We start from the raw sequence: 71,401 nt of genomic DNA on the forward strand, positions 1-71,401 counted from the left end.
TTCAGAGTACATACTGCTCTTTCAGAGGACCACAAGAGCCTGTTTCTCCAGCTCCAGAGGGATCCAAATCCCCTAACCTCTGCGCATATCAGACAAAGACATACACGCACAATTAAAAATAATAAAAATAAATATTAAAAAGTTTTGGCCTAAATAAATGAAGCGAGTACTCTCAAAACCGGTATGGATGGAGTTCTTTAACCTCTCTAGGCCTTGGCCTCCTCATCTGAGACATGGGCATATTCAGGCTTACCTGGGAGGGCAGCTATGGCAATTACTCCCAACGCTTCCTGCCCTGGGCATACCCTCTCCCTGGGCAGACACCACTCGAGGCAGCTGAGTAATTAGAGCAATGTTTACTGAGCGATACAGGACTGAGTACTAGGAAGGCTTTACAAGGATGGAAACGCACCCCCACCGCCTGGCCACCACCCCTCAACACCCAGAGCCTACAGTACTTAGGAATTACAACGGCTGTACCCGGAGGGTGGATGTCCTTAACGACAGACCATAGCGTATTTGTACTGTGTCAATCGAGTGATTATAGAAATCCATATATATATTGCTCGTATAAAATCTTTTCTTTTTGTAAAAAATATTAAAAAAAAAAGAAAGTATAAAAAAAAGGTGTGCAGTTGGAAGCCCTGCCAGGACAGCCAGTCTGTAAACATTCATCGACTGTGTGCTTTGGGAGGGCGCCCGCGCCTCAGTGCCACAGCAAACTCCAGCAGGGCCACCTGGCTGTGCCACCTGAGCAGGGCCATCACAGCCCCGCAGTGCACCCCTTTCCACCGGGCTTGGGCAGGGCTGGGGAGGTGGATTGCAGTCCATGCTGAGTTCCATCCTTGGCCACACCGTGTTTGGGACGCATGGCTTTTCTTGGCTGCTCGGTAGTCCTTTGGGTGGGGGGTCTCAGCAGAGAGGCCAGAGGAGTGCCTGAGGAGGCTACCTGGCTGGGCATCTCTCTGGCTGAGGTGCCCTTCAAGCTGGGCCTTGGAGTGGGACAGCCCCTACCTGCGGGTCAACTTTGGTCTCGACGCTTGGTCCCTCTGGTTTCTTCAGTCCGCTCTTGCTCTCGCGTGGCTGGGCTGAGTTTCAGAAAGGAGCCGGCTGGAGGCCAGTTATGCCAAGCCTCATGGTAGAGTTTGTCATGCGCCCAGGGGGAGACCTCCATCACCTCTTCTCCTTCTGCCGTCCCCCCTCCCCATCCTCTGATGCCTCCTCCAAGCCTTCAGTCACTTCTTGTCCAGCTGCTCCAGCAGCGGATTGCCTTCGGACTCGGGTGTCCTGACGCTGTCTGTGCGCACGATGCAGGTGGGGCGGTGGCGGTTGAGCATCAGGATAAGCTGTTGCCGCTCCAGCTTCAGCTCCTCTATCTGGGTCTTCAGCTCGGCGTTCATGAGCTCCAGCCGCTCTGACTCCTGTGCAGACAGAGACACACCGTCAGCCGCCCCTGCCAGCCTGCTCCCTAGGAGTACCCAGACACTCTGGCCTGGCCGGCACCTGTCCTGCTGGCATGGTTTTCCACCTGCCAGTCCCACAGAAGCATCTGGGGGTAAATGACCTTTTACGGGCAGTGCCCTGTCGCGCGGTAATGACCTCTGCCACAGCAGGATGGGTCCAGACATGTGGGGAATAGTCCAACTCAGAGCCCTTCTCGCTCCCTTCCCTCTAGCTGCTCCAGCCTCATGGCCCCCTTGCTGTTGACTAGAAAACATACCCAAATGCTCCCTGCAACAAGATCTTTGCACCAAAAAAAGGTGTGTGCGGGGGAGGGAGGCCAGGTAACGCTAGAGCAGGTCCGTGAAGGGTAGTCCAAGGTAGCCCACGGGTGGCAGCACAAAGCCAAGAAGAGCTTTGCTACGTGGCAGCATATGTCTGATGGGATGGATAAACCCAGTGTGGGCAGTTCCTCCTCCAACATGGGCCTCCTGGCCATTAGCTTGCAATTACTTAAAACTTTCCCCTCTTCCCTCAGGATCCCCCAGAATCTAGGAGTCTCACCCACAGAGAGACAATCGACAAACAACCTGCTGGACCCCAAACGAGGTTTCAAACTGGTCTCAGATGAGACTTCCTACACACTCCCAGCCCTGAGGAGAGGAAGGGGTGCTGAGGGTGTGATGGAGTGTGGGTGTGGGCTTGTGTGTTCAGAGTGGGGAGAGGTGACAAGCATGCCTGGTCTAGGCCTGGGGCTTACACAGAAGGACCATTGCACAGTAGGACCATTGCACAGTAGGACCATACACAGTAGGACCAAAAGCAGCAATGGGCCTTCCTGCTTTTCAGTTACAGCAAGTTCTCCTCACGTGTGAACGAAGGAACCCCAGGTCAGCGAGCTCTCTGTGGAAACGACCTTGTCCCCAGGTGTGGAGAAGGGTTTGGCTCTTAACTGGCAGGCAGGGGATGGAGAATAAAGATCTGTGGTTGTGACACACAACGCAGCCCTCACAAGGACATTCCGGCTCAAAACGCCAATGGTGCAGATGCTGAGTGGCCTGTGATAGTCACAGAGCAAACTGTGTGGCCAGTGCTTCTGCCCAGTGGGGTGCAGTTGGGGCAGCCTCCCTCTGAGACTCTGGGCCTTCCGTGGAGTCCCCACACCTCCAGTGAGGGGGGCATCTTCCTCACACTGCCAGGTCGGGATTGTTCCTCATGCGCATCTCTGAGGTGGCTGCAGGGGCTCCCAGAGAGCTCAGAATAGCTGAGGAAGGCAGGCTTTAGGATCACACCCACAAAGCAACAGTTTCAAAAAGGAGAAAAGAAATGCTAAGGGGGAGCTCCCCCCAAAAATAAAAAGTGTCTATGGTGGCTTTTATTGGGACAGGCTAAGACAAGACTGGAATGTAGGCCTGGTCCACACTTCTCAGAACTCTGAGAGATGGCTAGTGTTTCCGCCATCCCCCCCACCTCCTCCAACCCAAGCTGCTAACACAATCTTCAGATTGTCCTCAGCCGTTGTATTGAGAAGCCTCCGGGCCATCTATCTACCTCTGAGGATGTGCCTAGGCCTGCCCTGGCGATAAACACTTTGGGGAATCCAAAGCCTATGAACTGCTCCTCCTATGGTTCCTGAGGGGTGTTCACTCAGTACATAGCAAGGCCCCCCAAAGTGACCAGCCGTTCTGAGTGCAGGAGACCAAGAGGCATTGCTAACAGCAGGGTGAAGAGCTGCCTTCAGATAGTTGAGGGGGCAGGGAAGGGCATCTGGGTAAGAACCCTGAGGCAAGAGGAGTGACAGGGGCAAGCTGCCACATGGGAAGAGATAACCAGGGACCACTGCACTCAGCTCTCTAGGATACAGTCGGGTGCACAGTGGAGAAGGCAGAGAAGACAGAGCCAGAGGGCAGCTATGCAAACCCTGTAGGCTTAGACTCAGTCTTAAGCAAGTTATCTTGTCTGTCTGAGAGGTGATGATCCCCAGGATTAGAAGAGTTCCCACAGAGAAAGCACTGTGGAAACCAAAGGGCTCGAGGGGCGTCAGGGAGCCTCCCTTGAACCTCTGGGCAGGAAGATTAAGATGCTTCAGGGTCAGCTCAGCAAGTCTTGAGGACCATCTGGGTTTGGATAACAGAGGGGACAGGGCAGAGGGGAACAGTCACATGGACACTAGAACGGAGCCTGAGAGGGGAGCTGGGCTGGAGGGTGCCAAATGGGGCCTGGAAGGAGTTTGGCCTTGGTTACAGTGGAGTTTGGCCTTGATTACAGTGTGCCTGAAGTTCACGCTGGACATGGCTAACTCAATAGAGCGCCATAAGCTTGAATTGCAAGCCCTCAGAAGTTGGAGGCAGGAAGTTAGGAGTTCAGGGCCAGTCTTGGATACTCAGCTTGAAGCCAGCTGGGTCTATATGAGACTCTGTCCTTGTGTTCCAAACCCAAAACAGATAAACAAACAAACAAACAAAAACCTAATGGAAGAATAAGACATAGCACTCAACACCACATAGCTCTACTGTCTCCGAACGAGCAGTGGAGATTCAATCCCTGCTGTGGACATATGTGTCACAAAAACAGGTAAGGTTTAGGGCAACTTGTCCTGGCTGTCACAGCATCACTAACCTCTTCTTTTTTGTTTTGGTTTTGAGACAGGGTTTCTCTGTATAGCCCTGGCTGTCCTGGAGCTCGCTTTATAGACCAGACTGGCCTTGAACTCAAGAGATCCGCTTGCCTCTGCCTTCCGAGTGCTGGGAGTAAAGGCATATGCCATCACATCCAGCCCTGACTTTATATTTTAAAATGTCCTAAGGGACATAAAAGCGAGTTTCACCAACTTTTCTAAGGGCTGGGAAGCAGCTTGTGTCTGGGCTAAATGTTTGCTATCTACTGTGAAGAGCTCTCCCCATGGGAGACCACCCACTCATCCCTCAGAAACCTGCCAGCAGAGGGGGCCCTTCTCATCCTTCAGGGTCAATGTGACCACCAGGAGGAAAGCACCTAGCGAGAGCACAAAGTATCTTGGGAATATAAAATGGTCTCCTTGCCTCCAGGGCCGGAGGACCTTGTGCTGGCTATAGCGGCTCAGCAGCAGCCAGCATCATAGCAGAGAGACACCTTAGGCTGCAGACGGAGGCTTTGGGGTAGGCCCAGGGTCTGTGGGGTGTGAACTGACCTCCAAAGGTGTGTGCCCGCCCAAATTCAGGCCTTGGCTGATCTAAAGAGGCGAACTCTCTCAGAGGTCAGGGTAGGGGTGAGGGTTAAAAGCTACGTTCTGCGAGCCACTCGGGTCTGCAGGCATGGCCAGCATAGTGGTCGCATCGAGACTTCTCCTCCAAGGCCTCAGATGGCGAGGAAGAGGGACTGGGCTGGAGCCCACGTGAGCCCACATGGTGTTGCTCTCCAGATCTAAGCTCACAGTTTCCTCCATCATGGCAGCCACATCTCTTCCTGGGACAACACAATAGTACTTCATCTGCCCAACCCAGCGGACTCCTCTGATGGGCTGGCGCCTTTCTCCTCCTGCATCCTGTCGTGGTTCCCCATAACCACAGATAGTGTTGTGTAATGGGGACACTCATGAGAGGGGAGGAAGGTGTCTTAATAATGGGGGCAGGACAAGAGGGATACACCGGTCTATTTCAGACGAGCCAGTATGTAGGATAGCTTTAAAAGTGAGGCTTTGGGTCTGCCTGTCCCTGTATCCTTCCAGGTGGGAAGCTAACCTCCAGCTGCACTGATAACGTTCTTTTTAATTCTCTGAACACACCCTTAAACAGCAGCACCTGCTTTCGTATGTGCTGCTTCGGATGCCCCCTTCAAACCCACATTCTTCATTCTTATTTCCTTCCCCAATTTTTTTTGTTTTGTTTTGTTTTTGTTTCTCGAGATGGGATTTCTCTGTGTAATAGTCCTAGCTGTCCTGGAACTAGCTCTTGTAGACCAGGCTAGTCTTCAAGTCACAGAGATCCGCCTGCCTCTGCCTCCCGAGTGCTGGGATTAAAGGCGTGCGCCACCACCGCCCGGCCTTGCCTTCCCCTATTTTGTCTCACCAATGGAATAGCTTTCTCAGTCCATTCTCAGCACTGGAAGTCCCCACAGCACTCTGGGCTCCTGAAACAACATTCCTCACTAGCTACCGCCCCTCATTTGCCATCTGCTATCCACTGAGAACCGGACCCATGGACCCATGGTACAGGGGCCCTTGGTTATCACCTGCTAGACAGAAAGATAGATGAGTCTCTGTCCTCCACCTGCTAGTGGTGTGGCCTTGGGCAAACAACTTGATCTCTCTGAACTACAGACCAATTTCTAGAGTGGAAATAATTAATGTTACCTTATGGAAAATGTTGTGACCATGTGAAATGCCTGGCGCACAGTAGGTGCTTGACAAGTTCACCTGGCACCGACTATCTAGGCACACAGTAGGTGCTTAGCAAGTGTTTGTAGGCTGAAAAGACATCCACCTGGCGCTGGCTAGCTAGTGTGCTGCTGTGTCACTGACAGTCTCCGGTGTGACACATCTTGCCCACTATCTGAAAAGCTCCAAGAAGCTGGGGTCGCATGGGCAGCTTCTCCTAAGAAGCCTGGCTGCAACTCCTGGCTCTGTCCATCAGTACTCAATAGATGGGCACAAAACACACAGAACCGCCTCCTCTTTAAGGCCTGTACCTTTAAACCCACTGAACGATACCCTCACTTTAAGACCTCCCAGCACGCCTGGCGGTGGTGGCGCACGCCTTTAATCCCAGCACTCGGGAGGCAGAGACAGGCGGATCTCTGGGAGTTCGAGGCCAGCCTGGTCTACAAGAGCTGGTTCTGGGACAGGCACCAAAGCTACAAAGAAACCCTGTCTCGAAAAACCAAAAAAAAAAAAAAAGACCTCCCAGCAGTAGGCAATTCAGTCATGTTGATTGGCACTGCCCTGCCCAGGGTGCCCACAGCTAGGGAGAGGTCTATACATGGCCCACACTGTTCACACCTGGGACCCCAGAAGAGCTCTCTGCAAGACTGAGACGGGACCACAAACCCCAGTGTTGGAGAACATCAGTCCGATCCAGCCTTATCTCTCCATAGCAAGAAGGACAATGTCCACTCTAGCTCTGCCCCCTAACAGCATGCCTCGCACACCCCTGGAGAACCAGAACCAGAGGTTTGGAGGCTAGTAGCGGGTTTTGGCATCAGTCCAACCCTTCAGTGGCTGAGAGACCTGGGTGGGTCCCCACCTTCATTGTGCCTTCCTCTCCTGCAGAAAGCGAACCACGAAGCTCCCTATCTTCATGGCTACTCTGCCAACAAAATGAGATCACAGTGCCTGGCTTTGTGAACGTTCACGACTACAGCTCATCGTTATGGTGACTCGGAGAAGAAAAATGCCTGCCGGTTAAGTTAGCATATAGCATTGCTATAACTGTTCAGTAGCAAACCAGTAATGGGGGTGGAGCATGGCTGACCGCCGGGGGACTGCCTGGAGACTGCCTATCCAGCTTTCCACTCTCTTCAGGGCCACCATTTTTGGAGACAAAGACAGCAGGGGCTGAGACGCAGGACCCAGGGGAAGAAAGAGCAAGCACCCTGCTCGGTATATCACAAGTAAAAAGGCAGCTGATAGCGGGAGGCAAAGGCAGCCTGACCTCCACATTCAGACCAGACCTCTGGTCCCTGGAGGCAGCAATAGAGTTCAGAGTTCATCTTCAGTGGGACTAAGTGCTGGACAGTGGGGATGCACGGTAGATGAGACGTTACAATAAATGGAGTTTTTCCTAGTAGCCAGCCCAGGAGCTAAGTCCACTGCCCACAGACATGGCATTGCCCCAACATCCTACTTCATTAGCATGTACCCTAACGCCATGGTAGCCACGGGGGCCAAAATGGATACTGCCAGGTTTGGGCAACTGGGTCAATCAGTACCCAGGATCTAAGCTCCGTGGGGGGGGGGGGGGCATGGATCTTTCTACCTTCTCTGTGTTGCCGTGTCTGATGATGCACCCGACTACCGAGTGCATTGGCCCCTGCAAGGTGCCTCCCCTCCACCGCCACCCCGCTCACCCTTTGCAGAAACTCCGTGCGTTCCTTCTTCTTGTTCCGGCATCTGGCCGCGGCCACTTTGTTCTTCTCTCGGCGCCTTTTCCTTCGCTCTTCTTCCTCATCTAGCTGTGAGGGCACAGAGCCACGGATTAGACACCACGGGTGGTCCTGGGCACAGCTTCCCACCTGACACATGGACAGACAGGGGGACAGATCCCCCGTTTGCACCCACATCTCAGCAAACACCTCTGTCTCCTAGTCAGAGGACGATACTTCTCGGAGCAGGTGGGTAGCCTGGGGAGGAGCCAGTGTCCCCCACCCCAAGGGCAGGGCTGCCTGGCTTAGCCAGAGTTTCTGAGGCAGGCAGCTCCCCGCAAGGGAGTGGGGCAACCCGTTCTGCCTGGCACAAGCCCTCTGGGTGTGATTTTTTTCCAGGCCAGCAGCTCCCAGGCACTTCCTTTAAAAACACCTTGGGCAGAGACCAGGTTCCCATTCTGTACCCACCCCTCCCAGACGATCTTCACCCCACCTCTTCGGCTGGGATTTCAAACTCTCACCACCCATTTCTGCCAATGTGGCTCCTTTTCTTGGTCCCCCAAACTTTTGCTCTATTTCCCCAGGCTGTCACTGTGACTCTGTCTCCTCACCTGACTGGAATTCTCTTCCTCTTTTTTATAGTCCTCTCCTAAGACTCCAGCTGGGAGACAGCTGGGAGGTACCAGGACACATCCTAGAGTCCCCTGAGATTACAAGCTAGTCTGTCTCCCTGGAAGGAATTCAGGAGCATAAAGGAAGGCCCCTAACTCAGGAGCAGCAAAAGCTCACCCCTTACCCTCCCTGCCTGGCAGTTGCTAAGGTTTGGCTGTCAGTATGAACAGGAGCTACTTCTTGTCTAATTTGGCAAATGCTCCCAACACAACCACCTTACCCCCAAGATCAAGTGACTGCTACTGTCCCGATTTGCAGACAGTAAGTTTGAGACTTAAAAGGCCACTTTATCAAAGGCCACAGCAGAGCCAGATCTTGAACTTTTGGATGGATTTCACCAGTTTCAACCTTTAAAAAAGAAAGAAGAATAAGAAGAAGGAAGAGGAGGAGGAGGAGAAGGAAGAAGAAGAAGAAGAAGAAGAAGAAGAAGAAGAAGAAGAAGAAGAAGAAGAAGAAGAAGAAGAAGAAGAAGAAGAAGAAGAAGAACTACCACCAGAGGCTTCTGTAGCCAAGGTTGTTCTCCAGCTCACTATGTAGCCAAAAATGACCTTGAATTTATAATCGGCCTGAGTGCTAAGATTATAGCTGTAGGCCATCACAAATCAATTTATTAGATACTAGGGATTGCGTGCTAGGCAAACACTCTGTCAATCAAGCCACATTCCTTCGGGGGTATTCTGTTGGGGTGCCTTGTGCTGTCCTTGCCAATCAGGGAGATCTGGAGGCCTCAGAGGGCCAGCTGGACTGGCGACAGCTCCAAGTCAGAGGCCACAAGCTGTGGTGTTGCTCTGGGCTTGCCAATTCTGTCACTTCTTGAGTGGGATAAGGTTAGGGGGTGACTCTGGCAGTGCACAGCCTGTGACAAGGCCTCAGACCAAAGGGGCATCAGCCAGGAAAATAAGTGCCCTCTCTGCATGTCCTTCTGGCACAGTTAAGAGCATGAGGAGAGGACCCAGGCCAACACTCTGGCCCAGGAAACAGACCCTGGCAGGGTGGCTTACTTCCTCCTTCATCACCACTTTAAGGCTCCTCTCTAAGCCATACTGCCCCCCCCAGGAGGCTGCTGGAGCGGTTCCCTCATGGATGCCACCACACCCGACACCTCCCAGGCCCATGGCCTCCTTTGAAACTGAACCAGAAGTGACAGCTCCTCTGGCTGACCTGTGTCTAAGGTACAGAAACCTGGCTCAAATTGATTCCGTCCAACCTCAGCCTCACCCCAGAGCGGGCGGAGGTAACTGTGACATCAGGCAAAGGGAAGGAACCGGAGGAAGTGGCTGGCAGCGCAATCTCCCCTCTGCCAAGAGGTTTTGCCCACAAACTGCCATGGTGATGGGTGCAGCCTGCTCCTGCCGGACTCCAGGACTTCAAGCCTTCCCCTAAGCAGCCCAAGGAGACGTAGTCCCATCCCCGGAACCTGGATTCCCACCCCCGATCCCTGCACGAGGCCTTGGACCAGAGTTGGGAGCGGCATTTTCAGGGGTTGTGGCTGCAGGTTTAACAGGTCACCTGGGTCAGTTTGACCCCAGAGCAGTGGACCATTCTGTCCACCCTCTGAGCCAATCAATCCCTCCTGTCAATCCTTTTGACTCTGGAGGCCACACCCTCCTCCAGCCGGTCAGACCATCTACCCTAACTAAGGGGACTTTCCTTTCCTACTTGGTAAACTCCTTTTCATCCTTCAAGAGAAAATGTAACCTCCTTTAGGAAGGCCCCTTAGATGCCCCTCATAGAACCCCTGTGCCACTACAGGATTCCATTCCACCCCAGTGAAGATGACCGTTTGCCATCCCTTCTTTTCTGGAGAATGGGTACCTAAGCAGGTACTCAGTCAGTGACGATGGGCTCAGCTGAGTGAACAGAATACAGAGTGTAGAGAATGGACAGATTCTATCTATAGACTTCGATGGTTGAGTTGACATCCATGGGATGCCTCTGCCTGTCTGCACGGGGTTGGGAGTGTTGGTACCTGTCTCCTCCAGAAGCACAGTGGCGGGAAGCAAGATCTAGATGACCGGGACGAATCTGTAGAAGTCCTATGTAGTCCTGGCATGGATCAGGGTGTGAATTTAGGTCTAGAGCCCCCATTCTGCAGCTCCGACTGCATACACCCCAGGCTGCCTCTCCACCCACCCTGAGCCACCTTTCCCACTTACCACATCTTCCCCATTAGAATGCGGATACATTCCTCCACTCCCCAACTGCTGCTTTGGAGCTGCCTAGGGGTGATATGGCTAGCAAGGCCCTTCCAGAAACAGGGCAGGGGCTCACGGGGCCTCTGCCTTCTCCATCCCCACAGTCACTGGGCTCCTCAACTGTCTGTGGCCCTCACTAGACAGAGACTACTCTCCCTCCCCTTCCTCAGTCTCGAAGCTGGACCTCCCTCTCCCTGATGCCTCCTGAGTTCCTCAAAGCATCTGACAGAATGTCCTCACCACACACAGTGCAGCCATCTAAAACCAGAACCCCAAATTGGGAAGGGGGTGTGTGGGGCAGAGCTCTTACAGCTGGAAGAACCTGGGTGTCGGAGGTAGCTTATAGCAAAAGGCATCTAGAGAATGGTGCAATGGAGTTGGGAGCTGGGGAGTCCACCCTTTCCAGCCATCACCCTGAGCTCTGTCTGTGGTCCGCCCCCTAATTCCCAGAAGCCCCAAAGGCAAAGAAGTCTGCAACATCAGTCAGAGTTGTTTCTGCACTGTTCTCTGCATTGAAGGGAAAGATGCTTCCAGGGACCAGCGACCTGAAAGGTCCCTCCTCACCCCATTCCATCTCTATTCTCAAGTCCCTGCCGAGGGACAGGGAAGCCGCAGATGCTGACCACAGCTGATGCATGGGACAAGGTAAGGATGGATGGCTGTCAGGAGCTGAGCTGTGCTGTGATTTGAAGATTCTGAAGGCTGCACACAGAGATGCACAGAGTCACCAACCCTCAGCTTTGCCGGAGGCAGGGAGGTCAGGCAGTTGAAGTATACAGGAATAAAGAGAAATCTGAGGGAAACGCTCAGCTCCAGGAGGGAGTCACGGGGACAAAGGGAAGGTGTGGGCCATGATGGGTGAGCAAAATACCCAAGGCACACACTGGGTCCCCTCACCCTGAAGCCCCTGAAGTACAAGCTATACAAGGGAGAGGTATATCCTTCAATGTCTTATCTAGGCCCCGAGAGACGATTTCAGGAAGAAACAGATACATGCAGAAGGAAGAGACAAACATGGGTGAAGAGAGGTGGGGCTTGTGGAGATAAATGAGAGACACAGATAGACAGACAGACAGACAGACAATGGCAAACAGCAGTACACAGGCAGAAAAAAAGAGCCATCTTGGTCTTCTTGATCCTACCCAGTAGGGGCTGACTATGTGGCTTGTCTTTGGGGTTCATGATGGACCCATGGATCTTGAGACTTTTTCCTTTGACGTGGAGTGAGCCTGAGGTTTCTACCGCTTGCTACCGAAAGACACTTGGGACATTAGGTTCCCCCTCCCATCATCAGGGGCGCCTGGTGATACGGGAAGAGCAGGAGGTAGTCCCAGTGATCTTAGGAAGAACTACCCAGTAGTAAAGTCTAGAACCAGCCACGGCAGAGTGCAGAGCACGGATGCAGAGGGACCTTAGACAGCAACTATGAAAACAAGCAAATGGTGCCAGTACTGGGAAGACTGACGTCTAAAATCCTCCCCCCTAGCTCCTACTATACCATTGTGCTAAATGGACACGGTATTAAACTGACTCCGAAGTGCATCTCTCAGCCCTCATCAGAGAAGCTTCTACGTGTAGTAGACAATGATTACCAGAGACCTACAACTGATCAACACGCCGAGAATGAGCGAGCCTGGAGCCCTTGGTCCTAAATGGGACAGCTACTTTCTCCCTCCCCTCCCAAAGCACAGAGAGCACTTCAGTAGAGGGACTGCAGCGTGTGTGAGCGCCAGAGGCGGCGGATGACTACAGCTGTTTTCAGGACACGTGTGGGCAGCTGTACATAGGAACTCAGAGCAGGCATGACAGCATGCACAAAACCTCAGCAAGCTCAAGACAGACAAGATCCCAGCATGGAGAAGGGAAGTGGAAATGAAGGTCTACCCCAGGGGCTCAGAAAGGAGAGGCAGCCTTCTTCGAGGATGCAGCCCTTGAGAGTCCACCCTTACTTCAGTAGATAACCCTACGCCCGCACACATTCTGGCGGCCCTTGGGTCACTCAGTTGGTAAACAAGAAACACATGAAGCTGGGAGAAGATCGTTGTGGGGAGGTGAGAGGGGAACTGAGCGGAGGGAATGAGGGTTAGCGTGATCAAAACTCCCTGCATGCATGTATGAAATACTACCCTCTCCCCAAACATTTAAAAATGCTCCAATAATTAGCTAAAGAATATTCCCTCTCCCTGCTGGTGCCTCCCGTTGACCAAGCTCAAAGCAAGGGATGCTGGGTAATGGTACTTTGCTACGAGAGGCTACAAGAGGCACACAGCAGGCAAGATACACATGGATCTGCCGGATGAGGGAAAATATCCCAAACACGGCTTTCTGTAGCCCCATAAAAGCCCACTTGCCAGAGCTGTCCCAGTCGAATGGTCAGGCAGGACACAATGACAGGGATTGGGGTCACCCCCACAGTTAGCTTTTCTGGGCAATTGCCATCAGGCACTGTGGGGTTCTAGCACCCTGAGACTCAGTGAAGGTCTAGGGCCAATTGTCTGCTTAGCAGCTTCCTTCCTGAACCCCACCCCAGACCTTCGGGACTGGAATTTGTCTGTAATCTGACTCCCAGGGGACTTGTGTGCCCTGGAGTTTGCTCAGGAGGGCATCATGAGCCCTTAGCTGTTCTCTCTACAAACGTATTTCTCCTGCGGTTGTGTTCTTTCTGTAAATACCACCATCTACCTGATGGTTCCACCAGAAACAAGCCTGAAACCACCTGAATCCAACAACCCCCCCTCACAATAGCCCATTTCACACCCTGCAAGGATCCCACTTGCAAGTCAACCAGATTGCATCATCATCAAATTCATGCTGCTGAGCCCTGTGACAGGCAATGGCCCCCAGGGGCTCTCCTGGCTAAAATGTCAGTCATCTCCTGTTTTCAATCCTCCACAGCCTCCATCGATTCCAGCACAAACCCTCGTAGATTGGGCAGGGCCCAGTGGGAGAAGATCCAGCCCTGACTGCTTCTTCTACAGCCTGGCTTTTCGTTACCCTCAACTCCAGCTACAGGGCCTCCTGTGTCATCATCAGGTCAAGCCCTTCCCCATCCCTGGGCTCTACCCAGGCCGTCCCCTCTCCTGGGACTCCTTGTTCTAGATTCCACGGCCACCTCAATGGAAGGTGCCTTTCTTTTCCTCATCCTCCCCCACCCCACCTATTTCTTTCTAGGGGCTTTTCATGAACTGCATTTACCTTTTCCAGGTAGACATCTGCCTGCTGCCTTTCAGTTCCCCCTGAGGTTATTAACCTATTTATACCTCGTCTGTCTACATCAATACCTTAGCCTGTTTCTACTGCTGTTACCCAGCCACTAGAGCTGAGTATGGCATGGCGGGGGGAGGGCCTTCAACGGCTATCTATTAATTAAATCAAGAATATTTACTTTTCTATCTTGTTAGGCATCTAATACAGACTTCTCTTGGCTCCCCACCCCCTTTTACAGATAAGGCCCAGGACCAGTAACAGCTCAAGTTCTAATCCAGGTCTTTCAGCCCCAGGACCCAAGCACTCCTGCCTTTGTGAAAGGTCACGTGGTCTACATGTATTCCACATGCATCTAACACCCCCCCACCCCTGTGCCCCCCCCCCAAGCCTCTTCATCTAAGCCCTCCATGGGAACACATATCCACCACAGAACTTCTGGTCCAGATAGCAAGGTTCATTTTGCCTTTTTCCTCTTTGGGTCTTTTTAAATTGAAAAAATATTGACTACACAATGAACAGTAACAAGCAGTGGCTACCGAGCTAATGGAGGGACCTCTTCTGTTCTTCTCAGCTTAGTCTTCACCTTGGGTCACGTTCCTCAGGACACGGAACTTTGCCTCTGCAGCTGCAGGAGTTCACGCGAGACTGATATGTGACACCTGACATTTCAAACGTAGTTTCAAAATTATGTCTCCTGAAGGCTGGGGATATGACTCAGTTGACAGTGTTTGTCTACTGTGCGGAAGGCCCTGGACCCCACTGTCAGCCCCGCCTAAACTGGGCGTGGTGGCGTGCACCTGTGAGGTGGAGGCAGGAGGATCAGAAGTTCTAAGTCAACACTGGCTACATTATCTAGGTCAAGGCCAGCTTGGGCTACACAAAACTCTGTCTCCAGAGGAAAAAAGAATTCTTTTGTGAGACCACCAAGTGAGAACAAGAAAGAAAAATGGCATGTTTAACCTAAGGTATAGGAAATACAGAAACTCTGTCATGAGGTCACAGGGACAAAGCAATAAAGGAAGACAGCACAAGCGGGCAGGTAGACGGCGAAAAGCAGAAACCAATGGTATTGTTAGAGAGGAACCAAAGCGTGCACAGAGAGAGCCAGGCGTGGGTGTGGGTGATGGCATAGTCTGTACTGTTCTCCATGGTCTGGGTCCTAAGCCACTCTGTAAGGCTGTGGGCCCTTCTCTGAGTCCCCAGTCCTCAGTTCACACGGATGGCACAGGGTGGGTTCTGCAGGACACAGCCACAGCACAGAGCCTGGCACACAGGAATGGCTCTGCAAATGTCCTTCTCTGCACACAGCAAAGCAACCAGCACTCCAATTGCCCAGAGGCACAGTCAGCCTCCCTCCTTGGCATGGAGAGGGTAGAGAGCCGGAAAAGGTGAAGCAGCCTTACAGCATCCAGTCGCAGCTCTGGGCTTAAAGCCGCTATCCAGGCCCACAAGGGCCCCCGCAATGATGTGAAGAAGCCACATTTCAACTCCAGGGACCCATGAGCACCCTGGGAAGTAAACACCCAAATGCCAAACATACCAGACATTCCCCCACATAAACAGGCTGTGATGAGCCAGGGGTTCCCTTGCCCCCCCCCCATCAACAAAGTAGGGCAATTCAGAGGTGAAATCGTGGCCACCGCCACTCCTGCAGGGATGAGGAAACCCCAGGCTCTGTCCCCCTGCAGCCTTCAGGGGCCACACCTCTGGCCTGCTCTCCAAACCATCTGCCCTTGGCCTCTCTCCTTCCCCAGCCAAGCCTTCTGATGCAAGCGGCCAAGGGCTGAAGTTCTGCTCCTTCTGGGCACGGCTTTGTGAGCAAATTCACACAAATGGCACTCAAAGGCCAGGGCGTCAACCCCAAGCCACGGTCCAGAAAGAGGCCGGTTAATGAATGGTTAACAAAGGAGGAGGGCCTAACTAGACACCCAGTTCCGTGCCCTACACCAGGAATGTCCAAGCTTCTACAGCTGTGACATGGCACCGTCATCTACAAATGGATTGTGCAGCAGTCAGAGCTAACCTGAGATGCACATGGCCCATGTAACATAGCTTGGACATGCCCACCCCGTACGGCTTTCAGATTTGGTCTCCATCTTCCACCTCTACCGCCGTTTTCCTGAACCTTGCTTCACAGCTGGAACACCACAGTGGCCTCCCAGGAGGACTCCTGGTTCTGTTGTAACTATCCTTCATCCTCCCAGCCACCAACTCCTTCCGAAATGCAAGCATAACCAGTGGCAGCCCTTTGATGGCGGTAGTGGCTTTCCTTGCTCTAAATGCCAAGCTGCTTACTAAATCACACAAGGTTCCTGTGCCCTAGTCATACCTGCCTGTGATCTCCCCTGCTGCCTGTGCCAACTCTATCACTCTGTGTTCCTGAAGCGCCCGGTGCTAATCGGCCTCCGACTCCCCTGGCCTGCATATCTCTGCACCATTCTGCCTCTCAGCTCACTTTTCGGGTCTCCTGTATACTTAGTGGGAATACCACCTCCATCAGGAAGTCCTCCTTGACTGTAAGCCCTCAAGCCCGAGAACCATCCCTCTGAGCTCCCATTCAACTCTGAGCTTCTCCTTGTTTGGTACCCTCCGCTGCTGTCCCCATCACGGTGGGAGTTCCATGAAAAGAAAGCCTGTGTCATGTTGGCTTTTTGTGTGCCCAGAAGATGGCTAAACATTTGCTAAGAGGAAAGGAGGCTCCATCTAGACAAGAACCTGGGTCTTCATTTCCCTTTACGGTGCTGGGGACCAGACCTATGGCTCCAGAAAAGGAGGCTCCATCTAGACAAGAACCTGGGTCTTCATTTCCCTTTACGGTGCTGGGGACCAGACCTATGGCTCCAGGAAAGGAGGCTCCATCTAGACAAGAACCTGGGTCTTCATTTCCCTTTACGGTGCTGGGGACCAGACCTATGGCTCCAGTATAAGAACCTAAGATTTCAGATTCTGGTCCAGTGTTTTGCTACTGCACTCTGCTGCCTGCAGAGCCAGCATGTAACCATGGCAACTGCAAGCACCAGGCCCTGCTCCCTGGAGGCCACTTGGTAAACCCTGGAAGAAGGCTTTATGAGAGCACCAATGGAGGCACCAGCTCCCCTGCCACAGTGATTCCTCAGCTCCTAGGCACAGCAGGTGGATGAGCGCTCCCTGTACCTGCCGGCAATGGTAGGGAGAAATGGGGCTGGAAACTAAACCCCAGCCTGAGGTTCCAGAACAGACAAGACCCTAAGATGCTATAGCTCTGTGCATCCGTAAGGCAAAAGCTCACAGAGGTGAGTGAGCATGCCCAGGTCCCTGGATCAGATACTGGCAGGCCTGGCAGAAAGCCACTGTCTTCCAGGAAGAGGCACGGATACCATTTTTACGAACTGGTAGTCTTTTATGAATTGCTACACTAGTGCCTCAGGCTCACCCGTTAAACCAACTTCTGTTTCCTCTCCCCACCACCCCTCACCAAGAAGTGATGCTTGTCTCTGACTTTGGCCTTCCACCCACCTAGTCCACGGGGGGAAAAATCTTCTGGGTCAAGAGAACCTATAAAACAAAAGGCTGCTAGCGTGGGCTGCTTTACAGCACATGTCGGGAAAGGGCCGTTCTCGCAGAAAGCCATGCAGAACAGCCTGTTTCCGAGGCTAAGAAAAGACAGCATTGTGTTTGGAACAAAGCCTCCAAAACCAGGCTGAGCAGGGTGACACCCATTCGCTGACAACCGGGCTAGAGAAAGAGCAAACAGCGCTACTAGGAATGAGAACGGAGGAGACACCGGAACAACCGCCCTGGCCCAGGCAGGGATCAGTTCTAACTGAGAGGAAGAGAGACAACAACAGCCAAGAGAAAGCTGTTCCGAGAGCGAAGACTTTTATTGAAATTTATCTGTTTCAGGCTTGGTCCACACCTATAGTTTAGTGGGCTCTGGTTTCCCATCAATCTTTTTTCTTGTTCAGCTGTCTTGTCAAAAGACGATAAAGGCCTCTCAATATCCCCAAAGGCAGGCACAAAGAAGAAAACAAATGGCAGGGGAAAACCTACTTTCTCCTCAAAAAGCTAATAACCCGTTGAAAGTGATTTTTCGGCGCGTGTCCACGCACAGGGCAGAGTCTGACACTGGCCATCTTCCTCAATAGCTCCCCACCTTAGTTGTGCTATTTTATTTTATTTTTGAGACAGAACCTCTCACCAAACCTGAAATTTGCCGATTTACTAGACTGGCGGACCACTGAGGTTCTTCTGGTCTCTGGCTCCTCAGCAGCAGGATCGCAGGTGTGCATCACCACGTCTGGCTTTCACATCGGTGCCAGGGATCGAACTCAGGTCCTCACACTTATGCAACAAGCACTTTGATTGACTCAACTATCTCCCCAGTGCCGAAATGGCTTCTCTAACAGCGCTGTGTGGTGTGAAATGCCTGGAAGATGTTGGTCAACGAACGAGATTCCTGCTCCTGCGCATGGACTCCACCAACAGTTAGAGAGTGGTTCAGCCGCTGCACAGCGTATTTATGAACGGGGCTGCTCTGGAAGCTCCTGTTGGCCCAAGTGGCCCTTTTCAAGTGCCAAGCCGTTAAAGCCTTTGGAAATCATTTGTCTTTCACTGTGAAGGTGAAAAACAAGGTCCCGAGCTTAATTATTCTCCACCAAGGCAGTTCCATTTCATCTGTATGCAGGCCGTGCAGCCAAAGCACTGGGTTCAGCCAATTTCTCTCGGGCGCAAGCAACAGATAACTGACATCACTCAGCAGAATGGCCACCTCTCCGTCGAGGGAACTGAACGCTGGCCAATAAAAACCCTGCACGCGGGACAAGGTCAAGTAAGGTCACAGCGGGGGATGCCTGGCTTAGAGGATGGAAGGAAGGCTTCACCATTAAGATGAAAGCTCAGATGGGTGGGGAAGAACTTGGCCATGCTAAGGCAGGTGGAGTATGGCAGACAGCTGTCACTGGCCAGGGGGAGGATGGAGTGACACCCTAGACCGGTTAAGAACTCAAGGGCAGTCACAGCAAATGCAGGCTCCCTGGGCATGGGAACAGCTTATCTGATTGTCCCTTCCTATAACAACAAAGGAGCCAGCTTAATGAACTGGGTGAAGTCCCTCAGGGCATGGCACTGCTGATGTCAGGCCAGAGATCTCAAGACATGGAAATAAGGGGTTTGGATGCTGACTCAGACCAAGCGCTGGTTGAACAGATCCAGGTTCCATGCGCTTTAATAAACAGCCAGGGGCAGGCGGATCCTCACAAGAAGCTGGAGAGAAGTTGGAAGGAAAATGTGGTTTTAGATCCTTGTCATTCTCAGACAGGAGTTTGCCAGGCAGGGCTGGAAGGCCCAATGACCTCACAGCCTCCAAATTCCCAGAGGGCTTCACACATAAAGGAGTCCTAGACCCCACCCTCCACAGAGTCAGCTTGGGCAAAACCCAAGATGACACTTCTGGCATACTCCTGGCTGCCACGCCATTGGCATGGGGGACCCAAAGTGAAAAACATCAGTACAAACCGATGGGTTCCGGGCTGGTTTTAGCAACGAAAGCCTTTTGTCCATTTGATACCGCAAAAGTTAAATCTAGAAAATGGCAGAATTCCATTCAAAGACCTATAACTGCATCAATACTTAGAGTCATTTAATAGGAACGATGAGTTGTGCTTTGATTGATGAAAATTAAACTCAGAATTAGCTGGGATGGTTGCATGGTTCAGAGAGTCTCAGCATCCAAATTTACTCACAACCATAGGTCAGGCAACTAGGCAGCTAAGTAGATGAACAGACAGAAAATGATGCCCTGGCTGTCCTTAGTTAAAGTCAAGTCACAGGAAGGCCCCTAATCTGAAATCTATGCAAAATAGGTCATCTCAGCACCGGGAGCCATTATAGCAGGTAACTAAGAGATATGAGATCTGTAGACAGATCAGATCTCACACCAAAAGACAACTTTCTCTTAAATAGAAGAAAGTCGGCCGGGCGATGGTGGTGCACGCCTTTAATCCCAGCACTCGGGAGGCAGAGGCAGGTGGATCTCTGTGAGTTCGAGACCAGCCTGGTCTACAAGAGCTAGTTCCAGGACAGGCTCCAAAGCTACAGAGAAACCCTGTCTCGAAAAACCAAAAAAAAAAAAAAAAAAAAGTCATTTTTACAAGTTAGCTGATGGCCTGGTCTTACAGGGTCTCCATTCCCTAACAGCTAATGGTCCTCTCATATGGAGGCTGGAGCAGACAAGAGCTGACCTCTGCAAAAGCAGCTTACTGACTACCAAGGGCAGTATTCAGGTAGGCCTCCTGCCCTTAACACAGACAGTGGCTGCTTTCTACTGTGCTGAAGGTTTCAACCAATAGACACAGGTTATCGCCGCCTGCCAGCCACACGCAGACTGAATGAATCCGAGCTGGGGATCCAGACGTGTAGCCAGAGTTAGTGTTGCTCTGGTATACCCTATTTCCTAGAGTTCTGCGCGAGATCCTGTCCATGCTGTTCACTCCCAGACGGGCCTAGCGACAGAAAGAAAGTAGAGAAAGACGACCCTCACCAGCTCCGGGATTTTGTACAGCTGTTGGCACCAAAGGGGGATTTATTTGATTGTCTTTTAGATTTATTTATTCTACTTTTATGTGTACGGATGTGGTGCCTGCATGCCAACATATGCACTGTGTGTGTGCCTGTCGGATCTCCTGGGGATACAGGAGGCCATGAGCCACTGTGTAGATGCTGGGAACTAAACTTGGGTCCTCTGCAGGACAGCAAGTGCTCTTAACCATTTAGCTCTCCCCAGCACCAAAGAGGGATTTAATATCCATAGATGCAAATTCTGGAACACTGCTGCATGCTGGGAGAATTCTTATGTTGAACCTCCTCAGACCCCTGTGAGGCAGATACCATGCTCTTCAATTTATAAGTATTATTGAGATAAAATTCACATAGACGACTCACCCACTGAACTACGTGATTCAACAGCTCTTAGTATATTGAGCTGGGTGACTTGCATAACCATAGCCAACTTTAAAACACTTATATTTCCTCTCAATGACCCCCCCCACCACCACGAGCCCTGCCAGACTCTCTGTTCTGTTTCCCTAAGGCAACCAGGGAAGAGTTCTAAGTCTATTGCCTATACCGGGCATCTCATGTATATGGAATTACGGAATGTTTGATCTCATATGACTGGCTGCTTCTCTGAGGACACTGATTTCAGGGTCGTCTCTGTTATAACATGCATCTGTCCTTCACCCTTCTGGGTGTCGAATAACGTTCTGCTCTACAGTTTTGCCATGGCTTGCTCCAGTGTGTGCATGTCTGTGAGGAGGCACAGAGGTGATGTCAGGTCTTCTTGATGGGCCTTCCCATTTCCAATGAGGCAGAGGCTCTCGCTGAACCCACTGCTCACCAATTCTGGCTGGTCTAGCTAGCCCTATGGCCCTGGAGATCCTGGGTCTCTGTCTCCTGAGTGCTGGGATTACAGGCAGCTTCCACCCTGCCTAGGAGTTCCACCTTATCCACCCAGAGGTCTCCCCAGCCCCACATGGCTTCCTTTCTATTGGATACAGGAGTGGGATCTCTGGGGCTTATGGTAACTGTTTTGTCTGTTAGAAAGTGCCAGACTGTTCTCCAAAGAGGCTGTAGCACTTACACTCCCACTAGAAGCTTTGACGGCCACTGCTCTGCATCCTCCTAGGCTTTGTATTATTATTTTCTTAATTACAGCCATTCCATGATGAATGACTGTGACGTGGCAGATCACACATGTAGTTTTGATTGTTGACCTTCACTATTAGCCATTTAATTTTTTCTTTGACAAATAGTCCACATTTTCTTTCCTATGTAAAATCTAGATTTATACGTAAGGACAATATAAAGGTAAAAGGGGGACAGAGGGGAGGGAGGGAACTGCATAGGGTAATAGGAGGTGTGAGTGTGAGTGAAGAAAATTATACAAATGGGGGGGAAATGTCACAATGAAACTGATTGTTCCTGTATTTCAATTAAAAAGATTTTAAAAATTAAGAATAAAAATTTTCTTGGAAGAAATCCTTGTCTATTTTTTAAACTGGGTTATTCATCTTTTTAATATGTAGGTTTACTCATTCTTTTGTGTGTGCACACATGTTCATGTGTGCAGGCACCTGTGTGTAGGGATGCACACACACGTGTGTGTGTGTACATGCAGAGGACAGAGGCTGAGATTACAAGTCTTCCTCAATCGCTCTCTGCTTATTTCTTTGTTGAGACAGGCTCTCTCAGGCCCCAGTGTTGGGACTACAGGTACAAGTCACATGCCTGGGCATCAGGATCCAGCTCCGGGCCCCAGGCTCACACGGCAAGCCCTTAACTAGCTGAGCCGTCTCCCCAGTCCCATGGTCACCCGTGCATTGTCAGAGCCATAATTTGCAAAAACTCTCATCTGTGGATGAGACGTCTAATTTTTCTCTTATTTCACTGCTTGTGTTGTGTGTGTGTGTGTGTGCATGCATTTGGGTAACCATTGCCTAGACCAAGAACACCAAAATTTTACCTTGTTTCTTCTAACAAAATAATTATTTTATTTTTGAAAAAAAGAAATCTTGTTGGTACTGAAGCAGAAAACGAGTCTGGGTTAGTGAATAAGACCTCAAATGTACAAAGGCAGACCCCGGTCCCCGTGACAAATTTGCACTCGATTGCCATTGCCTCCATAAGCCCCCAGGGAGGCACCAACTGAAAGAGTTGCTTTTTCAGCCTTTGCTGACTCTTGGTTTCTCACCGTGCTGTATGTTTCACCCCCACTACCCCATTTCACCCCCACTTGTACAAGGGTGTATCACAACTTTGCTAGAGCCCAGCCCCTTGAGCAGCAGCAGAAGGGCTTCCAGACCATTGCCACAGTACAGGGGTAGTCACTGAGGTTGATGTAGTGGCAAGGACAGAATGCTGGAGAGGCCCTGCTACCCATAGTATGCGCGCGCATGCGCACACGCGCACACCCCTTCCCCCCGCCCCCCCCCCCCACACACGGCTCAGTAAACTGGGACACTGATGCTGCGGAGCATGGCCATCCAGGGCAGCTAAACTCAGAGAGGACTCGCAACTTCATCTCCAATGCTCACAGAGCCTGCCTCAACCCATCTACACATCTTTCCGGAGCGCTCTGCTCAGCCTCGAGCCAAATTGTTCTATGCCTTTTGGAACAGTAGAGGTGAGAGGGCCTTGAATGGCTCACACTGCTCAACCTGATGAGTTTTACCTGGGGAACACATCAATTTCCCAAACTACCATTCATGTTGCCAGGGATCTGGCAACAGCAAAGGAGATGGACAGAAATTCCTGAAGAGGCCACTTTATAAGGCTGCTAAAACAAACAAACAAACAAAAAACAGCGGCCAATAAGCATCCAGCGTTACCTAAACACCGCAGGAGACAAGCGAAGGGCTAGAACAGCTCCCCGCCCACAGACTCCAGCTGCTTCTCCACTGCAGGAATGCTTAGAAATGGGAAGCACCACCACTTCCCTGCAGCCCAAGTCACAAGCTCTGCACATCATGAGATCAACACCCTCAGGACAGTGGAATCGGAGCAAATGCACTCATTCCCAGGAGCAAATGCACTCATTCCCAGGAACAAGAGGTGATTCCCCAGCACGGAGTGCTCTGTTTGATCAAGGCCATCTTTGTACATTGTGTCTCCCTTAACCTTCGCATTAAAATTTCAGAGTCTGAGTTTCCTTGTTCTATGGCCCAGCCTGGCCATTAACTCGCCCAAAGTCACACTGGGCACGAGTATTGTTCCGTTTTAAACCTGGAAGCATACACTCAAGCCCAGTGCTCATCCCAGATCCCAGAAGTGGCTCCTACGGTTAGAACACCAGGGTGACGTCCTGCTCCTGGACATCTCCAAACGCTCAGCCATCCAGCATTTTCAGGGACAAAGGACTTTCTAGGAAACAAGAGTTCATAGAACCAGCTCCTTAATCAATCACAAAAAAATGAACTTGCACAATCAACCCTCTGGATGTGTGTGTTCTATTATAGGGCAGGCATCCTGGGACAAGGTCACTCACATTAACTCACTGTATTCTGTCAGCTCTGAGACGGAGGTACTGGTACCATGCCCTTCTTTTGGTGGGAGCATGAAGAAGCCACAAGACTCCCCCAAATTTTCAAGTGTTCAGTTTCCACTGAGAAGATACAGATATTCCCATGAAGACAAAGATGTCTTCCATCATCTCTGCAAAGGACCCCGTGTTTGATATCGAACCTAGAATCATCTTGATCCCCCAAATATTAATTACAGTAAAAATTCCTGAAGCCCTGTACATGCTCAGGATTCAGTATCAACTTAGACTCAGGACCACAAGGGCCAACATCAAACATCCTCATCACCGCCAGTCACTGTCACTCCTCCTTCAGTTCAATTGTTATAAACAAAACAACAAACAGACAAACAAAAGATCAGGGCTATGGTGATGTCAGTAAAGTGTTTGCCATGCAGACACGAGGACCTGAGTTCGACCCCCAGAGCCTACCTAAAACTTCGGGCACGGTGGCACATGCTTATAATTGCCGTGCCAGGAGGGCAAAGGAGGATCAATGGAGCTCACTGGCCAGCCTGCCTACCCGCAGCTAAGGAGCTACGACCCAATAAGAGACTTTGTCTAGAAAATCAAGGTGGAATGATCATCTCATTAGATGCTGGAAAAGCCTTGGACAAAATACAACATGCTTTCATGATAAAGGTCTTGGAGAGAGCACAGATACAAGGAATATACCTAAATATAATAAAAGCAATATACAGCAAGCCAACAGCCAACATCAAACTAAATGGAGAGAAATGCAAAGCAATCCCATTGAAATCAAGAACAAGTCTGCCCAATCTCTCCATATTTATTCAACATATTTCTTGAGATTCTAGCTAGAGCAATAAGATAACAAAAGGAGGTCAAGGGTGATACAAATCAGAAAAGAAGAAGTCAGACTCTCACTATTTGCTGATGATATGATAGTTTACACAAGCAACCCCAAAAATTCTACAAAGGAACTTCTACGACTTATAAATACCTTCAGTAATGTGGCAGGATACAAGATTAACTAAAAAAAATCAGTAGCCCTCCTGTACAAAGATGATAAATGGGCTGGGAAAGAAATTAGAGACAGACACAAATAGCATAAACTATCTCGAGTATCTCTAACCAAACAAGTGGAAGACTTGTATGATAAGAACGTTAAATCTTTAAAGAAATTGAAGAAGACACCAGAAAGTGGAAAGATCTTCCATGCTCTTGGGTAGGTAGAATTAACATAGTAAAAATGGCAATCTTACCTAAAGCAATCTACAGATTCAATGCCATGCCCATCAAAATCCCAGCAAAATTCTTCACAGACCTCAAAAGAAAAATACTCAACTTCATATGGAAAAACAAAAAAACCAGGATAGCCAAAACAGTCCTGTACAATAAAGGAACTTCTGGAGGCATCACAATCCCTGACTTCAAACTCTGCTACAGAGCTACAGTACTGAAAACAGCCTGGTATTGGCATAAAAACAGATAGGAGGACCAATGGAACTGCATAAAAGACCCAGATATCAATCCACACACCTACAAGCACCTGACTTTTAACAAAGAAGCAAAAAATATAAAATGGAAAAAAGAAAGCATATTAAACATGGGGCTGGCATAACTAGATATCAACATGTAAAAAAAATGAAAATAGACCCATATAGAAGCAAAAAATATAAAATGGAAAAAAGAAAGCATATTAAACATGGGGCTGGCATAACTAGATATCAACATGTAAAAAAAATGAAAATAGACCCATATCTATCTCCATGAACAAAACTCAAGTTCAAATGGACCAAAGACCTCAACATAAAACCAACCACACTGAACCTCACAGAAGAGAAAGTGGGAAGTACACTTGAACGCATTGGCACAGGAGACCATTTCCTAAATATAACCACAGTAGCACAGACATTGAGAGAAACAATAAGTGAGACCTCCTGAAACTGAGAAGCTTCTGTAAAGCAAAAGACATGGTCAACAAGACAAAATGGCAGCCTACAGAATGGGAAAAGATCTTCACCAACCCCCCATTAGACAGAGGGCTGATTTCCAAAATATACAAAGAATTCAAGAACAAATAATCCAAATAAAAAATGGGGTACACACCTAAACAGAGAACTCTCAACAGAGGAATCTAGAATGGCTGAAAGATACTTAAGGAAATGCTCAACATCCTTAGCTATCAGAAAAGAGCAAATCAAAACAACTCTGAGATTCCATCTTACACCTGTAAGAATGGCCAAGATCAAAAACACTGATGGCAACTTATGTTGGAGATGGTATGGGGTAAAAGGAACACTCCTCCATTGCTGGTGGGAGGGAAAACCGGTACAACCCTCTGGGATATCAGAATGGCGATTTCTCAGAAAATAAGGAAACAACCTACTTCAAGACCCAGCAATACCACTTTGGGGTATATATCAAAAGGATGCTCAATCGTGCCACAACGACATGTGCTCAACTATGTTCATAGTAGCATTGTTTGTCATAGCCAGAAACTGGAAACAATCTAAATGCCCATCGACCAAAGAATGGATAAGGAAAATGTGGTACATTTACACAATGGAGTACTACACAGCAGAAAAAATGACATTTTTAAATTTGCAGGCAAATGGATGGATCTAGAAAACATCATATTGAGTGAGGTAACCCAGACCTAGAAAGATAATTATCATATGTACTCACTCATAAGTGGCTTTTAGACATAAAGCGAAGAAAAATAGCCTACAATTCACAATCCCAGAGAACCTAGACAACAATGAGGACCCTAAGAGAGACATACATGGATTTAATCTACATGGAAAGTAGAAAAAGAGAGAATCTCCTAAGTAAATTGGGAACATGGGGACCATGGGAGAGGGTAGAGGGGAATGGAGAGGAAGGGAGGGGAACCGAATATATATATCAATAAAAACAATTTCCTTGTTAGCTGGGTGGTGGTGGCACACACCTTTAATCCCAGCACTCGGGAGGCAGAGGCAGGTGGAGTTCTCTGTGAGTTCGAGGCCAGCCTGGTCTACAAGAGCTAGTTCCAGGACAGGCTCCAAAGCTACAGAGAAACCCTGTCTCGAAAAACAAAACAAAACAAAACAAAACAACAACAAAAAGCTTTGTTAAAAAAGAAATCATTGGAGAGATGGTTCAGTGGTTAAGAGCACTGACTGGTCCCAGGTTCAATTCCCAGCACCCATATGACAGTTTACAACTGTCTGTAACTCTAGTTCCAGGGGATCTGATACCTCACATAGACATACATGCAGGCAAAACACCCAATACACACACACAAAGAGAGCTTAAAATTAATAATAAAAAAAAAGTGAATCATGACTGAGGAAGTATGACATCTGAGGTCATCTCTGGCTTCCACAGACACTCACACGTGAGCGTGCGCACCTGCATGCACATGAGCGTGTACACCTGCACATACATGAGCATTCTCTACCCACATTTCAGATAGTCAACCACTTTCCAAACCAATGCTCACACGCAACAGAGCCTGAGCAGAAATTCAAGATTTCAGAGATGAGTTGGAAAAGTCTCTTCCCAGAGAGGGCAGAATGGATAATGGATTTCTCTGCCAACCAAGTATGAGACCAGGAAAAAAAAAAAAAAAAAAAGGATCTGAGCCAGGGGGAAGAAGGCCAAACCTATTCCAAAGAGCCACAAATTAAATTAAAAACCAATTATGCAAGGCTTGCTAAAAATGTCAGCGGACTGCTTTTATATTTCAAGCCTCTGAAAACACAAGCAAGCCTGGGCCAATGTTTACCCAGCACAGCGCTGACTTGACGCAGCTTCGTATGCTCAGGCTAAAACAAGGATGTATGTCTCGGTCCCTTTTGTGAGCACACCCTGGACACACCACTTGTGCTGGGGAGTGAACTGTCTTCTGAAGTCACCCTGGGTCCAGAGATTCCAATTCACCTTCATCCATTGGGTAAAAGCTTCAAAATGCCCCATAGGGCCCTGGAGAAGGCGGGAAGCTACCAGTGTGAGATCTGCCAGCAGCCGATTTCCTGTCTTGCTGGGAAACTGACAAGGGGACCCTGCCGTGAAGTTGGGAAGGACATATGAATGTTGGAGGTATAGATGCCTGAGAGTCACGTTCCCCAAGAGACGTGAGTGCACACAGAGCCTGCTAAGTGTGCAGAGGCCCTAAATTCTATACCCAGGACATCCCAGGGGGCGGGGCAGGGAATGAAAAGGGGATCTTGAAAAAGCTTCCCAAGCTATGTGGACGATCCACCAAGCTTAAGAATGCTTATTTTGATTCCTATTCTCTCTGTCTCTCTTTCACTCTCTCTCCCCTTTCCTCTCCCTCTTCCCCTTCTTTCCTCCCCCTTCCTTCCTCCCCCACCCCCATTTAAATCGAGAAATTGGAAAACTAGGGAAGGTAAGACTTGGAAGACAAGAGTAAATGAGTGAGAAGAGACCACAGTACCTTGCCAAGCTGACAGTTAATAGTAGCCAGCCCAGTAAGCAGGAGTAGAACCCACGACCCACAGGACGAGTTACAGGACCAGACAGAAGGAAAGTGGAATGTGAGACCCGACCCCGCACGTGAACCCAGAGCATAGACTGGAAAATCCGCCAGTGAGCAGCGTGAGAAGGGGACCAGAGCAAGACGACAAAGTGCAGAGCGAGACAAAGCGATAGGGAAAGTACTTGTACATAGAAGGGGGTAGGCCTGCAGGAGCTAGGGAGAACCACACACACACACACACACAGCTGAGCAGGGAGCCTCTTAGAAAGCTGAGACAGGAGGTTCATAAGTTCAAGCCTGGGCTACTTAGGGAGACCCTAGTTTAGAAAAAAAATAACAAAATTAAAGGAGGAGGAGGAGGAGGAGGAGGGAAGGGAAGGGCAGAGGAGGGAAGGAGATCACTGACTGTTTAGAATTTGACAGCACCAATAAGACTCAGTCTGAGGCAGATACCCAGCCCAGCAGAGCAGTTTCCAGCCTCTATGCTGGAGGGTCTCATTTTGATCCCTTAAGCTCCCTCCAAACATTGCAGTGCAGTAGCGGGGTGTGGCGGTCCTGTCCACTAGTGTGAATGCATCCTGGTGTGTGGCTGAGTGTGCAAGGGTGAGGCCACCAGGTCACAGCTGCCCACTGTAGCAGGGTCGAGGTCTCCAGGTCAGAAGGAGCTAGCTGGCCATCAGGGGATGCAGGACATGAAATAACAGGAGGAAAAGGCCAGAGTCTTCTAGAAAGCAATGCTGCCTTGAAAAGAAGGTAGAGTCAAGAAAGAAGCATCAGCTGTTAAAACACCACACACACACACACACACACACACACACACACACTGAAATCCTCAACAGGACAGAATGTCCCTAGAGTCCCTGGCCTTTCACCAGAATGAGCACCACGCTATCTCAACAGATGGGACTGGACCACTACCTGGTCTTTAAAACTACAAAGGAATTGCCTTCTTTTCTGGCCGAGCTCACAATGATTGCTCCGAATGAGAGGAGGATTCTGTCTCCTTTATTGACAGCTCCGGCCTCAGGGCACAGCACAATGTTTGGCAATGTAGTAGATACTCAGTGGATGGACCGCAGGCAAGGAATTGGCCCCAAACCATTTTAATCTCATGTCAGCCATTAACAGCAGCCTCAGCAGAAAGCAACTCTGTAATTCATAACCTGTTGCTTAATCCCTAACTGAACTGCTTTCTCTAACTGAACTGCTGTGTGTGTTTGGATGCGGCCCAGGAGACCATTGGTCTTTACAAGACAGACAGCCTCAGAGCCAACTCTGACAGAGCTGCCTGCACAGCAGCTTGGCCCCTGCTCCCTTGGGACCCTGAGACATTGTCACTGCTGAACTGCCATTGAAGGGATGAGTGTGTTAGGGCTCGCTGTCTCCGGCATCCTCAGGCCGAGAGAGTTCAAAGGCCTCGCAGAAACATGGGGCATGGGAACACACTGGCTAAGGTTAGATCTGTTGTCCCCAAAGTCACACTGGTTTGCTCTTCTCCTAGCGGGTGACCTTGGACCTCACTGAGCCTTGTAACCACTACATAAGAGTAGCCATGACTTTAGGGATGGCAAGAAGGCTCAGTAGGTAAAAGCACCTCGTACAAGTGTAAGGACCTGAGATGGAATCCCCAGAACGCTCAGGGAATATGGACACATAGCTTGAGTGTCTGTCTTCCTGCTGGTCCTCTGGGGAGATGAGAAATGGAGACTGGAGAATCTTCCAAAGCTAGTTAGCTCAACATACACAGTAGAAAAACCAACAACCACCTTGTTTCAAGATGGAATGTGGAGACGGACACTGGGGTTGTCCTCTAATCTCTGCATGCCAGCCATGACAGGAAAGCACCCATACTCACACCCAGCACTGCACAGACAGGGGAAGAGGGAGAAGGAGATAGAGAATGACCTCACAGGGGCCTGCGAGACAAACCAGGAACCTCACAGAATGACCAGCACTACACCTGCTGACTGACCTGGGGCGAGGGAGAGAGAGCTGTGATGACAGACAGCCACTAGCCATCGCATCTAGGACCTGGCACACCGCTCGCTCTTCAGCAGCATGAGCTCCAGTCACTTTACCTGCCCGCTCGACCTCAAATCCCTGCTCTCGGCTACAGGGAGGGCATGGGTCACCAGGACAAGGTAAGGAGAGAAAGATCGAGTGTGTTAAGAACCCAGCACAGAGCCGGGCGCAGCTCATCAGTGCGAACCGGCACTTTAGCACCATTGCAGGAAGTTGTATGCGCCTAAAATACCCATGGGAAAATGCACAGAGGCCGTTTGCCATACACAGATAGGTCTTCCGCACAGCTCCATCAGCTGCAAGGTCCTCGGTTCTCCACCGGCTCCAAGAAAGAGCTTCTGACCCCACGGTCTGACCTAAGCAACATCTGGAAGTCAGTTCTAGGGGCACCGCTGGCCTTCCCCAGTGAGGAGCAAGTCAGCTGCTCTGACTGCCTCTGCCCCCACGGTGCTGAGCCTGACGGTGAGCTAGAGGACATGCAAATACGCCCTAAAAACAGCTTGTCATCTTCACGGCCTGGATGGTACACGTCTGTGGGTGCCTGTGAGGACAGAGCGTCACTATCGAGTACAGGGCATATGCCACCAGTCTGGGGGTGGCTGTGAAAAGTAAAAATACTCAACCCCAAAATGGGTCTTTTTTTTCCTCCAAAAAAAGGAAGCTCCTCCAAGGTCTTTGGGGGAGGTGAGAAGTGGCAAATGTTGCACCCCAGGCAGGTCACAGCTGGGCCAGAACTTACTGGTTTCATCAAGCTATTCACGGCCTCAAAGTTCAATGACACCGTTCAGTTAGCCACTCTCCTAACAGAAAACCCCAGAAAGGTAATGGGCATAGGAAGGGGAGAAGCAGAGGGCCAAAGACAAGGGTCCTCTGTGGCAGAAGAACGTAGTCAGTCTGTTTCCATTTTGGAATCAGTCATCTTTAGTAGACACCGGTGATGTCCTTAACCCAGGTAGGTGTCTCCAGCCCAGAGACTCCAGGAGGGGCCGTGCAATGGCGGGGAAAACAGCTGGCAGTAAGCTTGTAAAAACCAGCAGGAACAGCGGAGCCAAGGCCCTAAGGAGGCACCGGGGTCTATGGTAATCAAGAGTGAGACAGCTCTCTCCATCCATATAGCCTTTGGGACCGGAGCAGCGTGCAACCAGATTTTCCAAATTTTTTTGCTGGAAATTTTAAGTGAAATATCGGGTTGGGTTGCTCTGAAAATACTGAGCAGGCCAAAGCAAACACCTCTGAAAGCCAACTCCAGCCTGCAAAGAGCGAGTTTGCTACCCAGGGCAAGCCCCCAGAAACCCTTCTCTGCAGCTTTCATGGTACTCATGTGGAGAGAGGGGACTCGGAGAACAAAAACCCAGTCAACTCACACCGTGCACAGCCTGACACCTTCCTCCATCCCAAATCCCCATCTCCACAGTTTCCAGCTTCCAAGCTCTGAGTCTCCACAGAGGCTCACCTTAGCATGTGAACGCTTCCTGCAGGCAGGACCACACACACATGATGCTTGGTTACTGCCTGTTCCCAGCCCATCCCAGCTACCTCTACATCCTACCCCTGGCTCCCTCCAGGTGGTGGGTTTTTAGAAGGCATAGCTCGGCAGGAACCCTCACCAGATAAACCTTTGGACAAACCAAATCACCCGCTCTGGGTGAGGCATGCACTACACTGGTACACACTGGTAACCACGCTGGGGACTGTTGCCTCTCACCAGTCGCTGGGGAACAGCTGTCCTGACACACGCGGGTCCTGAGAGCAAGCAGCAGGTGCAGGAGACCTCAGAAGGGGGTGCCTTCCATGAGTCAGTCCTCTGAAAACCCCATCTCAGGCAGATGGTGCTGGGGACTGAAGCCATGCCTATCTCTGCAGCAGCAGCGTAAAGAGGAAGGCTCCACTCTTTTTTCCCCTAACTTCCCTTGTTCAGCTCTAGATGGGAGCCCAAAAGGGTAGAAGCGGTGATGTGACCATGGACACTGACTTTTAAAAAGAACACGATGCCCTCTATGCACATCTCCATGACCACTGTTGATCCTCCCAGCACCCTGGAGAGACTGCTAAATAGGATTAGCATCGCTCTCCTCTCACCTCCTAGACCCACAGGCAGGGTAAGCCTTCCGCCCTAGCCCAATGTGGCTCAAACTTGAACACATGCATGAATACCCCAGAACTTGGTAAAAATATAGGTTCTGACCCTGCTGGGGTGAAGTCTGAATCCCCGTCTCTCCTGTCGGTTCTCAGACCACACACTGAAGAGCACAGCTAAGGTTCCAAGGTGTGTTTAGAACCAAACCTGGAAACCTGGGCTTTGGGGAACAAGGGTCTCACCTCACTCTTCACGGGTTGGGGCCTCTTGCCCAGTTTCACCTCCAGGAAGTGCAAGGGCGCAATCATGGCCCCAATGTTGCGGATGTCAGCGTATTTCAGCTCCTCTGTGGTCAGAGCAGAGCTGGGAAGTCCGGTGAGGGGGCCGAGCCCTGGTAGAGAACCTGCGGTCACTGAAGGGTCTGGGATCTGCCCAGGCATCATAGCAGGAGTGGCAGGCCGGCCTGGGGGGGTTGGAGAAAAGCAGGAGGAGCTGGTTAGCATGAGGAGAAGAGGCTCTGTGACCGGCCAGAGCCCATCCTTTCCTCACCAGGGTTCCCCTGAATCCTTTCTCCTTCCAGGCAGGCGTTCTTCCTGCCTGCAAGCCCCAAGTCCTGGTGATGAAGGGAAACTCAGCCAACTGACTCACACGAAGGCCATCCATCCAACTGTAGACAACGTTTATCTGGCTCTGGCTCGGCTCCAGGTTGCCCGTAGTCGTACCACCCACCACACCAGACCTGAGCAGAATCCCTTGCAGAGGCAGAAAGACAGCTCCTGGGGCCTCTGCACTAAAGCTGCTGGACGAGGTCTCACCAGCAGCGGCGGCATGCACACAGATGACAGTGGAATCTCAAGCACCTTCGCACCTGTTCAAGAGGCAGCTATTTTTGGTCTGGCGTGGTGCCTCCCCTCAAATCACACATCCTACTCTGCACACTTGCGAAGTCACCATGAATACAAGATGAACTTAAGCGGAGTGAAAGGTGACTGTGTACGTGTCCAACGCCCAGGGAACAGACAGGGCTAAAGAAGAGGGACTGAACTTGTATGCACTCTCTCCGCGCACCACCAGGAAAGTCCTTAAAGATCTCTCTACTTTCAGAGCCCCATACAAGGAAAGACAGATGCAAACTTGAAAGGGCATAAAAGGGGGATCAACGCCCAGGGAATTGTTATTTCTTCCTTCCCTTTGCTGAGGAAATCTTATGGGTACGACATAGTCATTCCCAGGCAGATACAAGGGAAGAAAGTCTGTTGGCCAAGAACCATATCTAAACATCTAGATGTATTTAGTCCTCCAGCCCACCCATCCATCTACCCATCCACTCTTTATCCTTCCATCCATCCAATTACTGACCAGCTATTAGGAGCCAGCAGGCACTACAACACGGAGGTCAGAGTCTCATAGCCTTAAAACAGCCTTGTATAGGGCATTCTAAATAAAACCATTCACACATTCCAGTGTGGTAAGGGGAGTAAGTTCTTGCTTTTCCCACCGCTCTGCCCAGGTCCATAAAAACCAATCTTTACAGTCTTAGAAATCAAGGGTAGTGGGCAGCAATGGACATGCGTTCAATCCTCCCATCGTCTTCCGTCTCTTTGTGGAGGACAAATAGGCCAGGAAGGGGAGATGGACATCTACTGGATCAGGTTTCTCTACTGTCAGAGTTCAACTACTCACAGGCCATGTTTGGGGCGACCTGTCCTCATACACAAGTGACCCTGGAGAGTGACCCTCACCACCTGTCCTCATACAGTTTCTCGGATCCAGACCAAGAGAAGGGTAGACCTGGAGTTCATTTTATCCTTGAAGACAAGACACACTATCCATCCCACCTCAGCGGGGAAAACCCCTTCCCTACCAGGGTCTTGGCCCTACTTATTTTTAATTTTCACTTTATTTGGTGTGTAAAGGTGTTTCGTCTGCGTGTATGGCCTGAAGGCTAGAGCAAAGTGCCAGATGTCCTGGGACTGGAGTTACAGACAGTTGTGTGTACTTGTTGCTGTTGTTGTTTTAACTCTTTAGGGGCTCCACCACCCAACTCCCAAATAAATACACAGAGACTTATTCTTACTTATGAATGCCCAGCCTTAGCCTGGCTTGTTTCTAGCCAGCTTTTCTTAAATTATCCTGTCTACCTTTTGCCTCTATTCTATATACCTTTCTTTCCTTTTTACTCCGCAGCTGAGGGGCTGACCCCTGGCTTTCTCCTCTCCTCCTTTTCCCGTTCTTCCCTCTTCTTTTCTCTCCTCCTGTTTATCCTCTCTGCCTGCCAGCCCCGCCTATCCTTTCTCCTGCCTAGCTATTGGCCATTCAGCTCTTTATTAAACCAATCAGGTGTTTTACACAGGCCAAGTAATACAGTACAGCCTTACAGAGTTAAATGAATGCAACATAAAAGAATGTAACACATCTTTGCATCATTAGACAAATATTCCACAGCAGAAACAAATGTGACACATCTTCAAATAATATTCTACCGCATTTGCGAGCTACCATGGGAAGGCTGGGACTGAAACCCAGGGCCTTTGGAAGAAAAGCTAGTGCTCTTTCCTGCCGAGCCATTTCTCAAGCCCCCTGGGCCGGTCTCTTAAAAATACAAGAGCGTTTGCACCCTCAAACGACAGACTTCATTGGATGTTATTTGTCTAAAGAAAGGCAGACCTGGATGGTGAGTTAACCATTCCCATGGTACTGCAGGGCCTCTGTCCATCACGTTGCTCACAGAGTCCCTGTTTTTACGATCCTTCATCCTAGCTCCGCCTATTATACCCTCAATGTCTGTTCTCCCTGATCTTAACACCCTCTTCCCACCTCCTGAGCACCCAGTGTGCCCTGGGCCACCTCAGAAAAGGACCTGAGATTCATTTACATTGAGTGACAGGCTCACAGCCAGGGAAGGCCCTGAACTCATCTGAACCACATCCTCATTTTGCATGAAGAGAGGACGAGCCTGAAGCTCAGAAAAGTAAAATGACTTGCCCAGGGTCACACAACCAGATAAGGACAAAACTAAGACTAGACTCTGGTCCGTTGTTTTAGAACCCTGCCTTTTTCCCCAATTCCCTTTGGGAGGTTCAAGAGGTGTTAATGCCTTCAGTAGAAGGCAGTGTCCCCTCCTGACAAACTTTCAGCTCAGAGCCACAGTACACAACCCTCTGTTTCCTAGGAGACCCAGTAATAGGAAGTTCTGCCTAATGGCTCCAAAGCAGCTTGAATAGGAGGGACAGCCCTGAGACCCCTCCCACATGGACATACCTTAGCCCCAAGATGGTATCCAGAGTCAGGGACAGAGTGGGGTCTGTGATGCAGAGGGTCTGAAGCTAACACAGGAAGACGCCTCCCCAGAACGCCCCCAGGCAAACAGCCATCCCCTCCCCCCTCCAGGAGAACAGGGAAGGGGCAGCTGCCACTTCTTCCTCGTCTGTGGCAGAGCTTTGCCAGGGTGCAGCTAGTCAACCCCCCCCCCCCGCCAGAACAGGTCATGCCAGCTGTTGTTCTGGTGACCCCATTGCCTACTGTCACCTCTGGCACACACAAAGCACAATGAAGAAAGGCTTGGTGAACGAGTACGTGCGAGAAGAAATGAACAGTAGCAAATTCATGGCCGAAGACTTCAGTATGTAGGGTACAGATCTTTCTGGAATCTCAGAGGCTCTCTGCTCATAAAAGCCACACTTTTACCTCCAGGCCATTTGTTCCCATAGAAGAGCCCAAGAGAAAGCCCTGAGGGCTTTGGCCCGTTTCTCCTCTCAGACATCCCTAGGAGATGGAAGCCAGACCTCATTCTGTTCCCGGAACGGCAGGCTATGTTTGCAGCTTCTGTTTACGTTCCTACAGATGGTATACACGAGACACTAACAAACACTCTTGACGAATAATGAATTTTCTGCTACCGAGGAACCCCTTCTGGGAATAGTTGTCCCCCAAATTCTTGCCATTTTCTGCTCCCCTATAAGTCTACCCCAAAGACAAATCTTGGTCAGGGGACCAGATACCAGGTTTTCCTTTGAAGAAGCAAAAATCACCCTCTCCTTCCCCTGCTTGGGAACCCTAACTGCTCAGGCAAACCACAAAGTCCTTAACACATGCCATTCCTAGGAGGCAGCCACAGCGCTGACATTCACCAGGGAGGAGTCATCTGGGCTGCCTGGGGGAGGGGGAGGGCAGAGGAGCAGCAGCAAAATGGAAACCCCTTCATCGCAAAGCCACCAGTTGGCTATACAAGGCCAAAGCGCAGCTTTTGGTGTTTTGGACAACAAAAAAAATTCCGTGTGATTTAGGGAATTTGTAAAAGTCAAAGGGTTGGCGGTGCTAAGAGGAGTCTACTACTTCGAGCAGGACACAGGAAAGATGACAAGAGGCAAGTCACTCCCCTCAGCACTTGTTCTTGACAGAACAACTTGGCGGGAAAGGAGAAGTGCACACTGGATGCCCAAGAAGAAAGACCTGAATTTTTCTTCCCTTCGGGGCCTAGGAGGTCTGCAGTGACGAGAGACACCCTTCACGGCTCCATGAGGAACTAGGATCATGAGTACAGGTCAAATTCCCAATTTCCCCCATTTGGGATCTTTGCCTAAAACCACAGGAAAGAATCCAAAGGGACTATGGCGAGTTGGGACACTGACTAGGGATAAGTGGGAAACCAGCCAATGAAGGGAACCCAAGCTAGGTATGTACCAAAGTATCACCTGCTACTTTGTATGCAAAAACAAAAATTAATTAAAAAAAAAAAAGCAAACAAACAAAAATTTTGGAAATGCCCAAAGCCAGGATGACAAGCTCAGTACAAATAAGACTTTTAGAAAAGGCTCAAAAGGTCCCAGGGCCCCTAAGCCACTGTGGAGCTAAGATAGAACCAGCTTGGAGAGACGGACCAGATGGGCTCAACGGGTAAGAACTGGGGGAAACATTAGTATTTATAAGTCTGTCTGACTTCCTCGGGGACTTGGAAGAACGCAGTAGGGTGCTGTGTTGGATGCGCAGAATTAAAAAATCCAAAAGCTTTTCCAGGCCCAAAATAGCCAGTGTCAGATATTAGCACGAAGTCCTTCCACTCTGAGTAAAGGGAGCTATAATTTATTCAGCTTCCCGCCTGCCTTTCTTGATTACTATATGGGAAGCAACACAATAAATACCTCACGTCTATTTTGTACGCCTGTAAGTCATGGTCTTACCTTGGCAAGCTACACACGTGAAGGGCTCTCCTTAAATAATCAGTATCTTCCTCTAGAGTGCCAAAAATAAGTTTGTGAAATTAAAAAAAAAAAAAAAAAAAAAGACTAGTGGAAAGGGACATGGAACCTAACTTCTAGAACATCAGAAAAAGTGCAAGCTCCCTGGGCCCCTAGAAGGACAGCTGCTCTCCACAGCAGCCAGCCTGGGCTGACAGAGGGAATAATGGGTAAATGGACGTAAGATGGACTTGGGTTTGAGGCTCCGGACTGAGAGAAAGTAGAACAGGAAGGAAGAACAGAGCAGGGGCTGAGCAAGATTGCCCATGCAACCCCAAGAGCAGGACTGGAGCCAAAGTCACAGGTAGGCAGCAGTGATCAAAAATCAGGACGACTTAGGAGCTGGGCTCTGGGAGGCTCCCAGGAGGGTAGAATGTCCACGGAAGGGGACAGAGGTGGCAGGCAATGACCAGAGTGCAGGACCCATGGTTAGGAATCCCGGGTCAAGCAGGATATGATGGGGTTAAGAAATATGGCCAAAGTCTTAAAGCAAGGAAGCAAGGCCAAGGCCAGGAGATGATTTATTTTCAGTAATCTGAATGGTTCTGCCAAGCAGCCTTCAAAACCTAGAAACCTGGGGCCGGGGGCTAAGGGGCAGGGAAAGCGCCTGGATGATGGTAATGGCTGCTCTGAAGTCTACAGGCCAATGGGAGGGGATCCACAAAGCCGGATGGTTCAGTGTGAAACCTTGCTATCTTTGGGACCTCAGACAAGCCTATGACCGCTCTGTGCCTCAATTTCCATGCTAGAAAGCAGGAATGACATAGTTTGCCTTTAGAAAATTAGATTACTTATCATTTGCAAAGCACCTGGAACAGTCCTTCGCTTGATGAGTGTGGGGGGGTCAGTGTGGCACAGCATTCCTTCCTGTGGAGGCATCAGAGCCAGACTACCCCTCAAGACGACCTCAGGATCGTCCCTCTCTAGCAACGGTTTCTCTTCCCATCATCATGAAGAGGATTCTCCCCACAGGATTCCCTGCGCTATCAAGCCACAAGAAGGCAGGGCCATATTGCACCCTGACAGTAAACTACAGCATAGAAAGGAAAGGTGCTGAGCCAGGGTTGGGTACAAAAGAACAGAAATGAGGCCTGGCACCTTCAACCTGCCTCGGTTTCTCCTAAAGTGTCCTAAAACTTGCAGGTCGACGTGCAGTGGCATGCGTTCTTGGCCGCAGGTGCTACTGATGGGCTAGGGCTGTGGCCCTGCTCAGAAAAAAAAAAAAAAGTCTTTCACAAAGCCCTGCCTACAAACACAGCTCTGCCCTCTGCCCAATGTAGAGGATCAATAAATGGCACCAAATGGTCTGTCAAGACCCATACTGAGGAAGGCTATAAGGAACGGAGAAGGTCCTAGCACTCCTCCACCTTCCCTCAGCTCTGTCCCTCAGTGGCAAGGCACAATTCAGGGGACAGACCATAGTGTATGATGGCTTTGGTCCTGAAAAAAAAAAAGACATTGGCCAGCTAAAGTTTCGGAAACACCAAACCCCATGGGCTGCATCCAGAAATCAGACTTAATGGTGGGCTCTGGCCAGCCTTCCCACCTCCAGTGTGTGCAAAGAAAGACTGGAAATTCCAAGCCTAGGTCACTAAAGCATTTGTTTCTGCTGAGTCTCAACAAACCACACACACACACACACACACACATGAACACACACACGCAGGCACACTGAGCTTGGCAGCCCCGGAGCTCCAAGACGGGTAACGCAAACCATGGAATCGACTGCCAAGACAAGCAATAGAATGAGCCAGACCAAGTTTCATTGGCCACCATACGTTCCATATGGCCCAGGACGAAGCCAAAACAGTGTTCTCACCCCCCTCAAAGGCATAGGAGACCCTCTGTTTTCAAACACACCTCCACAGAGCCTTAATTAAAGGAAAATGGAAAAAGAGTGTGCCTGTTACTCTCGGCCTGCCTACAGAGGTATCCGCACACGGAGCCCTGCACACTCTTTCTCTTCCTCCAGTTCTGAGCTTCAGACATAATTCATTCCCTTGGAAAGAAAAGTCCGCTGCATTCTGCCGCAGAAAAGAATGTAAGTTGTCCTCGGCCCTGGATAAGGTTGGAAGAGCTGAGAAGAGTTCGTGCTGAATGGCTACAGAGCAGGCCAGCCTAGAGTCTGTGCTGATTCCTTCCTTCCCAGAGGAAAGAGGGAGGGAGGGAGATGAGGAGAGGGAGTCGGGATATGGACTGCCACACCAGTAGTTACTCCTTAAGAGACAGGCCCCACAGCTCCTGGCTCTGCAGGCTGAGAAAGGTGGGAGAGGGGACACCCTGCACACAGGTGGGAGAGACAACAGATCCAGGGGGTGGGGGAGTTCCCTGCTGGCTGCTAAAGTAGGCAGGAGTTTTTCCTAAGTGACACAGTCACCATGACAGACAAACCTCCTGAGAGATGACTGCAACCAATGTATTGACAGAAAATTCAGAGGCCTTCTCGGCCCCCCCACCCCCATCCTTCCTGCAGCCCTTCAAACCACACAGCACCCAGCTCTTCAGAGAGATGCTGGAGCTGCCTGCTCCTCTGAACTGACGCCAGCATGGAGGGGAAACAGAGGATTCTTTGAGAAATCTATCCTCCCTACTTTAAGCACAGCAAAATCTCAAGTACCCAGAGGCAGAAGAATAGTTCACGTTTCTATTCCCCTGAACCTCAGGTTTTTGCAAAACCAAGAAAGAGTCCGGCTCACACCTGAGCCCTGCTTCAACTCTCCCCTAGAAACCTGCACAGGAAGATAAACCTGTCATCCAAGCTGCAGCCAGATTTGTTGAAAAGCAGTGAAAGCTCGCAGGGAGGGGAGTGATTTTTTTCATCCCTTTTTAAAGGGATACTTGGGGATGGGGGGGAGACAGTTGCTAATAGTCCTTAGGACAAGCAGGTACCCACCCTGCTGTGGTGTAGATCCTGTTTTCTTGTGTTCACTGAACTAAGGTCCTGGGTAGAGTGGACTAAGATTTTTAACAGTCCACACAGGGCAAGCCCTTCTCAGACACGGACCTATGCCACCGCACCCTATTCTGAATGCCACAGGGGAGGTGCCACTCCACCACACAAGGGCTGGGCAATCTAGCAGGAGCTGTCTCAAACAGTCGATTGATTCCCTTCTTGCACCAGCTTCTCCACCTCTATTCCCAAAGGGCCCATCCATTTCTGCAAATGAGCCAAGACTTCCCAGGCTTGCCAGCTCCCCCAGGGACCCAGGCAAAGCCTGTCTCTGCCACTCCAGGGTCCAGGAGTCCAGATGGAAGGCCTAGACTTCTTGGAGAAGAGGGACAGAAGAGTGCCCTCTAAAACTAGGCAGGTTACCTAAATAAGCCTGCTTACCTTCTTATGTAACCTGATGTGCGAGAACGGGATCCCAAGGGAATCCGGGACTACCCCGTGGTTCCCTCCTAACCCAGCCAAAGCCCGTGGCAATGGTCCTGAGCAAAGGAAGCCCCGTTGGTTAGATACCTTTCCCAATACCCTCCTCCCGGTCCTGCGGAGCTTTGGAGACTGGGGCGCGACCTGTCAGTTGGTCTGGGGTGTGCATGTCCCCCTCGAGTTCCCCCGCAGTCCCCACGACAGTTTTCTCCCGCTCACCCCGCCCTCTCCACCGTCCGTGCACAGCACCTCCCTGCACGCGCACTAGGGGAGGAGAGCGGGGCGGGAGCGCCCCGCTGTCCCGGCCGCAGACAGGATTGCCCGGCCCAGTCCGGCAAGCCACGGGTGGGCAGCGGTTGCAGCTCTTCCGTAGAGCGCTCAGGGCCCCGGGTTGGTGGGAGCCCCCGGCGGTAGATACTACGACGGTGGCCGCCCCAGGTACCCGCGGCGGCGCGCCCCGCCTACACCCCCCGCCCCACCCCCCGGGCACCCACCGTGCAAAAGCCGCTGGCGGAGGCGGCGCCCCCGGGCCCAGAACCCGGCTGCAGGCGCCGTGCCCACTCCGCGCCGCTGCCGCTCGCTGCCCAGGCCCGTCCCGGCCCGGGAGCAGCCGCGGCGCCAGCCCCGCCGCCGCCGCCGCTGCAGCCTCTGCCGCCGCCAGCGCCCCCCGTCGCGGTCGCCGAGCGTCCCTCCCGCAGGCTGTGGCGGGCGGCGGGACGGGTTGCATCAGCCCCGGCTATATAGCGGGCCCTGAGTCGCGGCGGGGAGGGGTCGGGAATGCGGAACCGGCCGAGCTGCCAGCTCCACACGTCAGAGGGGGGACGGAAAGGAAGAGAAGGAGGGGACGGGGAGGAGGGGGTGTGGATCGCGCGCTTCACACCCACTGACCTTCACCTCCCCCGCCGCCGGCGCCCTCCTCCCGTCGCTGCTCGCACTCCTCCGCCTGCCGGGCCGGCCTGGGCCCTGCCATGCTCGTCCTGGCAGCATCACGGTCCCGCGGCGCACCCCGACCGCGGCTACCGAGAGCGCGAGGCAGCAGGACCCGGCGAGCGGTTATGTAAGCGCATCCCCTGCTCGGCCGCGCGGCCGCCACACCCGAGGCGCTGAGCAACCAGGGAGGCAGCCACGCAAAGGCGGCGGCCGGACAAGCGGAGAACCCCTTCCAGCTCAGCCCTCGCTGAACCATCGTTCTCCTCCGTCCGGTGCGCTCTCCTCCCTCCCCCGCCTCAAACCCAGAGCGAGGTGACGTTCCGCGCAGTGATGTCTTCGGACGCTGCAGGATCTCGCAAGCCTGTTTTGTTTTTCCGTGCAGGAGCATGGGCGGAGAAATCAGGCGTTTGAGAGCCTCTGTCCCTACCCACTGTCCACCAAAGCAACCCGAGGTCCTGAAGCCACGCTGTGAGTGGACAGAGACCCAGACTGGAGCTGCAGTTTGAGGCCACTGTTGTGTCAGTGGCTGGTCCAGTTTGACCCAGGGCTCTTTGCCCAATCCTGCAGGCTTTTGCCTTCTTTTAACAGGACACAGCAGTGAGCAGACCTGACTTCTGCAAGACCTCCAACAGCCTTCTTCCTCAAGGACTCTCAGGATTGGCTTCCACACCCTCCTCCTAACCTCCTACGGAGGTAGATGGTAAAGGGCACTCCAGAGAGAACATGACAGTCCTTCGGAGGCTGGTACACAGAGCCCTTTGGGAATAAACACATGTGGCACCTGAGAGCTATTACTTTCATCCCAGGTCTTCAACCCCTTGAATGACCAGTCAGCTCCCCCCTCCCCGCCCCCTTTCTGCTTAAGCCAGAGAGAGGTGACAATGTTGACACTCAGTGACCTTCAGACTCCTTTTCAGAGAGACAGCAGGTCATCACCCAAAGAAGAAAGGAAGTGAAAGAAAAAGCTCAGAGAGTACAGATGCTCAGAGTGAAAGACTTCAGCACCAATGAGCCAAGCCTGACGGACGAGCACAGCTCCACGTGCTTGCCTGCTGGGAGGCATCATTCTCTATGCTTTCCACAGGGGAAAAACAGGTTGACTAGGAAGAGACTGTTCAATGACATCGCCTGTCCATCGTCACAGTCACCATCAGCAACTCAAAACACTGATGCAAGAAAAAGGAAATTAGGACCTTCAGAGGAACACACTCTGCCAACTCAGTAGTAATGGGATAGTCTCGTAGAAGAACCTGACTCTCCATCCCAGAAAAGCCAGCGACACCTTTACCAGGGCACAAAAATCAAAGCTGGCGACTGTGAAAATGGCTTACATGATGTTTCTCCCCCAAGATGAGGGTCTGGACATTTATGTGAAAGAAAACATTGAACACGGGAAGCATTATTTTATGTATCCTCTGTTGGGACTTTGAAAAAGCTAAACTGATCTCTGTGCAGGGACTAATAATTAACATGTGTGGTTAAAGTTGGTCCTCTCCACGGCGTACTTTGGATTGTGGCTGGGTGACTGGCAGTACTACTGGGCCTTTGCTTCCTACACAAATTGAGTATGCTATAGGGAAGGCACTAGGAAGGCCACTAAGGAGTCTCTTCCCTCTCATCTCCCATAAAATCCCTTTAGGCTCCCCCTTTCTGATACAGATGTTCTCCGGTTTTATATACACATACAGCTCAAGACCTGTCTTCCAGCCATACTGTTTCCTACCAGACCCCTCTCAGCAGCCATTGCCCGTGGGAGAGGCTGAGAGGGAAAGGCCATGGCTGGCTCCTCTGTGCAGACTTGCAATCTCCTGATGGAACTGATCTACCTCGGGCTCCCAAGGAAACAGTGGTCTAGCCTAAAGCAATCTGAATTTAGGTATCTCCTGCTACTAAAAATAGGTCCTGATTAAGATACACAGCCATGGCCGGTGAGCTGATTCAAAGGCAATCACGTAGCCCAGACCAAAGGGATGAGAGTAGGAGTTTTCCCAGTTGGCTGGGAAGAGAGACTACTAGAAACTGACCTGGAATTCATAGGTGCCACCTCAGCAAGGGAGTTTATGGAGGGAAGTCAAGCCACCAAAGAGGGAGTGACAATGGAATGCCCATGTCCAGCCAGGCGGGCTTTTCTCCCTACCCCTGGAGATTTCATTTAGGGATCTGTGAACTGTGGCTTGTCTGAAGCAGCTTGGGTTTAGATCTCCTAGTATTTGCTCCCGGAGTCCTCATGGAGGGAGCGCGTGTTGGAGTGGGGATAAAGCCCCGTTAGTAGAGTGCTCTCCTAGCCTGGTCCCTAGCATCAGCACACATTCGGGGGAGTGGAGCAGACCTAGAAACTCAGTGTTTGGGTGGTAAGGGCAGGAGGATCTGGAGTTCAGCTACACCGTGAGCTTCAGGTCAGCCTGGTATCTGTGAGACCCTAGGTAAATAAATAAATATACATTGGCTGTCATATCTCTTATGTGGACTAGCCTGATTTAAAGGTTACGGGACATTGATAAATCCCAAACTCTTTGCCGAGGAAAAAGTGAATTGATGAGGTAAACCAGTTCCCCCGAAGTGTCCCTCAGCGTCAAAAGAGGAAGAGATAGTTCTGACTAACCAATCTGTCGGCTCACAGGCACACTCCGTGTTTACTGAAAATCTGCTGTATGCCTGTGACCTGTGACGTGCACAAAGACGCGGCTCCTCACCTGTCCCCACCTCCCGAGGAAAAACGCGTTAAAAGCAAAAAAATGAGCCGCAAGGTCAAGTGTAGCTGAGAGGTAATTACGTGACCTGAGCCGTAGGCACTGCAGGAGTCAAGGCAGGATTCTCACATGTCTCCATTCCAGCTGCTGATGCTGTGGCAAACAAGCCTGAGGTCTCTGTACAGCATTACAATTGATACGAAGTTTCCGAGTAGGTTATTTGGGAGCTGCTCTTCCAGAGGACCCATGTTCAATTCCCATCCTCCACATAGGGGCTCCCAACTGTCTGTAACTCCACTTCCAGGGGTCCGGCACCCTCACACAGACATACATACAGGCAAAACATCAATGCACATAAAATTAATAAACTATTAAGATATCATTGGCAGCAGATAGAGGACAGCTGCTGGTGGTCATTTTCCTATCATGTGACAGGAGTCTGGCCTAGAAAGAAACCAATGAGGAGAAGAAAGTTCAGACATACAAGAAGAGAACTAGCCATGCGTTTATCTTTGAATCACTGAGTCTAACATGTCACGTGAACATGCTCAGTCAGTCTTTAGACTCACTGTTGTGATTGAGTTGGCCTCCTCTTCCTCTCTTGAAGAGATGGCTTGAGTCAGGTTTTCTGACACTTGCCACTAAAAGAATGCTGAAGAATACATGCAGAAGATATCCAAAGTGAAGTGTTTTAAGGAATGCTGAATTGGCTCCATGGAGTTTTATGTTTCTATTATTGCTCACCCATCAAATGCCACTCAACCTCCGAGAGACTAAATACAGAGCTGTAGAAACTGCTTTCTCATGGTTCACAGCTGAGCTAGTCATTTAAATAATTTAGTCAGACAACCTCATTTGAATATCTGCTCGGCGCTGGTACCACCCTTATGAAGGAAGTGAAGTAAAAAGGAAATATCATTACTTCCTGCCCACAAAGAATGACAGTCTGTAGACTGGGAGTGTGAGTGGGGTGGCTGCTTACCACACACAAAGCCCCGGACTCGATTCCCAGCATCACAGAAACCAGCTATGCTGGCCTACCTGCAATTCCCACACTCAGAGACCGAGACAGGAGGATAAGAAATTCAAAGTCATTCTCAGTCACATAACAAGTCAGAGGTCAACTTGGCCTATAAGAGACACTGTCTCAAAACTAAATAAATAATAAATTAATTAATTTAATTACTAAAACAAAACAAACCACACACACAGAACAAGCAAATAAAAACCAGCCTCAAGGTCCAAGAAGATGAATACTATTCATGGAATTGAGGCAAAGAGTGATTGTGACCCAAGGAAAACCTGGTACCTTCTGCTCCCAGAATGGAAGTGGTCCCTGAAGGCAATACTAGGATTGTACGTCGACTCTCCGAACTCTGTTAGACCAAAAATGATGTTTCAGTCACATTAAATTTCAAACCATGAGTTATTAACGAATAAGTACTGACTAAATAAGTGAGTGAATTAACAGGTTCTGGAATTTTATATCTAAGCTTATATTGGCTCACAGGTCAAGGCTACAGTCCATCATGACGGGCAAGTCAAGGCAGCGGGAACTTGTAGCATCTAGTCACATGACCTCCACCATCAAGAAGAAGAGAGTAAAGAACCCTGGGTTTCTTTTTCTTTTTTTTTTTTTTCTCGGATTTTTCGAGACAGGGTTTCTCCGTAGCTTTTGGTTCCTGTCCTGGAACTAGCCCTTGTAGACCAGGCTGGCCTCGAACTCACAGAGATCCGCCTGCCTCTGCCTCCTGAGTGCCTGGCCCTGGGTTTCTTTTTTTTTACACAGCCCAGGGCCTCAGTCCAGGGCAAGGTGCCACCCACTGTGAGTGAGTCTTCCAAACTCAACCTAATGAATACTGGGCTGCAGGAGATTTTAGATCTCATCATGTTGACAACTGAGGTGAGATCGCAATCGTCATTCAGATTATAACCATCAACGTGATGTTTCAACCAACACAGACCCTGTTGCTGTGTTGACTTCTCAGATTGGTCAGACTCACCGTGGCTCCTCCCTCTCCTGCACCAAATAGTTCTTCCCTTCCAACATCTGATCCTCTTCGACTTTTAAACTCTGTTTTGTATCTCATATGTGAACAAAATAAATAAATAAAAAGGAAAAGAAAACATGGCTTCTTCTGGCTTTGGTGGAGCCGGTTTATTGCAGACATGTGGAAGAGCACAGTCAGAGGGAGAGACACCTGGGAGAGTCCGGCATGGACATGACCCTCAGCCAGGCCATGTGGGGAGACAGGGTAAGGAAGGAGAGGGCGAGAAGCGGGTGCAGCAGCCAAGAGGTACAGAGACACAAAGAAAGTGGGTAACCAAGATGGCCGAATTATATAGAGAAGAGCAGCCCAGCCCTCTGGGCTGGGGAGTTCAGGGTAGTGGGGGCGGGGTATGCCAGCCAATAGGTCCCTCTAACAAGTAGGGACTGAAGGATACAGGGGAAACCTGGCTTCAGTGGCCACTTCAATATGTTAAATAGGCACCTCAGCCGTGTTTGTCCAGGGTTTGACACCTAACTACATGTGCTGCCACTTCTAACTGTTTAGACCCGCCATAGAGGTGAGGACAATATATATTTTTTCTGTTTGTTTTGAGACAAGGTTCCTCTATGTAGCCCTGGCTATCCTAGAACTCATTCTTTAGACCAGGCTAGCCTCAAACTCAGAGCTCCACCTGCCTCTGCCTCCCAAGTGCTGGGATTAAAGGTGTGCTCCGCCATCACCAGGCTAAAGGTTTTCAACTCCTGTAACACCAGCCATGGTCTGCACTTCTGACTAGCACTTGACAAAAATTTAAATAAAAATGGGTGGGGCCTAGAAGATAATTTATTTTGAATCTTTGCTGAGGTAGAAGGCAGTCTGGGTTCTGGCTTTCAAGATCTTTACAAGCTGGGCAGTGGTGGTGCTAGCCTTTAATCTCAGCACTTTGGAGGCAGAGGCAAGCAGATCTCTGTGAGTTCGAGGCCAGCCTGGTCTACAGAGCTAGTGCCAGGACAGGCTCCAAAGTTACAGAGAAACCCTGTCTCGAAAAACCGAAAAAAAAAAAAAAAAACTTCACGGGGCAGGTGTGGAGCAGAAACGGAATTATCATACAGCCTGTGAGGAAAGTACTGTATTTCATTGAGTAGGAAATTAAACCCACACCGATGACACAGATCTAGCTGAACAAAAGTTATGGTGGGAATAAATCTGGGTAACTTTTTTTTCCTTCTTCTGCTGCATGTCTTAAAACAACCATCGATAAAAAGTTATTTCAGTAAATGTTTGTGGAAGGGGGGGACGTCCCCAAGGTTTTCTGAGCTAGGTGACGTTTCCTCCGACACTCATCAGTCTTGGTGTGGTGGAGAGGTGTGCGGGAAGGCACTCCAGGGGCAGAGACTGGGCTAGTGTGTGTGGGCTCCGGTGGGGGAGGGGTGGGATTGCCACTTCGAGGAAGGCTCTTCCGCTCCAGGCAAGGGAGCCAGGTTTGACACCTGGGTTTTCTAAGCGCAAGGCCCCAAGTAAGCCTGTGTATGCTTTCCAGAACAACACTCCTCCGGCTGAGGTGAGGGAGTCCGTTACCTTGGGGTCATAGATGGAAATGTGCCCTTGGAGACAGCAGAAGCCTCTACGCGTGGTGCCTGGGTATCTGCTGTCATCATCCAGGGGTGGAGAAGGATTGAGCACACTACTGTAAGAGGCCTGCTTCAAGGATGTCACACAAGAGAGACCCTCCCCCCATTAGGGAGGTCTGGGGACAAGGGCCTCTTTGGTACCCAGGCTGGTTCACAGTCTCCTTTTCAGGTTTCATGCCCACAATTCCTGTGTCCTCCCACCTGGCCTGTGGCCAGCCTTCCTCTGTCTCCTGCACATACCTTCTTAATCCTCCCCTTCCTCCTTTGAAAAGCCTGCCTTCCCTTACAAATGCTTCCTCAAATGCGGGCTTTGTTATTTTCGCGTTTACCCCTTGAAGGGTTCCCCCCAGAGAGCTCGGGCTGAAGGCGGGTTTCAGAGCACAACCTCTGGTTTTATTAATACCTTCATCGCTCGGCTGTACACTCGCAAGTGCTTGACTGGGTACACGATTGTCAGAAATCGATCAACAAAGCCAGCCTCGTTGTTAGGTGAATAGATAATTAGTCAATTAACTAAATCATTACAAGTGCATACGGGAGAATTAAGAAGCGTCACAAGACAGAAAAGCCCCTGTGACCAACTTCTCCCATTATCAGCAACTGTTCTCCAGCTGCGCTTGGTAGCACACACCTAAAACCCTTGGACTCGGGAGCCCGACAGAGCCATCAAGAACTTGAAGCCAGCCTGGATTCTAAAGTAAGTTCTACCACACCCTGGCCTACATAAAGGAATCTTAGTTAAACATAAAGGCAAACCAGAAATTCTTACTGAAACCAGCATGGCGCCCCAAGTCTATCACCCACTGGCCATGGCTAAGAGACTTTGAACAAAACCTTCTCTGGGAGCTTTGTCCTTTTCCTTCCTCCCACGGTTCAAAGTCTCCATGCCGCAGAACATCTCCAAAGACTCTATGGCCCAGTCATGGTTCTTCCGGATCTTCTGCCACCTTAGTGTCTCAGACCACATTTGCACTTTTTAACTAATACCCTCATCGTTTAAGATTAGTGCATCATGTGAAACAGTTGGGCTTGGCAGAAAATGTTGGGTCTCTTGTAAGGCCCGAGCGTGAGGCCCCAGTGTAATTTCCTGAGCCTCGCTCGAGTTTGGAGACCTGTCTTTGGCCATGACTTCCGCACATGAGTGACTCAGAACCGCCCCACCTAAACCCGCCTCTGCCCAGCTGCCGCTCACATAGCAGAATATTACTGGCCCTTATTCCTTACTCCGCCCCAACCCAGCCCAAGCTTCCCACCCCCTATCTCAGCCCTATATAAGTTCCTGCCTGCCGCAATAAAATGAGATCCTGCTTCGACAGACTCCCTACTCAGTGTGTGTGTTTCTCCCTGGTGGCGGGGGGGGGGGGGGTGTCTGGGTCTCCATCCCACTCAGCCCCAGGGAAAAGTCTGCCAGGTCCAGCCCTGCCCTTTCTGCCAGAGAACCCGGCAAGAAAGAGGGTGAATTCTGGAGCCAGACTACCCATTCGCGAGACTCTCTGAAGCATAGAAGTTGTGTGGCCTTTGGCAAGTTATATGCACCCTGTATTCGACTCCCATTCCCCCGCCACTAATACTGCTTATTCAATAGTGCCCACATTATTGTATTATAAACCATTCGGAAACGATGCTCATTGTGTAGTAAGGGCTGGAGGCAGCTTTTGGATGTACTTTGTGGACCTCCACAGCAATGTGGTATCTAGCCACTGAGAATCAGCCATGTCTCAGGATGACTGGGGATGGGGGGGGCTAGAACATTTATCAAAGGGACCAGTCAATGACAGCAATAAAGGACGCTCCAGAGGTAAAGAGACACAGAAGAAAGATAGTTCTCTAAACCCAGCAGTCAAGCTCAACTGTCCACTGCTCAGACAGTAAGAAAGGAGCACAGAGGCTCGTGAGCAGGGTTCATCTATCCATCACGTCTCATGTGGCTCTCAGTGATCGTCATTTTCTATGCTTCCTTCTGTTCTTTAATGACGGAGGATAATATTCTTAGCATAGTGGCATTGAACTGATTTTAGTCTTAGGGATTCCATAGTATACTCTTCCTAATTTTCCCTCTAAGGGAACTAAGGTTCATGAAAGCCATGTGTCACAGACAGCATGGGGTGGGGGAAAGATTGGACCGTGCTGGAGTCAGACGCTAGGCTCACAACCCAGTCTGGTTCCCAGACTCAGTTACTTCTCCAGGGAAAACAAGGAGTAATCCATACTCACTGGGACACCGTGAGGACCAGGCTGGCCATGTGTGTCATGTACCTGACCCAAGGCCTGCACAGAGTTCATGAAGACTCAATAAGAACATTCCCTGGTGTTCTTCTTCACTGGACAATGGGAGGAAAAAGCCAGGGAGGGGCTGGAAAGATGACTGCGGAGTTCAGAGCAATTGCTACTCCCCAGAGAACCAGGATTTGGGTCCTAGCACCCACTTGGTGGTTCACAAGCCTCTGTTGCTCCAGTTCCAGGAGATGTAACACCCTCTTTTGAACTATATGGGCACTGCATATACGTAGAGCACAGATATACATGCAGGCAAAATACCCATACATATAAAATAAAAAAATAAAATAAATTTAAGCAACAACAGGGCTCTAAAGATAGAACTACCAGATGGTCCTTCGGTGCCGTGAATATTAATTGCCCAGTTAAGATCCATTAAAACTATTTGGGAAGCCAGTAAGAGTGCCCGGAGCTAAAGGGTTAATGTCCATGTATGTATAAATTTTTAGTTTCTGGTTCTTTTTTTTTTTAATTATTAAAGATTTCTGTCTCTTCTCCGCCACCGCCTCCCATTTCCCTCCCCCTCCCCCAATCAAGTCCCCCTCCTTCATCAGCCCGAAGAGCAGTCAGGGTTCCCTGCCTGTGGGAAGTCCAAGGATCACCCACCTCCTTCCAGGTCTAGTAAGGTGAGCATCCAAGCTGCCTAGGCTCCCACAAAGCCAGTACGTGCAGTAGGATCAAAACCCAGTGCCATTGTTCTTGACTTCTCAGCAGCCCTCATTGTCTGTTATGTTAAGCGAGTCCGGTTTTATCCCATGCTTTTTCAGACCCAGTCCAGCTGGCCTTGGTGAGTTCCCGATAGCTCATCCCCATTGTCTCAGTATGTGGGTGCACTAGTTACTGGTTCTTGATGGCACTTGGGACAGGGCTTCTCAGAGAAACCAAGCCCCTGCCTAGGAGTATGGTCTCCAGGGTAAAGTTCCCCATGAGAAGTCTCTCTGCCAACATACCTCTACTGTGAGGTGGAATTATTAAAGTAAAGCTCATGTCTGGGCCTACGGCTTGGCTCTCAGTCCTCTCTGAAAACAAATGTGGTCGAGTCCATAAGCATCACTGCTGGTCCGGACCTCAGGCCATATAACAGGGACAGTGACCCCCTCTCCCTGTCTCAAGTCAAGGTGGCAATGCATTCAAGCGCATCTAAGATTCAGTTGTGCCATCATCTGGGGTCAGACCCAGAGTCAAGGAAGTGAGCCAGGCGATGTTTAAGAGATACTGGAGCAGTAAGTAGAAGGAGACAGTTCTTCTTTTCCTGTGTTTGCGGTTTGGAAACTCGTCTTCCTTGTACCTGCCGTCACCTCTCCTTTGCCAGCACTGAGCTGTATGCATACTCCTGGACTAATCCTGTTGGGCTCAGACCCTCCATTCACTTCAGGGAAGCCGACTCCCTGAACCTGCTAGACACTAGAGGACTGCACAGTGGGGAAGGAGAAAGGAGGCTCTGAGCAATGCAACGGGCTATCCTCGACCCCAGGGACTCATTTTTGTTTGCAATGGGAGAACATTAAAACATCACAGCCGGGTAGTGGTAGCACATGCCTTTAATCCCAGCACTCGGGAGGCAGAGGCAGAGACAGGCAGATCTCTGTGAGTTTGAATTCGAGGCCAGTCTGCTTTACAAGAGTTAGTTCCAGGACAGGCTCCAAAGTCACAGCAAAACCCTGTCTTGAAAAACAAAACAAACAAACAAACAAAACAAGGAAAACCCCTACCAAAACAAAACAAAAAGATGTCACAGACTGAGGCCATTTGGTGGTGACTGTGCCTTTAATCCCAGCACTCTGGAGGCAGAGACAGTAGGGTCTGAGTTCAAAGCCAGCCTGATCTACAAAGTGAGTTCCAGGGCAGCTAGGGTTACACAGAGAAACTCTGTTCAAAAATAAATAAATAAATAAATAAATAAATAAATAAATACATAAATAAATAGGGTTACAAATTGAAGGTGGCTTTGAAGTCTACCAGCCGGATCCAAATTGCACATCATAAGGACTAAAAGTCCTTGAGGACTCTATACCCCTAGAGCTCAGGGTTGATTACAGGATTGTCATTTCATGTGTGTGTGTGTGTGTGTGTGTGTGTGGTGTGGTTAGGTGTGTGTATATAATGTGTGGTATGTATGTGTGGTGGTGGTGGTGGTGTGTGTATGTGTGTAACCACAGATTTCAGCAGCCTGCATTGGAGGACATGCTGTCCGACAGCGCCCGAGGTGGCTATTCTGTTTAGTCAGGAGAAGGCTAAATGACCTAACTCAATTCAGTGCCCGACCTTCCTCCCCAGAGCCACAGGACACGGGAGACACAGAATAATGCTTGGCTGATGAAGGGCAGGATGCGGACTGGGTATCTGCCAGGTCACTCAGGCAAAAGATACTCAAGTGTAGAGTGTGTCTGGTTTTGCTGTTGGGAATGTTGGAATGGTCCTGTCAAAAGCATTTTCTCTGGGCCTCAGAGCATGCATGGGCTTGAGGACTCTGCCTCTAGAACGATCTTCCACTCTGTCACAGTCGCAAGAAGTCTCTCTTTTCATCCAGGCTAGGGTCTATCCTGACTTGCAGTGTTAAAACACAGTCACCGTCAATCAATGGGATTGGCTCCTTAAAACACTGGTTTTTAAATAGCAGCTGGTGTTGACTGCGCTGCTGCAGGTGTCAAGCACTTGGCCAGACGTTTCAGATCTGCTAATTCTCCCAGTCCACACAGAAACCCACAAAGCAGGCACTCCTACCATGCCCATTTTACAGCTAAGGACTCAGTGCAGAGTGAGTAGCTAGCTTGCTGACAGTCACAGTTGCCTAAGGGGACAGAGCCACAATTCCAACTCAGACTCTACAGCCAAAAACCCACCCTGTTGACCATGCTTGGCACAGGGAGTTTTGTTGCTGTTCTCATTTACTTTTATTTTCAACAGAATTGAGAATCTACTAAAATTCCACTCCTATCAACGCCTCTAAGCACAATGGTATAAATTATTGCGACGGAGGAGTCTACGCTGACACACCAAGTTGTTCCAAGCTTTGAACTGTGTATAATGGCACATAGCCACTCTTAGAGCATCATCCCAAATAGTTGTCTGCCCTGAATACTCTCTGTTCTATGCCAGCTGTGTCTCCCCCCACCCAACATCTGGCAAACATGATCCTTTTACTGTCTTGAGACTTTTGCCTGCCATGAGGCATCAGATAGCAGTGAGAATGATTCAGAAGGGCTTCGGACACTCACTCATGACCTCAAGACTCCCCATGCACTCTGGCTTGGTAGCTTGTTCCTTTCCGTCACTGGATAAAAGTCCGTCGCCTGAACACGCAACATTCTGTTTCTTCGCGCTCTGTGTTGCTTGTGAGATTGAGCATTATGAACGACAGCTGTAAATATCTGTCTTCATTAGGGTTCCTATTGCTGTGAAGAGACACCGTGAGCCTTCACAGCATCAGGGATGGGAAGGCTCCAAATCACCCATTTTATACATGAGAAAGCACACAGAGCAACGGGGCAGGGTCCTGTGCCCTCCATCAGAGTGATTCCCGTTAGGCTGTTTCCTTTGTGGGCAGTTGACTCTCGTGGACAGGAGCCACACCTGACCACCTGCCATCTACCACGCAGTGTTCAGCATGGGACCCGTGGATGTCTGCGCTGAGGAGAAGGAATGACCTGCCTGTAACACTTCTGCACCCTTCCAGAGGGCTGTCTGCCCTGTGACCTCTCTCTGCGCCTGTCTGTAGCAGAGGAAGAGAAGGGAATTAGCATCTCATCCTCCATGGTGCAAAGGTCAGGGCAGAGGCCAAGTCAGACCATAAGTCTTAGCCTTGGTTCTACACGACATCACCCACCGAATGCCAGAGCCTATCCCCGGGCCTTCAGTTTGTGTTTGTGTTTGTTGTGTGACCCTAGGCTAAGCCCTCTGCACACACGATCATATTTAGCCCTTCCTCGTGCATGTGGACCTAGACACCACCCTCATTCTGCAAATGAGAAAGTAGACCTTGGAAAGGTTAAGGAAGTCCCTCAAGATCACACAGCTGATGCGTGCTAGAGCCAAGGTGCCATTAAAGACCCTTTGGTTGCTTTCTGATCTGTCGGCTGGTCTGAGCCCTGCACAAGGGTGAGCACACACACTGACACAAGAAAAGCATCTTGGGCACACAATTTATTTGATTTTACTTTGCATTTCATAGGGCTAAGGACTGCACCTAGGGCCGCATGCATGCTAGGTGAGCTTTCTACCACTAAGCACACACCCAGCCCCACAGGGAAGTTTTTCCACCATTTTATGCAAACCATATTTGGTAAGACCCTGGAAGCTGAAGACAGGAAAGCACCAGATTGCCAGAAACCAACCAAAAGAAAGCAATGCTCACCACAGAGGTTTGCCCATGGGGCAGCCCCTGAGGGGCACTGAGAGCTCAGCTGGAAGGCTCTTTGTCTCCACCAAAAAGTAGACAGAAGCAATTGGGGTCCCTTTGCACCTTGTTCTAAGGTAAACCCTAGGCAGAGAGAATGCAGCTGACCTCCAGTACACAGGCTTGAGCAATCCTCCAGTCTCATCTTCTGAGTGGTTGGAACTACAGGAAATGTATCATGGATTTTGATCTCTTTTTTGTTTCATGCTGTTTCTCTTTCTCCTCCCTCCCTCCCTTCCATCTTCCCCCTTTCTTCCCCTCTCCCCCCCCCCTTCTCTCCTTTTGTCTTTCTGAAACAAGACTTTATTATTGATTCCCAGCTTGGTATATAGAACAGGCTAGTCTTGAACATATGCTGATCTTTCTGCCTCAATGTCCTGAATGCTGGGATTACAGGAGTATAGGAGTGTACCACCAGCCTGGCTGGCCTGGCTTTTAAGTGAAAATTTTATTGATATAACATACTAACAACTAACAAAAAACAAACAAACAAAACGTGCACAAATATTCATTGCGCTGTTCAATCGAGTCTCACAAAGCAAACACCCTGGTGTGTCAGTCCCTTCTGGCTGTTATAAAGGATTGTCCTAGGGAAGCCTGATAAACAATAGGGCTATTGCTCATGGAGTGCTGCAGGCTAGGAAATCCATGGTCAAGGGGTCAGCAGATCAGGTGTCTGGTGAGGACGCTGTGATTCATACACCTGCCTTCTCCAAAGCAGAGGTCCCAAATTGTTCTCAAGTCATTTGCTAAAGGAATGGCCTCTTTCCCAAGAACACCAGCCTCCTTCCAGCCTCTAGCTCCTAGTGTTTGGATGTGTGGATGGTGAGGAGAGGGGCACAGGCATCACCTACAGCTTCTAGGGACTCGACCCATTTCTTCTGGCTACCAATGTTATCGCAGTGATTGCGAGGCAGATTTAAGTGTCCCCAGAGTTCCACTGGAGACTTCCAAGCTAAAATTTCTTACAATGAATTTTACATCACAGACAAATGTCCTTTCACAAAGGAGATGTGACAAAAACAAACAAGAAAGCAAGAGTACATCACATGCTGGAAACCACCCGTTGCTATTTTGAATACAATGTGAACCTTCTAGGAGGCAGGCAGGCTGCTATTTATTCCAGTTCATTAAGCCCAGGAAGAGGTTCCTCTTCTCCTCTAGAGGGGCTGATTTTCTCCCTGGGGCATTTAGTGCAAAAGTGACAGTGAAGGGGCGGACCCTCTGTCCTTGGCCACCTTTAAGGCTCAGCGTTTACAACTCTTGATATCTAGGCAGCTCCACCATGGGGGGGGCAGCGGGAAAGGTGGTTGTCTAATTCTAGCACGGGCTCAACTCTCAGACAACCTGGGCTCCACTCCAAGTTCCATCAGAGCCTCGCTCAGTGACCCTGGGCCAGCCACTTATTACCTTAAACATCAGAGCCCTCAGGTGTAAAATGAGCCACACTCTGGATGGGATCTGATCACATCAGAGGGAAATGGGGTGTGTCAAGCACTTATCACAATGCCTGCTGTGTTGAAGGACTGCTCCTTGGTCATCGGTTGTCAGAGCCCCCTCCTGGACCGTGGGCAGGAGGTTAGAGCAGTCAATTCAGATCTGTTTTCAAGACAGGGAGGAAGGGAGGAGAGGTCGGGGAATCTGGAATGGTCTTGCAGGCAGGGAGCCATCATCACTTTCCTACAGGCTGCGATTCTGGAGGCTTCCAGCACAGGAGCTCCGGAATGTGGAGGGGCAGGACAGGTGGGTACGGTGGGTCCCAGAGACTTTTGTACCACGCCGGGAATAACGATAGTGAAGCCGGAAGCCTGAAGTGTCCAAGCTAGTGGTAATATGGTCTCTTTCCACCCAGCTGAAATCAACAGGCAGCCAGGAAGTGACTTGCCTTTGGAAACACTCAAATCGATGTGAGAGTGACTCCAGAGGGTCACCATGACAACCAGGAGCCAGCAGCTGAGAGGATCTGAAGCCCCCTCAACCCCCGCCCACTCACCACACACTCAGCTGGTAAAGAGCCTGACTCTGGCAACGGCAGCCAGCGGTTGCGGTCCCTGGGGTAGAAGGAGCATGTGGCTTGCCCATTTCTTCTGAGGGCTCCCCAGAAGCCTTCTGTGCAGGGGGGGAAGCACTCAGGGTAATCACCCTCCCAAAATAGCCAGCTGGAAATGATCCCCTGAGGGCCTCTGGGAGCCAGGCAGGAAGCTAAGGCTGGGCTCCCCAAATCACCAGGGGAAAGACCCTCAGAATGAAGAACCTTTGTGCTTGCTATCTCCTTCTTCACCTGGGAGTGGCCTCTCTCTCGGGGCTCCTCTATTTAAAACTTCATTTAGGTGTTTCCAGGTAAAGGCATGGGGTTTAATTTTCCAGAAATTTTGAACCCTAGTGTAGCCTTTCCCTAAACTGAACCGCTAAAATCAGAGTTGGTGGTTCACAGCAAAGCTGAAGCTACAGACCTACGTCCTGGGCAAGAAAAAAAAATTATATTTCAGCCCTTCTCTCACTCTCCCTCTCCCTCCTTCCCTCTCTTCTCCCCGTCTCCCCCAAGGTGAGACAGGGTTTTCTGTGTAGCCTTGGCTTTCCTGGAACTCCCTATGTAGACCAGGCTGGCTACAAACTCAGAGATCCACCTGCCTCTGCCTCCCAAGTGCTGGGATTAAAGGCGTGCGCCATTCCATCCAGTCAGGAACAATTCTCTTAACAGTGGAACTTCTGAGATTCTGGGGAGCAGGGGTGTGATCAGAAGCTACAGGGAGCTGGTTTTAGGACATGAGGTGAGTAGCAATACTATTTACCAAGAAGACTGCATATTGTTCAGGTTTGAAGTTGAGCAGATCTAAGGCTTGGCTTCTCCTATGTGCGCTTGGGTGGGAACCTCAGTCCCCATGTCTGTAAATAGAATTCTAATGCTTAGTGCTCATGGCTGTAGATACAAAATCCAGGGCAATGCCTCAGAGTGGGACCAGTCGAGAGGGCTGTAGTCGAGTCTAGTCATGAGCCAGAGCTGGTTCTGACCATCTGGATGAGGCTAGGGTGTTTATCAGCCAAACCATGTCTGACTATGGCCATCAGATAACCATAGAAAGGCTAGAGAGAAGAACCAAATTAAAAAGCCAATACTCGGGTGTGGTTGTGCTCAGAATCATGTTGGAGGGGAGAGGTGGAAGAGTTCTCCCAATGGGGAAACAGAAGTTGAAGGCACACTGGGTATTCAGAGTCAAGAAGAGAGAGATGCAGTTAGTACCCTCTGCAGGGTCACAGCCTAGCCTGGCGACTCCCCTCACACAGCCTGCAGAGGAAGACAGAAGAGAACTTGCTTTTCCAGCAGGGCGGCTCTTAGGTAGCAGTGGGTATTTTAATATTGATGTGCTATGAGCCTCGATATGCAAAGCTATCCTCTACTGCTCCACAAAACAGGCCTGGCTCTTTGGAACACACCTGCAATCCCAGCACTCAGGAGCCTGAGGCAGGAAGATCCAGAGTTGAGACCACCCTAGACTACACAAAGATCTCATCTATAAAGCCTGGCATAGTGGTTCACGCTTGCAATCCCAGCACTAGAGAGGCTAACGCAGGAGAATGGCCACAAGTTCAAGGTTAGCCTGGGCTAGCTCTAGCTACATGGAAAGTTCTAGGCCAGCCTGGGCTATAAAGTAAAATTCTTTTTTTTTTTTTTGAAACAATCAATCTACCAAATAAATAAAGCTAACTCATAACACTAGTGCAGTGATCAGTCACAGAGTGCCGAGCCAGATGAGTCTGCCCATCTCAGAGAGAGCACGGCTTGGCCAACCTATTAGCTGCATGATTACCGACACCAGTCAGGCCTCAAGCATCTGACAATGTGACGTGCTAATTCCACTTGGGCAGATCTGGAAGTTAAATGGGTCCTGCTAATGAAGTAACCAGGGACTCACAGGCGCTCAAGAAATATCCTTCTTTGGCAAGTCAAAAAATAGGTTCTTCCCTGTTATCACTCCTGACACCCCTAATGGCGATCTGGAGAGAGATTTTATCAGGCAAGCTGTCGGCTGCAAACAACAGAAAACCCATCCAACTGTGGCCTAAATAGGTGTTCGTTTTTGTCAAATAAGGACAAGTCTAGGGACGGATACTGCTGGTTCCAGCACTGTGGCATTGTGCACGCTGCTGTTTGGTTCTGTTAGCCTTGCTCTCGTGGTTAACTGGTGCCTCTGGCAGGTCCACCACTAGGCAGAAATAAGATAAGGCAAAGCACATTTCATAAATGTGAAAAAGAGTTGAATACAAACATAACAATCTGAGGGATCTAGGAAGATGCTGCTGCAGAACTGAGTTCTGATTCCCAGCTCCCCTAAAATCCAGGTATACTGGTTTACACCTGTAACCCCAGCACTGGAGGCTTTGAGGAAGGGGGTCCTGCAGCTCACTGTCCAGCTTAGCCAATCACCAAGCTCCAGGTTCAATGAATGACCCTGTCTCAAAATTAGCACAAAAGGCCAGGCAGTCATGGGGGCTCTTGGTGTACACCCAGGCAGATCTCTGAGTTCAAGGACAGCCTGGTCTACATAGTGAGTTCCAGGATATCCAGGGCTGCACAGAGAATCCCTGTCTTGAAAAAACAGAGAAACAAAACAAATGAGCATAAATAAATAAATAAATAAATAAATGTGGTTTTTACAGCAGCACTGTAGTGGCCCTCAAAAATCCACTGAATATACGTGGTGGGATCATCCACAGTGGAATGTTATTCTGTAGAGAGAAATGAATATACTAAAGCCACTGTCAACATGGACACATTTAAACATGAAAGAAATGAGTCACAGGCAAGCACATAGACTGAGTTCTCCCTAGCACGCGTGAAGCCCTAGGTGATCCCCAGAATCACGTAAATCAGGCCCGGAGGCAGGAGCAGGAGGCCCAGGAGCTTAGTGTCATTCTCATCTATGTCGTGAATTTGAGACCAGCTTGAGAACATGAGACCCCGTCTGGGGGCTGGCTAATTTTCCCACAACTTTTCTAATTTCCCAAGGGGATCCCAAACCGCACATTCCTCCCTCCACACAATTGTAGCACAGTACTCTCCCGGTCGTACTAAATGGACTCAGATGCCAACTCTCCCGTCTGCTGGCCGCTCGAATTCCATCCCTGCCTTTGGCACCAGTGAAGCCATCTTCTGGCTCCTGGTGGAGGGGGCTGCGGCAGCCTTCGCTCTCACGGCTTCGAAAGGACAGTTCCTTTGTGCTGAGGACTGCAGAATCCCTCTGAGGACGTAATGAACTCAGAGCGGCCTGCCGTGAGTAAGTCCATAAACTAGGGCGTGGGTTCTGTAGCGTTTGTATTGGCTGTGAACAATCTTTCTGCGTTTTGTTTTTCTTTGAGGGCTCTTGTCTGCTCATTTGGTTTGGGAATTTTGTTGTTGTTGTTTTGTTTTTGGATTTTTTTTTTCTTTTCCACCCCACCCTGGTTTTTATTTATTTTTGTCTTTTTCCTCATTCCTGACAGTGTTCCAAATAGCTGAGGTTTTTGTGCAAATCATTTGGGACAAATGAAGTGCCACTGCCCCTTGAGTGTGCTTCCGACTCCTACACCGCCTTTAGTTTTGTTCTAGTGGGTCCCCAAATATCAGGACTTCTGCTAGCAGATGGCACACTCCCCTACAACAAGAGGCACCAGCTATTCCAAAGAACCCCATTCTGTCCCAGAAGTATCTATAGAAACAAAGGTGTGAGAAAATTCTGACTTTTAAATGGGACTCGTGCCTTACATAGACTTTTAACAGATTATGCAGTGACTAACTTGACGGCAGAGCCAACAAACTGCCTTGGGAACTTTTATTGAAAAGCATTTTGACAGGGGTTAAGACTACATTGATGACTGATTCTGGCAGAATTTATTAGCAGGACATTGGGTCACCCACAGAATCTCTGGGGGAGCTGGAGAACATGGTGGGAACCAGACAGTCAAAAATAGTAGCCTGTGAGGCTGTCATGCTGCCGACGAGCCTCAGATACGCCATTCTGCCTCACCCTCACCCACACTGGATGCCACCATTACTGTCTCAGGAACTTGGGCTTCCTGCTAAGACTGCCCTTGACAAGAAGGCTTCCTTTAGATGAGCATAGTAGTATGCCCTTGGCTGGCAGTCAGGGAGGCCCAGAAAACAAATATGTCCCTCAAGTTTGGGTTTTACTCTGTGACAGACAATGTTAAATAACTGTAGTGTAAACAAAGCACATGTTTCTTTTGCCTGTGGTGGGGGAGGTGACAACGAACAACGCAAGGTGGCCCATAACCATCTCCTCCAGTGAGCTTGCTGCCTAGTGCTTGTCTGAGATCTGCCATCGCACCCCGGCTCCTGCCCTCAGGAAAGAGAGCAGGATTTGGATGGGAAATGTGACCCACAGACTCATGTGTTTGATTACCTGTGGTGCTGTTGGGGAGGTTGTAGAACTTTGAAGAAAGCTGGACGGTGGTGGCGCATGCCCTTTATCCCAGCACTCGGAAGGCAGAGGCGGGCAGATCTCTGTGAGCTCAAGACTGGCCTGGTCTACAGAGCAAGTTCCAGGACAGCCAGAGCTGTTACACAGAGAAACCCTGTCTCAAAAAGGAAAAAAAAAAGAACTTAAAGAGATGAGGCCTGGATGGCAGAAGTGAGCTGCTAAGGGGCAAAGGGGCAGGCCTTAGGTTAGACTCAGCCCTGGATAGCAGAAGTGAATGAGCTACAAAGGATTAGGGTTGGTTAGGCTCAGCACTGCTTCTCTGCCTTGCCAGGGTGAGAGAGGTCCCAGTTACCTGCTCTAACCCCAGCGAGCCACATGCCTTTTTCATCACGATGAACGCCGCCATCTGAAACCAAAAGCCGCCTGAATCCTTCCTCCCTTAAGATAAACTCTCAGGTCTTTGGTCACAGTGAAGAGCTGAGTAAGGAACTCCTCTTCTAGCCACTTCCTGGAAAGTGTCCATGCCACTTCCAGCTCAGTGGTTGAATTGGTCACTGGGCCACATCTGACAGAGAAGTAAGCTGTGATCCAGAAAGCTGTGATCCGGATCGCCAAGCACCCGACTACAAATTGGAAACTGTTTTGTTTGTTTTTTTTTGTTTTTATTTTTTGTTTTAAGACAGGGTTTCTCTGTGTAGCCTTGGCTGTCCACGAACTCATTTTGTAGACAAACTAGCCTTGAACTCTCAGAGATCTGCCCACCTCTGCTTCCCAGTGCTGGATTAAGGGTGTGTGCCACCACTGCCCAGCTAAATGGGAAGTTCTTTCATGAAAGAAAAATGGGAAAGCTGGATGCGCCCTCTCTGAGGACCAGCTGTCATAGAAAGCACCATACAAGCTTCCAAAGGGGGGAGGCAACCAACAGTCCTATGTAGCTACAACGCCTATGAACCACATCAATGCCCAGCATGGCTGGACAATCCTACAAGTGCAGTAGAGACACACATGCCTTGGTGGTAAGCGATGGCTCTCTAATTGGACTAAAGACTTGCTTAGCAAGAGAGAGACCAGGCCAGGTAATGGAAACCTAGCTAACTACTCAGTACTAGTGACGTCATGGTTATAGGAGGAGAATCTACAGTCACTGATTTACTAAATCAACACAACCCCTAACAGCAATCTGTAAGCATTTGTCCTCATACCCACTGATAAGTGCATCTCCACTCCTCATCAAGGAAACTTCTCTAGACAACAGATGGAGACCACTACAGAAAACCTCAACCGAGCAAAATGCAGAGTTGTGGAGCCCAGTCCCAATGGATGCTTCTAGAAAACACTCCTGCACCTACGGCTCAGGGAACACTGCAGAAGAGGATTTGGAAAGTCTGTAAGAGCCAGATGATTGTGGAGTATGCTGTGAGATTGTGTCTCCTAGTAACGTCGGAAACTATACTCACCAAGTCTCACCGCCATGACCACCCAAATGGGAGCAGAACAAGGATGACACCAGTGGACACGCCCAAGCGGATGTGGAAAAACCCACAGGGCCTCAACCCTACACCAAGAACTCTAGGCAGCTGGGGAAAGGTGGGGGTGGCAGAGCAGGGGGTCCTCACCAGGGAAAAGCACACCAACTGGTTTTCCAGTGCCAAATGGTCAGCTCTGGAAACACGCAGACAAGTAACACAATGTTACTTGTTAAGAATATATATGCTCGCAATACCAGAAAAAGAGGCCATGAATTTGGAGGCCATTGGAGATGGTTATATAGAAGGGTTTAGAGGGAGGAAAGGGAAGGGAGAGATGCTATGATTATATCATAATCTCAAAAATAAAATTCAGAAAATTTTAAAGGAAAAGAAAAATAGGAGAATGGGCATTTGTCAGTGCTTGTCACGGGAATTTAGCATTTTTGTCTTTGGTTGTGGGGTACGAGCTCTATTGTCGGCCAGGGATCAGGAAAGCATAGGTGTGGGGGCAGGACACCCTCTGAACAGGAAATGGTTTTTGGTAACATGCAGTTTCTAAACTTTACAGCTTGGATCTTAAATGCCCTCCAGAGACCCATTTGCTTATGAGTCCCATAATCACCAACCTGTGACAATCTCTAGAACCTTTAGGAGCTGGGGCCTAGTGGGAAGATGCCTTAGGTCATTGGGGGGGGTGTCCTTGAAGGTTGTGGGGGACCCCCAGATTTTCCCTCTCCCTCCCAGGGTGAGCAGCTTTACCTCAGCGTACACTCTGGGCATCAAACATAGAACCCCATGACTTTCTGGAAGGTCAAAGTGGAGTCAGGATGGCATCACAGGTAGGGAGACAATCCCAGTGCAGGGTCTGTCCCCTCCCACCTTCTCTAACCCTGGCCGTGCCTGAGGCCAGCCTGCGTCTCCGTGTTCTCTGTCCCCAGAGCCAATTGGAGAGGGCAGACTGTTGAAACAAGTCCAAATGAGACCTGGAAATGAGCTCAGGCCATCCAGGCAGATGCTGGGGTCCTGAATGCTTTGAGAACATCTGGAAACAGCAGCTACGGCCATGTGCCTTTCCAGAAGCCTCCCTTGATCCAAGGACTTTTCATGCCAGACACAAAGGGAGGACAAGACAGGGGTCTCCAGGCAGCAGCCCCGTCTCACCTGAAGGGGCACAGGCTTGTTTTCCACTAAGCGGGCAGGGCTTGTCCACAGTGTAAACTGGGAGTAACTGGAAACTATCCTGAGAAGTTTTGTTTGAAGTGCCGGGGATTAAATTCGGGGCTTCCTGCCTGCCAGGCAGGTGCCCTACCACTGAGCCATACCACTAGCCTCAAGAGTGTCCCCTATGAGACCTGGGATCTGTAGCCGCCCTCTGATTTCTGACCACTAGAGAGAGATTTCTTTAGCTGTGACTCTGCACGGGGGAAGGATTCAGCTCCTAATGTATTTATCACTCTCAACAACAAACCAGAACCAGACTAGAACAAAGCAAAACAGAAAGCCTCCATCCCTCCAGATACTGAGCCAGCTGCCTCCAGCCCGCTCCTGCCAATGCCCTCTACTCAGGCTCCCTCTCCAACTCCCCGCTCGCTCCTTCCCTCTGCCCGCCCTGCTTGGCTCAAGTCTTAATCCCTGCCATGGCTACAGGAAAAACAACACAACACTCGGCAGAGGAGAGCCCGGTGGCAGAGCCCTTCTGAGAAGCGCGAGAACCAGGAATTTCCCTGACGACACAGCCCAGAGGGGAACCTTGGCATCATGGAGCGAGGATCAGGAAAACGTAGCTTCAGGGTGGAAGAAAGACTTTCCAAAGACCAAGAGGCTGCTGGGAAAATAAGATGGAGGAGGGGCTCTGTCGAAGTGGGAGGCTTCAATGCTCCTGCCACCCCGACCGTGTCTGGCCCTTGAATACCCTCAAAGGCACTTAGCATCCTCAGATGGGTATGTACAAAAGAAGGAAATTTGGAGGAGGGGCGCAACAGGCAACTGAGACCCCACTTCTAACAGGAACTGAAAGATCCCTGTTTCATTACTATAGAACCCACACAACTGAGAGGCCTGGAAGGTTGCTCAGGGGTTAGCACTTCCAGGGGATGAATCTGAGGTAGCCCGCAGGGGTGGGAACTAGTACTGGTTTATTTTAGAAGCAGAAAGCTCCTGGATGTATTTCTGGACCTCAAGCAGGACAGGTGAAAGGAAGCGAGAAAAGAGGCTTGGTGTCTGTCTCCAGGGAGGGGATGGTAGTGTGGCTTTCCCAGGGAACACATGAACACACAGAGACACACACACACAGAGACACACACACACAAAAACACACACACAGACATACACACACACACAGACACACATACAGAGACACACACACAGAAACACACAGACACACACACACAGACACACAAACACACACACAGACACACACACAGAAACACACACAGAGACACACAGACAGAAACACACAGACACGCACACAGACAGAAACACACACAGACACACACACACATATAGAGACACACACACAGAAACACACACAGACACACACACAGAAACACACACAGACACACACACATATAGAGACACACACACAGAAACACACACACACAGACACACACACAGAAACACACACAGACAGAAACACACAGACACACACACAGAAACACACACAGACACACACATACACACACTCTGCACCTCTCACAATTGCCTATGATCCCGATGAGCTGGCTGGGTTCCCCACTCAGCACAGGCCCCCTGCTCTGGCTCTGCAGCTGCCAGCACCTGCCAGCAACAAGGAAGCGGGGCACTGGAGCTGCAGCTCTTTGAAGCTGCTTATGAAACTGATGACTAAGGCCCCAGGGCAGGAGAAGGGGGCAGCTCATGCCTAGTTCAACACGAACGAGTACACTACCAGCTCGGTCCAAGTCAGCATGGGCTGACTGCCAACCTTATGCTGGCCTAGTCCCCCAGGATGTGAAGATGGTGGGGTATGGTCCTTGCTGCAAAGAACCAGACATCACCACAGAAACTGCAGTTGGAGGCACAAATCTACCAAAGAGGGAGAAAGGGATCCAGCAGCTTTTCCGCGATGGAAGTAGAAAGAGGGGACTTCTCCATCTCCACTGCTCAGCCAGTGTTCCACACTCTCCCTGGGCACACCCTCTTCCCCATGCCTCCTGATCCAGGCAGCCTAGCTTCTGGCATCTTTGCGACCTTCAAGTTTCTCTGTCTCCGACTGGTTAAGGCCCTCATTTCAAGCCATGGGCCAGACTCCACGCACACAGCCCCCCAGGCCACTCCCTACAGCTCAGCTCCAGGCATCTCACGCCTCTCCTTGCAGCCCCCAGAATAAAGGCTAAGCCCCAAGGTTCCTCACTCTGTAGTTCAAGTCGGCCTAAGACCTAGAAGTAGAGACGGCTTTGGTGTAGGATTGGCTCAAGGCCTCATTCAAGCCCCTCTTATGTCTGGATGTTGACTTCTGGTCCCTTGGGTCGCGTCTTAAGGCTCAGGCAGGCTATTCTCATGGTGCCAAAATGGTAGCAGCAATTCCTGTCCTTCCACTACATAGAAATGTAGGAGAGAGGGAGAGAGAGAGAGAGAGAGAGAGAGAGAGAGAGAGAGAGAGAGAGATTCATTCTTCAGATTCTCAGATCATAACGTCATCTTAGACAAGGATTTTGCTGGCCAGTCTGTACTTTAGGGTTAAAGTGGCGTCAGTTACAGAGAGCCAGGGCTGTCCGACCTCTTGACATTGAGCTGTGACACTGACGTCTACAAGCAGGTTAGACCACAAAGACACGGGTAGCCCAAGGGTTAAACATGCCTGGGGTCACTCTACTGGGAGGCCACAGGCGGCTCCCTCGGTCCTTACACATGTCACCTCTTACTCGGTACCATCTTACTGGCTCATCTGCCCCATGCCAAGCCTCCAATCACAGCGGTGGAACCAAGACCCAGAGGTGACAAGGAATGTCCCCAGTGTCACACAGCTGGTGCTTAGTGGAACTGGAATCCGAGCCCAGGCAGAGCAAATATTTCTCATTATTACCACCTCCTGCCTTACCCCGTTGCTCAAACAGTTAGGGATTAGGATAGACACGCGGGTGGCTGAGTCAACATTCTGATTCAGAAGTGCGAGCACCGGCTGTTCTGCCGATGAGCAGTGAAAAACCAGTCGCTGCATCTTCCTGCAGGATACAGTAAGCACAGGCAAGAGCTGTCAGAGAAACCAGATACACAGGGCACCCTGGCTACAGAAAGCCTTGGCGATCCCTCGAGACCTGGATGCTGCCAATATCTAGTTGTCTGCCCAAGGCAGGCAGAGGCGGGTCAGGAAGGATCTGCTTACCCCCAGCTGAGCAGCAACAGGAAGCAGAGGCTGCCCACTTGGGAACACATTCCTACGCCTTGGAGAACAGAGCTCACACAGAAGCCGGGCACCTGAGGTATCTTACCTGTCAGCCGGCCCGCTGTCAGCATGCCCCTGAGCCTTCATCCCAGCCCTGCCTGGCAGAATCAGAGCTCAGGTGTGACAGCAGGTAGGCAGGTAAGAGAAGTGCGAGGCGAGATCCTTCCTCCTCAAGGTGGTTAGAGAGAGCTGGACTTGGTGGCTGAGGCTGTAATCCCAGCACAGGGAGTCTGAAAGCAAGAGGATCTTGACTTCAAGGCCATGCTGGTCCACCTATTAAGTTTCAGGCCAAGTTAGGCTACCTAGGGAGACCCTGTTTCAATACCTCCCCCCATACAAACACACACACACACCCCAATTTAAAAAAAAAAAAAACTAAAGGAGGAGAAGAAAGGATAAAGAAATAACAGTGCTTATCCCAGACTTTATGTGAATTGATTTATAAGCATTGGACGCTATTTCCTTACCATTTCTTAAACTCATAGCAGAACAAACAATACACATAAATAGTCCATAAATAGCAAGTGGGTCCCTTTGCCGTCCCATTTTCTGAGCCGCAAGCAGAAGCTTCTCATTACTGGGCTAAACAGCCGACTCTACCACACCCCCTCCCCCCTCCCCTGACCTGCAGCTGCTGATGCGGCTGATGCTGTTGTGTAGTGGCCACGCCAAATAATTCCCAAACCCTGCTGGGCCTGTGCCATCTGGGGACTCAGGCTGTCCCCTCTGCGGAGAGAGAGCAGCGTCCTATGGGCTACGCTGGGACGGAACAGAGACCTGGAGTAAAGGGGGTCAAGCAGGGGTTTTGAGGACTCCCGTCCCCTTTGTGGATGGGGGTGGGTTGTTTGCATGGGGAACCCTAGCTGGAAAGACAGTCAAGCACGGGGTGGAGGTGCCCCATCTGCCACTCTCTCCACCAGGAGCTTCAAGGTCAATTTACTGGCGAGAACCTTGAGCCCTAGAAGATGGAAAGGGTGAACCTGCTGTGGCCAGAAGGAAGCCACTCTCTAAGCTGATGACAGGAACAAGGTTCTTGGCCCTGCAGAAAGAACCACAGTATTGCCGGTGCCTCGGAGGGGAGACAAGACACAATCATTGTGATTCTGAGACCAAGAACAAACCTCCGTCCCCAAACCTATCAGCAGATATTCAGAAGAACTTTACTTGTTCGTTACTTACTCCAGGTGTTTTGAGACAGCTGTGTCTCACTATGGCCATCAGCCCAGCCCCTCAATAGTGACCCTCAACCTCTATGCTTCTGCAGATTACAGGTGTGAGTCACCAGGCCTGGCCAACTGGCTCTTTTAAAAGCAAATGGCCACACCTCAGTTCTGGGGAACTCAGCCATCTGGGAGCTGAGCCACCTATCACCCTGCCTGAGAATCATTACCTTACTGTGACAGTCAGAGCTCTTGGAACCCAGAAGAGCTCCTAAATGTAAATTGTGATAATTTTAAGCCTGACACATCCCAGGGTAAAGACTTAACCCCTCCTACAGGTCTATGAAAAACCAAATGGTTGTCACAAATGCCATATGCTTATGTATATCACTTACAGGAGAACAGCCAGGCCCTCTCTTTGAGTCCTCTTTTTTCTGGTTTTATACATAATTTGAACAAACTTGATTTCGAAGTTGGCAGATCAATTACAGAGGGGAGAGAGATTGCCTGAGATAGTCATATTATATTACAGTAAATCTTTAAAAGAAATTCCTTTCAAAATCTGTCCTTTCTGACTCCACTCTGAAGCAAGCTGATGGTGCTTGCTTTGTTCATACAGAGCATTTGGTCACAGTTTTTTAAATACATATTTTATTTTTACTTTATGTCCATTGGTGTTTTGCCTGCATGGAGGTCTGTGTGATCGTATCAGCAGCTCTGGAATTGGAGCTACAGACAGGTGTAAGCTGCCATGTGGGTACTGGGAATTGAACCTGGAACCTCCGGAAGATCAGTCAGTGCTCCAAACAGCTGAGCCATCTCTCCAGACCCCATTTGCATTGCCAGGGGTCTTAGAAACTACAGTGATAGTCATTGTGTGAAGTTTCACATCCATCTGGCTAGCTAGGTGGCATTTACTGTTTTGCTGTAACTGGGTGTGGGTAGCTGGTCTCCTCTGTGTTGGGGAAATTCCTAGGAACCCCTCCTTACATAGATTCTGGACCGTGCACAGCTCTCAACTATAATCTGGAACCCCGCTGCTAGGGTGATGAGGTATGGGAGGGCGTGTTATAACTTCTATTGTTTAACCCCAATATATCAGTGGACTTGTATCACTAGATTGTGACCTCCACAAATGTACCTTCGCGTCTGCCTCCCTTCGGGTGAGACAAGAAGGCTAATGGTCCAGACTTGGGTAGGCATTGGTCCCCCAAGTGGGCTGAGATTCTATGAGGTCTTTCTCCTTGAGAGTTGTCTTTGTTGCAGAGACCACTCTGAATGTATTTCATAATGAGCATTTTCCTCACCGTGCTGCCAAAGCCACAAGGGGCTCTTTCTTGGCTCTTTCTGGTGAGAACTTGGCTGAGTTCCTGGGGTAAAGCTCACAACAGTGTGCGACTCCTAGCTTGCAGGTTCCAGGACCTTCACAATTGTTCATATTCAACCTCCAGCTTCCCCAAAACCAGAGCTCCAGCTGTGCCTGCTGCAGGCTGATCTCAGTGGGGCTTCTAAATGATCTGCAACCTCAATTCCATGACAGGTCTGAGAAAATTCAATGATCTTTGGGTTTTCCAACTTTTTCTTTTTATACAGACAAGTGTGATACCTGTTTGGGTGGAAGCCTCACCTCAGCCCCTGGCATTCATATACCCCAAAAAGTCTGAGATGTTCGGAATGGGGGTTCAGCTCAAGCCCCTTCCCCCGGAGCTGCCCCAATTCAGATTCTGCCCCTGAGAAAGCCCACCAAACGATGACCGCTCACCAGATATACTCAAGACCATGCCCACAGGGTATTTAAATCGCCCCCCTCCAACAAACACATGGTTTTCCGGTCATCCTTCCCCTGTCTCCTCTCTGGGGGGCTGGAAGGCCATCCAGAAGTGTTTGTATCCATTAAACTTGGGTTTTTTCTAATTGGATTTGATTTGGTCTGATTCAGATTATTGCGTCACAGAGAGGCTTATTGGGGTGCAGAAACTTTTCAATACCCTCTAACTTCTAAACCCTTTTATGCCAGAGATGAATCCAGAAGTCTGTTGGGTTTTTTTTTTCCTAATAAAATCCTAAAACTCAGAATATAGTCAGTTCTCTGCATCTATGAACTTGCAACTCTGAGTTCCACCAACCGTAGTGTGGCAGTTGGTTTAAGAATGTCCCCCATAAGCTCAGATGTCTGAACACTCGGCCTCCAGGTGGTGGCGCTGTTTGGGATAGTTAAGGATGGGGGCATACAGTTACTGGAGGAAGTATATCACTGGGGGTGGGCCTTGACATTTCAAAGCCTCATGCCATTCCCAGCGTGCTCTTTGCTTCCTGTTTCCCTGCTCTAGCCACTGTGTCTGTTGCTTGCTGTCATGCTTCCCAGCCATGGGTAATAAACACTTCCTTCTGTATGGTGCTTTGGTCATGGTGTTTCATCACAGCAAGAGAAAAGTAATCAAGACACACAGGTTGAAAGATATATTTAATTGCATTAGAACTGAGCATGTTCAGATTTTTTGTCATTATTTTCAAATAAAGCATAAGAACTATGGTTTGCATGGTGTTTCCATCGCATGGGCAATATAAGCAAACTGGTGGTGGTTTAAGGCCTGCCAAAGGACGGGTATAACTTATATACAAATACCACGGTGTTTCATATGAGGGAACTGAGTATCAGCAGATTTTGGTATACCCTGTTTGGGACAGGGAAACAGGGAAGACCTGGAACCAGTCTCTATGGATACCGGAAGGTAGTTATGTATAACATTCTGGACCTACTTAGGGAAGATCAAGGCATCCTATACGTAAAATACGAAAGATAATAGAGTACTATGATAAGAACCCTATGTCATCAAGAAAAGCCCAAGTGGCATTTTAAACACCCCACCGAACAAAGAAGAAAGTTTCGAAAGCCCATCAGAATAATCCTTAAGCTTTGCCCCGCCCCCAAGGGCTCAGCCTCTAACCCATTAGACTTTTCCTCCTTCCCTGGTGCTGGCTCACACACAGGCTCAGTACTGAGGACGAGATGAAAATAGCGATACATTAGAAACAGTCACATAAATCAGCTTCCATAGACATGGCCCCCGGGATTCCTCCTGGATCCCTCCAGAGACTCTTGGAGCCCCCACCCTGCCCGCAGTCTACCTACAGAGGGAGATTCAGCCAGCTCAGCTGTGACCTGGAACTCTCCACAAGGCTCTTTCCCTCCCTGAGAGCCCTCCCCTCAGAATCCCTTGGCTGGGTTGCTGAAACCAAGGTTTTGTACCTGATGTG

General features: G+C 50.0%; 1 protein-coding gene across 3 annotated transcripts; it reads right to left on the bottom strand.

Moving 5' to 3' along the window:
• Positions 1 to 340: 340 nt before the first annotated feature.
• Jdp2 (Jun dimerization protein 2) lies at positions 341 to 42,241 on the bottom strand. Of its 3 annotated transcripts, none has more exons than XM_057783284.1 (4): positions 41,667 to 42,126; positions 32,414 to 32,634; positions 7,483 to 7,647; positions 341 to 1,421 (listed from the first exon to the last, which is right to left on the bottom strand). In XM_057783284.1, exons 1-4 carry the CDS (start codon positions 42,094 to 42,096, stop codon positions 1,236 to 1,238), a joined length of 1,002 nt encoding a protein of 333 aa, XP_057639267.1. In that variant the 5' UTR covers positions 42,097 to 42,126; the 3' UTR covers positions 341 to 1,235. The 3 variants fall into 3 exon arrangements, with proteins under 3 accessions (XP_057639267.1, XP_057639268.1, XP_057639269.1); XM_057783285.1 differs by having other exon boundaries at positions 7,483 to 7,587; positions 41,667 to 42,112; XM_057783286.1 differs by having other exon boundaries at positions 1,384 to 1,421; positions 7,483 to 7,583; positions 41,667 to 42,241.
• Between the last annotated feature and the right edge of the window lie 29,160 nt (positions 42,242 to 71,401).

The sequence above is a fragment of the Chionomys nivalis genome, chromosome 10 (genome assembly GCF_950005125.1).
Source record: "Chionomys nivalis chromosome 10, mChiNiv1.1, whole genome shotgun sequence".
Classification (NCBI taxonomy): Eukaryota; Metazoa; Chordata; class Mammalia; order Rodentia; family Cricetidae; genus Chionomys; species Chionomys nivalis.

Excerpts from the sequence above, each read along its gene's own strand:
- Jdp2 (XM_057783284.1), bottom strand. The coding sequence starts at position 42,096 with ATGCTCCTGCACGGAAAAACAAAACAGGCTTGCGAGATCCTGCAGCGT. Across the intron at positions 7,648-32,413 it reads CCCAACCCGTGAAGAGTGAG|GTGGGAAGCTGTGCCCAGGA; the intron begins GTGAGACCCTTG and ends TCCATGTGTCAG. Across the intron at positions 1,422-7,482 it reads GCACGGAGTTTCTGCAAAGG|GAGTCAGAGCGGCTGGAGCT; the intron begins GTGAGCGGGGTG and ends CTGTCTGCACAG.